The 64,928-nt window shown below is 37.6% G+C and overlaps 2 protein-coding genes and 1 long non-coding RNA gene across 3 annotated transcripts in view; 2 read left to right on the top strand and 1 right to left on the bottom strand.

Moving 5' to 3' along the window:
* Nucleotides 1-24,658: 24,658 nt before the first annotated feature.
* Nucleotides 24,659-36,375, bottom strand: LOC140940107 (uncharacterized). The gene is made up of 3 exons (XR_012166300.1): nt 36,308-36,375; nt 25,472-25,609; nt 24,659-24,959 (listed from the first exon to the last, which is right to left on the bottom strand). It is a non-coding gene; the product is annotated as an uncharacterized lncRNA (long non-coding RNA).
* A 19,046-nt stretch (nt 36,376-55,421) lies between these two features.
* Nucleotides 55,422-58,929, top strand: LOC140941123 (uncharacterized). Its single transcript, XM_073390090.1, has 2 exons — nt 55,422-55,727; nt 57,636-58,929. Exons 1-2 carry the CDS (start codon nt 55,691-55,693, stop codon nt 58,712-58,714), a joined length of 1,116 nt encoding a protein of 371 aa, XP_073246191.1. The 5' UTR covers nt 55,422-55,690; the 3' UTR covers nt 58,715-58,929.
* Nucleotides 58,930-61,068: 2,139 nt separating this feature from the next.
* Nucleotides 61,069-64,928, top strand: part of LOC140940417 (uncharacterized) — a 5,747-nt gene continuing 1,887 nt past the window's right edge. Inside the window, exons 1-8 of the mRNA XM_073389389.1 lie at nt 61,069-61,207; nt 61,506-61,575; nt 61,717-61,743; nt 62,120-62,146; nt 63,475-63,518; nt 63,626-63,667; nt 64,151-64,222; nt 64,586-64,625. Of these exons, the coding sequence (XP_073245490.1) occupies nt 61,124-61,207; nt 61,506-61,575; nt 61,717-61,743; nt 62,120-62,146; nt 63,475-63,518; nt 63,626-63,667; nt 64,151-64,222; nt 64,586-64,625 (406 nt within the window). The 5' untranslated portion in view covers nt 61,069-61,123. The remainder of the gene's footprint in view (nt 61,208-61,505; nt 61,576-61,716; nt 61,744-62,119; nt 62,147-63,474; nt 63,519-63,625; nt 63,668-64,150; nt 64,223-64,585; nt 64,626-64,928) is intronic.

The raw sequence follows: 64,928 nt of genomic DNA, 5'->3' as shown, positions 1-64,928 counted from the left end.
AATTGATAGATTTTCACAGTTGTTAAGATGTGAAGTCGCATTGCACTTTATAAATACTCGAGATATCAATGATTTAACCTTTGACTACCACTGGAAGCAACTTCAACTACCTGTCTGAATTGACTGTCATGCACTCTACTTGCAGCACTTCATGGCCATAGAATAAATTCTATCACTTGAAAGCGTTGATTACTTCAGAAGAAGTGATTACTTCAGTGGTTGAAAAAAAGAACAATCTTTATCAGCAAAACTTTGAGGTTTATACTGGAAAACCAGGATCGAGGATTGGGGATTGAGAATTGGGGATCGGGGATCGGGGATTCCCAAGAAGGAAAGAAAAATCTGGACTCTACTGTATTATATAAAAAATTTGACCCAAACAATCAGTCCCTTTATTTCATTGACCACTATCCCCTTCTTTTTGAATCCCTTTATGTTTTACTTATTGTTGTGAGCCCTTCATTTTCACTCCTTTTGATGAGTTTTTGTTTTATTACAGTTGTAAGTCTTCAGTCAAGAGTGAAACAACAGATAAGTTGCTGGTGCAGAGAAATGTTGCTGCTCTGAAGAGTACCACAAAGGAAAGGGAACAAAAATGTGAGTTTTACATTACACCCTTCCTGACAGTTATTCTTCATAGTTGTAAATAATTGATTTAGGGACGTAGCTACCCGTGCACCAAGTACCCATGTGTGTACTTAAAAAGGTCAAAGTTACAAAATTAAAATACAGCACAATAAAAGTACAAATAATTTATAGACTGCATGTTCACGGTCCTGTAAGACCACAGAGATCGAGTGCTTTTGTTACAAGTAGCCATCTTGAATGAGTGTCGAATCATTCTACTCAGGGGGTAGGGAATGGTGTGGGAGGAAAGCAAGAAATATCGAGGGACCGTCCTATTTTTATTTATTTAATTTTATTTTGCCACCTTATAAATGATACAGTAACAGAATATACAAAGATTCATAAGATGGCAAGAATTAAAGCCCAAAGAAACCATGATCAAGGCTTTTACAACGTGGGCTTTCTCTACTAAATTACAAAATATGCTTAATATTAATTCTAACTGACGGGCAAAAGCAGAGCAACAATAATACTTAGTACTACGTACCGGTATTAAAAAAAGAGAGAAAGAAAAAAAAAAGACAAAAAACAGCACTCACAAAGACAAGGAAAAAAGGGAGTGGATAGGGGGAAAGGAAAAAGTTAAGTCCTAACATCACTGCAACTTGCATTCAGGGGAAGTGATAGGAATTCAACCCCTTTTACCATTCATTACTTAACAAACTCCGCTTGGGATGAAAAACATGCCAGACATATTTAGCATTGATTTCGCGTGTTTTCAAACTCCTCCTTTTGAAACAGTGATTTTATGTACATGTATTACAGTTACTGGAACATTCTTCTAAATAAAATCAGCAAACATGCACAGGTGAAACATTTTCTCTTTTAAAGTGGCAAGCATGTTCACTTCAACTCTGACAAAAATGGTTTAACTTCCAGATAAAAAGAAGGAAATTTCTGACACGGGTCGTCCCTCTGCATCTTTGTAGCATTAATTTCAGTTTGTTTGGCAGAAACAGCATTTCTCTATTCAAAACTCTGCAGACATTTGAAATCAACAGCATTCCCCTGGCCGGGGCTGCTTCAAAAGCATGTTGGGTTAGGCGATTGATCCTCAAAACACCAAAAATCCTTTGTGTATTTGCATAAAACATGCCTGGCAAATTCACAAAACTATTGGGTTTTGAAAATAATACTTAGGAGGAAAGTGGCGATAATTGGAGTTTCAAGTGGCCAAACAGTCCTCCTCCACGAAATGTCAAGCAGAGTCTGCGCTTCCTCATGCCAGTTTGAAATAAATGCATTCCCCAGTTTCGTCAGCCTAAAATTATGAAGATCCAAAATTACACAAAAGTTATAAGTTAGGTGAACAGGTATTATGAAAGCATCTTATATAATTGATGACTTTTCAATGACCTGTCAATGTCGGTAACTTTAAACTAAACAGTTGGAAACACAAATTAACGTCCATTGTCTAATGACCAATCAAATGCCTGCATCCCAAAATGATGAAGATTTAAAATAACACAAAAGTTAAAGTTAGGCGAACAGGTATTGTGAAAGCATTTTATAGAAACGATGACTTTTCAATGACCTGTCAATTTCAGTAACTTAAAACTAAACAATTGGCAAAACAAATTAAAGATCCTTGTCTAATAACCAATCAAATGCCTGCATTGCCAGATGAACAAGGCACTTCATGAGGGTGAGCTGTAGTGATGTTAGGACAGTCCCTCTATTTTTTTCGCCTCCCTCTCCCCACTGCTATAAGCCCCAATGCCTGCCACCTTAGTACAAGTACATATGAAACCAACCTGGCCACCTGTACCATAGAGCACTTGATCCTGACAAACTTATCAAGAAATAGGGGGGACTGTAAACAGTCTTATAATTAACAACAATAATAATAGTAATTATAATAGTTATAGTAATAATACAGAAAAGCAAATGGGCAAATAAAAATGCATTAAAAAAGCATAGTTTGCCTCATCTCATTCAACTCTGCTTGTTTCTTTGAAATATTTTGATCTAAAACAACAAGCAGATGGGAAGCTGGGATGGTAGAAAGCATATATTACTCAAAAAATTACATAAAGGATGACTGTGATGTCTACATTGACCGGGATAAGATAACTGGGACGACTGGGATGACTAGATTCCTACAATGACTAGGATGACTGGGATGACTAAGATGACTGAAATGACTGGAATGACTAAGAAGACAAGGATGAATGAAGTGACGGGGGTGACTAAGATGACTTGAATGACTAGGATGACTGAAATGACTAGAATGACTGGGATGACTAAAATGACTAGGATGACTGGGATGACTGAAATGAGTGGGATGACTAGAATGACTGGGATGACTGAAATGACTAGGATGACTAGAAAGACTGGGATGACTGAAATGACTGGGATGACTAGAATGACTGGGATGACTAAAATGACTAGGATGACTAGAATGACTGGGATGACTGAAATGACTAGGATGACTAGAATGACTGGGATGACTGAAATGACTGGGATGACTAGAATGACTGGGATGACTAAAATGACTGGGATGACTAGAATGACTGGGATGACTGAAATGACTAGGATGACTAGAATGACTGGGATGACTAAAATGACTAGGATGACTAGAATGACTGGGATGACTGAAATGACTAGGATGACTAGAATGACTGGGATGACTGAAATGAATAGAGTGGACCTCTGGAATGACTATTGACGACTAGGATGACAAGGATACCTGGGATGACTAGAATGAATAGGGTGGCACCTTTTAATTAACTTTCCTTTATATTCATGTTCAAAGTTATCAGGGAATAAATATTCTAAATGAAATTTGGTCATATTCATACACTAAATGGAAATAGGTTTGAACTCATAACATATCTTTGTTCATGATTGAAATCCTCGTGGTAGGTAAAATGTTTTCAACAAAATGCACCTGTAGAATCATTTCTTGTAATGACTTGTCTAGCCATGTCTAGCCAAACTGACAAATTTCACACTTGAAAAAATAAGCCGTCCATTGTAGAGGTTGGACTTCAGTACTGCATTTAATCACATTTCTTGTGTGTTGAATATCACCAAATATATGATAGAATGAAATATTAAACAGAATTTCAATCTAAATAATGCACAAAATGTAACATTTTGAAGGTGCTAACATAAACTGACCTACATGGCAACAGTTTCTCTAGACGATTTGTCTAGACAATTTTTTTTACACTTATAAACTAACATGGAAAAAGTTACACGGCAAAGTGTTTTAAAAGCAATGTCCAGCACCTCATTTTTAGTTTTCCTCAGAATATAAATTATGTGACCTCTCATGCGAAAACATTCCTTGCAAATGAACACACGGCAAGTGAATGGATGAGAAATGGCTAGCTAAGCCATTTGAAATGGAACGGCTGATAGATGAACAGATGACAAAAATTTTTCAAAAGGACAAGGTGGAACGGATGATCAGATGACGAAAATTTTTGAACCCATTCACGGCTGACGATGAGTTTTGAACGGATGAGGTTGAATGGATGAACGGATGAACAGGTGAAGAAAATTTTTGAACAAATGAGGTCAAGTGGATTAAGAAATTTTTGAACAGCTAGCTGTGATGTGCCGAGTATTTCTTGTTTCCGCGAGTTGGAGCAGATTCACGGCTTGGGTGAGGTACGTACAGCTATCCGTTTGAAAACGGCAAACTGTAAGGAACATTTTGCTGTGAGAGGTCACATATGTCAAAAGTTTTTGTAAATGTTTATATACATATAATATGCAATTTATTATAAAATTGGCTAATCCTTTTGCTTGAGAAACTAAAACTGTGTTATAACAAAAAAGTGTAACTTGTTTCGCAGCTTGCTGCAAAACAAGTTGAATGAAAGGCAATGTTGCGCTTCTTTCCACAATCACCTTTCATGATCAAACCTGTCTTGGGACAAGTCCAGTTTTTACAGGTTGCAAAATGTTGTTGCAAAAAGTAGCTTTTTATGATTTTTTTTACTGGAAACCAAATTCACTCAAAAGCTGCTCTCAGCAAATTGAAGCAATAGCAATATGCTATTCAGATCTTCATCTATTCAAGGAAGGCTGCTTTGAGTTTTTCTCCCTGTAAGGTACCTTTGCTGGATCGCAATAGAAAGTTTCTGGATTATTCATGTTAATCCACAACTTTCACAGAAAGTTCATTTGCTCAATCGGGCAACTAGGATCCTAAACTTAGTTGCCCAGATGAAATTTTTAGTTGCCCTGGGCAAGCGGCCAGCAGTTAATGTCGAGCCCTAATGACTGGGATGAATAGGATGCCGGGGATGACTATAGGATGACTAGTTATGAGTGGTATGTCTGGGGACAACTAGGATGACTGGGATGACTAGGATGACTGATATGACTGGCATGATTAGGGTGAACAAGGTGGCTAGGATGACAAGGATGACTGGAATGACTAGGGATGACTGGGATGACTAAAGTGAGAAGGGCTACTTGGGTAACCGGGGTGACCCAGTTGCCTGGGATGACTATAGAATGACTGGGATGACTGTGATGACTTGGGTTACGAGGAATGATTAGGCATGACTAGGATGAGTAGGAATGACTGAGGATCACTGGAATGACGGGGGGTGACTGGGATGCCTTGGGTGACTGGGATGCCTGGGGTGAATGGGATGCATGGGATGACCGGAATGACTAAGGATGACTGGGGATGACTAAGATGACTGGAATGGCTGAGGTGACTGGGATGATGAGGGATGACTGGAACGACTGGGGATGACTGGGATGACTAAGGATGAGTGTTATGACTTGGATGACAAGCATGACTGGGGATAACTGGGATGTCTAGGGTGAGTAGGGCTTCTTGGGAGAGATGACTGGGGATGACTAGGATGACTGTGACGACTGGGATGACTAGAGATGACTGAGGATGACTGAGGATGACTAACAATGACTGAGGATGACTGGGGTGACTAGGATGACTGGAATGACTGGGATGAATAGGATGATTGGGATGTCTGGGGTGATTAGGTTGTCTGAGATGACAGGGTTGACTGGGATGACTGTGGTGGCAAGGATGACTAGGGTGAATAGTATAACTGGGATGACATGGATGAATGCACATTTTTATCTTAACATTATAAAATACACTTTTAAAGAACAACACACAGGTAGCAAGCTGGGACTCACATGAATTAGAGCACAATAACACAAATGTAGGGTGCTTTTTTCAGTCTAAAACAATCATTTTTATGGGCAGTAAAATAACAGTAAAGTAATTAAAAGTCTTTGATACTAAACAATCAGCGACAAAATTGTTGAGACATGGTTTTATATAGGGTAACTTCAGAGGACAAAACAATCCACACCCCTTCCCCCTCCACTCCATTCAAAGTTGGGTGATTTGTTGTTTTCTACAGGTAGCTCAATATAGCAGCACAACATGCTTGGAGGGGATGGGGAAGGGGAAGTTGGTAAAACATCGGAAAGACCCTTTAGGGCTAGATGTCCGCATATCCCTCTGCATTGAGGCTATTGTGCTATTGAATGAAGCACTATACATTCAGCCTTATTCAATGATAAATTGTTAAGTATCCCTCGGCCCCATTTTGCACTCAAGCCCTCGTTACAACTTATATCAAAGCAACATGTTTCAAGCTCATCATATTTATTGTCAATGTGTTCCCACTTCTTACAATGTACAGTTCTAAATCTAAATGGTTGATTTTCTTCATCTAGGAAATGCTATTTTGAATTATTTATGTACATAGGGTTTTCATGAGAATGCCAAGGAGGGTTAAGAGTTTTAGCACGAAATGATACTCACATTTTCACCTTTTCTATAGCTGATGAAAATGATTTATTTCTTTTTCAGGCAGGAAAAAGTCAACAAGTGTGTGAACAGAGACTGCGTTCTTTAGAGAGTGGACTTAGAGGACAACAGCATTACATTCTAGGTATTTTTTGGAACTTGTTTGTTGTGTTGTACTCTGGAATATTGACGCCGATTTTATAGTTCACTATTTTGTACATGGTGGTAACTCATGCAATTTTGCGTGTCATTTCTAGTGAGTGCCAGTTCAAATCGTTCAGAAGATTAGTGACTTTACCAGGTTCCCGCTTGTAGCAGTTTTTTACAAATCTGGCGGCCACCGCTGTACTCCTTCAACATAGTGGCAATACTTTCGAGTTTGTGGGTCACACGCTGCGGGCATATTCCAGACAAGGACGAACAAGGGTGAGGTAGGCAAAATTGCAGGTTACTGCTCTATTGATTAGTAACAGAGATAAGCAGATTCCCCTTAAACTAAAACTCTATTTCAGATTGTGATTATGGCCAGGAGACACCTTTAGTGTTGTTTATTAACCATAGAATGGTGACGTGTACTTCAATGTGCACTTGTGACCTGTGATCTGTGTTTTGTGCCTACTGTCTCCTGATGTGGTCATCAGTGGAGATAAACAAATTAGTATTTACATGAAGCAAAAATGAAAAGTTGTACAGGAAAAATAATGTTAATGATAAAATATTCCATTGTTTTCGTCAGAAAATTGAAAATAAAATCATAAGGGACAACCATAATTCATACTATGTCCATTGCAAAAGTAGACTACGAGTAGTCCCCCTTTTTTCCTCAGGGATAGTAGAGCAAGCAAAACCCGAGCACGTGTGAAAATCCCCTGATGTGAGAAAAGGTGACACTTGTCTCTCTCACGCGACACGTGACACATGTCTCTCTCCCTGTCGCGTGCCAACCTTTTCTAGCAAAAACCTGCGTATAACAACCTAAAATTTAAGAACCTGTTAGGCTAAAATTTTCATTTTAAACCCCCTTTTCATAAGAACCTATTTAGCTTAAAATTTTCAATGGGTTCTTATATTACAAAAATGAAGCCTCAGATGAAAATACAAAAAAACGTTTTAATCTACATTTCAGTCAGTAAGATTCAAAGAATGAACTAAAATGAAAACCATGTTATGTCTTTGCCAACACAGCATTTATTGACTCTGTAGCATGAAAGAGGCGCATGGTAGTACTTTGGAAAGATAAATTTACTGTATGGTTATCATCTACACTGTATTCTAGATTATTATTTAATACAGTAATATATTCCATATCACATAATTTTATGCCCTATAGTAGTTATCTGTGAGGATCACTAGTGCCCCTATCAAATTGAGAACCTATTTAAGAACCGAAGTAGCCTAAAATCCCACTAAATACCATTTCTGTAAGAACCTCTTTAGGCTACGTTAGAAAAATCTAGGTTTTTATACGTGGGTTTTTACCGTATTGGAAAAGTGTGTCTCACTGTAAACTGGTGTCCATGCTGAGATGTCAGTTTTAACTGAGGAAAAACATTTTACTTGGGTACTACTGTGTATTTAAAGGGTTTTACGTGAACATAAGTAGCTGTAGAATGTGTCATATTTATTGCAGGTAAGCCTATATATATATGCTATCGACTCTGATCATTATTTTATTAATGTGGTGCCTTACTCATTCCCTTTTTCACAAAGAGCACCCCAGTTTAAGTGACAAGGTGATGGACGATATCAAGAACAGGGCCGTTATGGAAAACTGATGAGGATCCAGAGGCTGAACAAGACAATAATGGCATCATATGTGTAGCCAAGGTAATGGATCAAAGCTCCTGCTGTAAAATGGTGTGGTAAATTGACCTTGGAGAGGCTGGACAAGAAGACAGCAATACTGAATGATGTAAAGCACCTGATGTGGTGAACTTCAGAGGAGAAGCCAGGATTTCTGCTGGAGGTAAGCACAAATTTCCAAATCCTTACTATACATAACAGGGTTTTTTATGCAAGAGAAAATAAGCCATGGCTTACTCCAGCCACGGCTTACACAAAATGCAAATATCCCATATATCTATCTATTTCGGGCACATTTGCACTAATTTTATAAGTCTGTCTCATTCTCGTCAGTTGGCCATAACAGATGCAAGATCCTGTGAGGAAAGATGGCTCTCTCTCTATCAACTATGCCCCGTATAAATACCGGGGGGGGGGGGGGGGGACTCTGCATATAAAAGATGGGGATGCTCATCGGAAATTTTGAATTACATTGTACAGTTGTAAATCTAAACGGTTGATCTTCTTCATCTAGGAAATGTTATTTTGAATTATTTATGTACATAGGGTTTTCATGAGAATGCCAGGGAGGGTTAAGAGTTTTAGCATGAAGTGATAATCACATTTTCACCCTTTTTTTAGCTGACGAAAATGATTTATTTCTTTTTCAGGCAGAAAAAAGGCAACAAGTGAGTGTGTGAAACTGGTCAGAGACTGCGTTCTTTGGAGAGTGGACTTAGAGGACAACAGCATTACATTCTAGGTATTTTTTGGAACTTGTTTGTTGTGTTGTACTCTGGAATATTGACCCCGATTTTATAGTTCACTATTTTGTACATGGTGGTAACTCATGCAATTTTGCGTGTCATTTCTAGTGAGTGCCAGTTCAAATCGTTCAGAAGATTAGTGACTTTACCAGGTTCCCACTTGTAGCAGTTTTTTACAAATCTGGCGGCCACCGCTGTACTCCTTCAACATAGTGGCAATACTTTCGAGTTTGTGGGTCACACACGCTGCGGGCATATTCCAGACAAGGACGAACAAGGGTGAGGTAGGCAAAATTGCAGGTTACTGCTCTATTGATTAGTAACAGAGATAAGCAGATTCCCCTTAAACTAAAACTCTATTTCAGATTGTGATTATGGCCAGGAGACACCTTTAGTGTTGTTTATTAACCATAGAATGGTGACGTGTACTTCAATGTGCACATCTGACCTGTGACCTGTGTTTTGTGCCTACTGTTTCCTGATGTGGTCATCAGTGGAGATAAACAAATTAATGTTTACATGAACCAAAAAAAAAAAGTTGCACAGGAAAAATAATGTTAATGATAAAATATTCCATTGTTTTTGTCAGAAAATTGAAAATAAAATCATAAGGGACAACCATAATTCATACTATGTCCATTGCAAAAGTAGACTACGAGTAGTCCCCCTTTTTTCCTCAGGGATCGTAGAGCGAGCAAAACCTGAGCGCAGGTGAAAATCCCCCGACGTGAGAAAAGGTGACACTTGTCTCTCTCATGCGACACGTGACACGTGTCTCTCTCCCTGTCGCGTGTCAACCTTTTCTAGTAAAAACCTGCATATAAGACTTTAAACTTTAAGAACTTGTTAGGCTAAAATTTTCATTTTAAACCCCCTTTTCATAAGAACCTATTTAGCTTAAAATTTTCAATGGGTTTTTATTTTACAAAAATGAAGCCTCAGATGAAAATACAAAAAAAGCACTTTAGTCTACATTTCAGTCACTAAGATTCAAAGAACGAACTAAAATGAAAACCATGTTATGTCTTTGCCAACACAGCATTTATTGACTCTGTAGCATGAAAGACATGCATGCTGTACTTTGGAAAGATAAATTTACTGTATGGTTATCATCTACACTGTATTGTAGATTATTATTTAATACAGTAATATATTCCATATCACATATGCCCTATAGTAGTTGTCTGTGATGATCACTAGTGCCCCTATCAAATTGAGAACCTATTTAAGAACCGAAGTAGCCTAAAATCCCACTAAATACCAGAAAAATCTTGGTTTTTATACGTGGGTTTTTACTATATAGCAAAAGTGTGTCTCACTGTAAACTGGTGTCCATGCTGAGATGTCAGTTTTAACTGAGAAAAAACATTTTACTTGGGTACTACTGTGTATTCAAAGGGTTTTACGTGAACATAATTAGCTGTAGAATGTGTCATATTTATTGCAGGTAAGCCTATATATATATGCTATCGACTCTGATCATTTATTAATGTGGTGCCTTACTCATTTCCTTTTTCACAAAGAGCACCCCAGTTTAAGCGACAAGGTGATGGACGGTATCAAGAACCTGATGTGGTGAACTTCAGAGGAGAAGCCAGGATTTCTGCTGGAGGTAAGCACAAATTTCCAAATCCTTACTATACATAACAGGGTTGTTTATACAAGAGAAAATAAGCCACGGCTTACTCCAGCCACGGCTTACACAAGACGCAAATATCCCATATGTCTATCTATTTTGGGCGCATTTGCACTAATTTTATAAGTCTGTCTCATTCTCGTCAGTTGGCCATAACAGATGCAAGATCCTGCGTTGAAAGATGGCTCTCTCTCTATCAACTATGCCCGGTATAAATACCCGGGGGGGGGGGGGGGACTTTGCATATGAAAGGGGTGGCGATGCTCATTGGAAATTCTGAATTGAACCCCTAAAGGAGACCGATCTGGGTGGGGCCCAAGCTTTTTTTGACCCCTAAAAGAGACCATGTTAAAACACAGACAATATGTATATTTTAATATTTTTTTGCGTGCAACCCTAAACGAGACCTTCACGGCTAAATATGATGGCATTTTGCCCAGAACACCCTAAGTGAGACTAAAATCCGAAATTTATACCCCTAAGTGAGACGACGAGTATCCCTACCCCTTTCATATGGGGAGATCCCCCCCCCCCCCCGGGTATAAATAGTACAAAATCTATGTTCATGGCATATTTAACCCACAGCTAGCTAAGACACACATTATTGGTCGAATAATTTTAGGCTGGGCTTATCGAAGTCGCGGCTTGCCTTCTTGGATGTTAAAGTGTTCATATAAATGCCTTTAAATGTTGTCCAATTGATGCACATGCTCAGTTTTCAATTAAATTGTATATCCCACTTTCATGGCCCAGAGAATAATAAAATTATTGCAATGCAGTGGTAGGAAAATGTCCTGCTGTGCTGCTGAAATGTCTTTTTCAAAGCACTTGATTGAACGGTAAACAACTTTTCCTCGAGGTTTCCCACAAGTTTCACAACAGCCCAACAGCAATCCTGAAATGGAAAAGACTGTGTAAAATATGCCTTTTTGTAGGAGCATTTTTCCCATCTAATGGAAATTGTACTAGTATAAATAGTTGTTTTTGTGTCTTACAAAAGCTGCGGCCAAAGAAAGCCGTGGCTTATTTTCCCTTGTATAAATGGCCCTACTGTTTATTATTTCCTTTTCTTTACTACTATCATTTGTATTTTTTAATTTATCCTCATACTTAAACACCCTAGTCATTCTTGAAAAAAGTAACCCTGACATCATAGTCACGCAAGTCACCCAGGTCACCCTAGTCACACAAGTCACTGTCTCTGTAAGTCTCTGACCCTATAAATACTTTAAGCCAAAAGTTATTCTAGAAGTAACAGAGTGCTTTCTTATTGAGTGATAGCGAATTTTATTTTTCTCAGACAGGAAAGGACGAAAGATTTGGCAAACTGGTCAGTGATTCATCAATAGCTCTATGCAGGAAGTCAACAGCCAACAGTGAAGAGGCTGAATCAGGGGATAACAGAATCCAAGCTGTCTCATTACAAATATCTGGTTTAGTATTATTTTATATAATCCTATCATTTTTTTCCAACAGTCACACTAGCCAGTACCCTAACACAGGTACTGGGTTTTAGAATATTCCTGACCCAGCCCGGGAGGTTATTGAATGCGGGGTACAGCTGGCCCGGGGTTTTCCTCCTAGGAGCAAGTGGACGTACGGGGAGGTTTTTCACCCAGCTGTTGTTCCACAACCCCCATTCAACAACAATTAGGCAAATTCATTTAGTTTGGCGGTGAACAAAAAAACAAAAACAAAAAAACCCCGAAGAATATTGATCATATCAACAGATAGGACTTCATGCATTAGTCAAAACAGGTCCATGGTATTCTCAACAGTAGTGAATTGATTCACTTGCAATATTTTTCCTTTAAGTTTTACCTGTAGTTTTCATCTTTCCAGATTCAAAGAAAACCTACTTTTATTTATCAATTCAAAATTCAGTCACTGTTGGATCTTCAGCACATTTCAGCAATAGAGTAGATTGCTGAATATGTAGTAAGGTCAAATTTTTATTAAGAATTCTGTAATTCACTATTGGAGGGAATACTTAAGGTATCTGTATTCCAAGAATAATGATATATTATGCAGTGTGTGTGCCACCATATTTGTACAAATAAGTGCCAATAAGAAACTTTATCAACAGTTTCTTTATTTTTGGAAGTTGATGAGTCATCATCCAGTTCAATTTAGCAACTGGACAGGGACTTATCAGTTAGGCAAAGTTTTCTTAAATTAAGCAAGTTTTGTTTTCAAATTAGATTATTTTGTTCCAAAAAAATTCATTTATTTTTTTGAAATAAGATCTAGAGGCTTATTTGTACTACTTACAAATTATTAGTTAAAACACAAGATTCCTTTGAGCAGTACATACGTCATTCAATTTTACAAAGGACATTTGCCTCTAGGAAGAAAAGGGAAAAGGGTTCATTCTTGCAAGACAATGGTGAATGAAACTTTGTAGCCAAGAATAATATAATTATATTAAGTAGTGATTATAAAAATGAACTTTCCTCAGGATTTGGCAATTTTATCAAAGATTAGACACAGTATTAATTCATCTGCTAACTAGATACAGAGAAATTGTTTCAAAAAATAATTTAATACCAGTTTGGTCTCGTAAAGAATAGCAAAATTGAGCTGAACTAGGTTTGGTACAGGCTAGGGGTTCAGGGCTCTAGTGACACATCCCCACCCAAATATTCATAAAGTACCACCCTCGGGCCTAGTGCTTCACTGCTCAAAGGAAATCTTGCTAACATAATAGTGATCATAATATTATAATAATATTTAACATAAAATTATAGTTGTTGGGTGGGTGTGGCTACATATTTTATACATTATTGCTTACCTTTAACCGTAAAAGCTTAATTAAGCCCCTGTTTGCCTTTTAGGAGGGTTTGAGGAGTTAGAGGAGGGGGAAGGGGTAAACGATTAGGGGTGGGGGCAAAGAAAGGATATTTTTTATCTCAATAATGTGAGTAAAATTAGGGAAGGGGTGGTCTTTTTCATCGATAATCTTCCACAAACTGGCAAAATGTCCTTGCATTGGTCTGATGAAAATCTGTTTCTGACATGTCCTGCATAACCAATGGCTTTCAAGGTAAGTTGTGGTGGTGTAATAAATAGGAGGATGAGGTTACAAATCTAGTCTTAAAGAAACAGAGGCTGTGATCAGTGATAGTGTGGGTGGTAGGATGGGGCTTATAGAGCTTTTGCTACTTACACATTGTGCTGCCAGTGTAGGTGGGAGTGGCCTAGTTTTCCGTACAATTGCCTGGGACTACCAGTCAAAATACATTAGCCATTCACTGACTTTCAGTGGGAAGCACAATGTTACCTGTATGATTAGAGGCATGGGAAGCATTACAACCTTATCACAGCAAAAATTAATCACACAGGCATTATTTTTTAACTTTGCTTTGATTTTATTCCTTTTGTTAAAGTTCACCACACACTCCAAAATTTTCATATGTCCACCTTCTATTGGAACTCTTCTTCTTTGTAGGAGTTGTTGTGCTTCCTGTTTTATTTTAACACAGTGGAACTATGATTTTTTGATCCTTCTTTGAAAATGGAGTTTGGTTATAGAATTTCAAAGAAAAAGGGGGGATATTAAGCTTCGTTTTGGGCATTGGGCTTTGTTGCCATTTTCTGGTTGAAAAAGTCCAAGGCAAAATAAGAAAATTACAGTGACTTCAGGGTTAGGAAAATGAGTTTTAATTTATAATCAAATTTAGGTTCAAAGAACCAGGATTCCACTTATACAGTAGAAGTGTTAATTTAATGTTAGAATTAATCAGTCTACAGCAAGCTCATTAGCACAATATTAGTTGTAAACCTCCTAAGTAGCATATTACTTTACTCAGGGACTTTACATGCAGGCTGCAAGAAACAGTAGTACTCTACTACTACTAGGTATATACATCGTTAAATTTTAAGAACAAGATGGCAATACAGATAAGCTATGAGCTATAATTTTATATGGGTAGAATCTGCATACCTTGACCATCAGAAAACTTATGATGATGTTCCATTAAGGGAAAAGATGCCAAGGCATCTCTCTGGCTATCAGTGGCGAGGAAACTACAGCTGGAATTGCATCTACATTTGTAGGTTGTCTACAAAGCACAGTATGGATACGAATATGAAAGCATTTTAACCACAGTGACCTTAATCTTTGAAGTCCCAATATCAAGAGAGAAATTCTCCTTACTGATCTTCTTACCTCTCTTATGGTACTCGTAAGGAGAATGTATGTAAGTATCAAGTAGGTAGAGGTTCATTTTTGTTTGATTTTTAATAACTTTGATGATTGATTTTGTTCCCTGTTGGGACTTCAAGGTGAGGTTGGTGCACAAAGGATTTTGTCCATTCTTCAGATTAATTTAAAACAGAGCGCCATAGCAACGGGAAATTCTTAAGAAACAGTGCGCCTGGGAAAAATGGTAGGAAAAGTACGATCTTAAGGATTATAACACAAAATAGATTATTCATAACTTAAAATGAACATTTTGTCTAAGGCAATCTCTAGTCTGCTTCTGCTTGTTTTCATTTTCTACGAAACTCGCAGTAAATAGATTGTTGTTTCCAAATTGCTGATTATTTCAAAACTAAAACTATTTTTTTTATTAACCTTTGAGTACTTACTTTTTTACACGGGTCTCACACGATGCAGACTGCAGACTTTTGATTGCATTTATATTCTATCTAAATATATTAGTTTTCTTGGTTTTGCATTTTGCTCTCTGTAATTGTTTTTTTTTTCAATTTCCATAGGTTTTCAAAAGGTCTGGCATATTAGCTGAAGGAATTTGCTCCTTGGCATTCCTTTTCGTTCCATTTTTCTGCACTTAATCAAAGCATTAGTTGAATACATGTTTACATTATGAGAGCACTTGTAGCACCAAGAAATATCTAGTTTTATTTAATATGCTAATGAGCTTGCATTAGTTATCTTAATATTATTAATTTTTTGTTAGGCTTGCTTTAGCTAAGCCTTTGAAAACAGCTGACTTTTCCAGATGCTATCACTGGTTTTCCTGCAAAATGATGACTGATGACATGTCACTAGCCATATCTGGGTATGGCTTCTGATTGGTTGAGACACATTATTCTTGTGGCACAACCAATCAGAAGCACTACCCAGTTCTGGGTAGTGACACGTCATTAGTATAGAATTTCTTCACTTATTCTTCATTTTTGGGTCATTTCATGGGGAAACCAGTGGTGTCATCAAGAATTATTGGTTGTTTTCTTAGGCCATTAGCTTTTCAAGTTCTTATTTAATTTCAGACCTCAGGTGGCACACGCACAAGATTAGGAGCCCATCACTTGGGAAAGGTCATATTTAAATCTAGCCAACCTCGTCCCTGCTGGGCTGTGGAAGCTCTGCCTCTGAGAAGGTGTGAATTCTGATGTCCTCTGAGATATTCCAACTGAGAAATCCTGGGAAACTTTATCTGATCCTGTCATTCATGCTGAGGGCAGTTGGACACTTGGAAGATTTGGCCGTTTGTTCCCAAGTGGGGAGGACAGCGTGAAGGAAGGTGAGAGTTTGCTTCTCATGGTCTTAGGGATTCATTTATTTTGTTATAATACCACACCTTTTTCCAAAAAAATATTAAGTAACCATTTCGATCAAGAAAGTTGCTTGTCTGCAAACAATATGTCTGGGAATGTTTCACTGTTGAGGATGGAAAACGGGGGTGCAAGAACGTGCTCCCCGGCTCACGTAGTAGGTGTGTCGACGGATGATTCGAGGGCAGAGAACTGAGCACTGAATGGCATTGGTCTGGCGTGGGTGGATTTTCACGAATGACATCAAATTGAGCTGATAGTCACTAAGAATCTCTCTAATGGGGGGCGACTGGTTAAGGATTTCTCTTCTAAACCTAAAGCTTTCATTTCCTAACAATAAATAGCTTTCCAAAATATTGCACAAAAACAAAGAATAGCATATAAATCATTCCCATAATTGCCAAATTTTGTACTGATATTTTTTGACTAGCTGAACATTTAACTTAAACCGTAAAACGAAACAACGCTCATAAATAGGTCCAAATTTTTCTCATTTCCATCTTTTTACTACCTGATTGGCTGAAAATTTAACTAAAACCATATCATAAATAGGTCCAAATTTATTTCATTTTCATCTTTTTCTTGCGTCAGATTATAACAAATTAATCAAAACTAAGTTTAGGTTGCATCAACATCTTTTTTTTTTACCTATTGTTTTTTGGTCAACTGAAAACAATAGGCAAACAAACATGGCTGTTGATGTTAGACTAATAATATCAGCTTTTGGATACTAAACCATTTTCGAAATAAGGAAATACTTGATTAATCAGACAGCTGTGGTAATCTGCTCTATATCCTTATTTTTAAGAAGGACATAGAATAGATTTCCTTGGGCTGTGTGAAAAATCAGGTTAACTTGACCTAAATTTCGGATAGCCTTATGTATAAAACAGCTAGAATAAACATTTTTGCTAAGTCTTAACTTTCGCGCTGTAGGGCAATTTCTCGGTGGTGACTTCAATTGATGCTTCAAATTAGGGTTTCGGATAAAGGTCTGGAACCATATACTTAAGATCATTATTTTGTTATATTAAAAATGTATACATTTGGCTAGTTCCAGTCATTTATCGGATTTCCGATTTGAAGTACCCATTCAAGTCACTACCGTATTTCCACGCTATTTGGGCTATTGTCACGATCGTCACGCAATGCTGGTACAGTCAGCTAGCGTGACCATCGTGACTTAAGCTTCGAATCTCGTGGGAACTTAAACATAGGACAATTTAAATAATTATTATGCAAAAAACATAAAGATTTATAGGTTTAAAGACTTGCTATCGAATTCAAATTTTTTTTAGGAACTGAAACATTAAATATTACTAGCTTCACATTTCTTTCGCACTAATTTCTTAAGGTAGAAATAAACCTTTATTTCAATGAGAGAATTAATCGCATTATTTCTACGGGAAGCAAAACAAGAAAATATTTAAATCATCTTTCAAGATAGCCTTAATCCCTTTAGTTTGGCGAAATTTGACGGCGAACCTACGCGGCACTGATTTAAACCAATTCAACATTAGATTATAAGGGCAACCAATTTTACGATATAAAACGAAATATTTAAAGCATAATTTACGTGGCACTGTAGTAGTACTGCGTAAATTTTGCTTCTTAATCTTTCGCTTTATTACTTTCAGATAATTTCGACTCTTTAGAATAACAGCAATAATAAACGACGCGTAAACAATCCGCGTAATTTTCACTTCCAATTTTCCTTGAATGCAGGTCTTAATACTAAATACTAAACAATAACTAGGACGAGAGAAATCCAACATCAGTAGCTTCGCAGAGGAGAGATTATTTTTGACTTGTGCTCTTTGGTGAAGTTTGTGGAATGAAGGTCGGTCAGACCAGCGCGATTCTTTGTTCAATTTTCTGGGCATCGATGACGGAGACCCACTGAAGACTGAGTTTCACTGTCTTGCACCCTCTTTTTTCTTGTCCACGACTCTGGATATTTTTCACGATATATTGACTTTGCTGACACGCACTTTCAAATCAAAATTATAGTTTTCACTACAAAAAGTTTTGGCTAATTTTAATTCCAAATTAATTTGGTGTGGTATTGTCACAAAGTTGAATGATACCCTGAGGGCATGAGGAGCAAACTCTCACTTTCCTTTACGCTGCCCTCCCCACTTGGGGACAAACGACCAAATTTTCTAAGTGTCCAACTGCCCCCAGCTTGAATGAAGTGATCAGATAAAACAGACCAGGATTTTAAAGTTGGAATATCAAATGAGGACAGAAGAATAAACACCGACTCGGAGCAGAGTGGAAGCAGCCCGGCAGGGACGGGGTAGGCTAGATTACTTTTTTTTGGTATTTTTTTTATTGTAAATAAATGGACAACACAGACAAGCTTTATTCTTCAATAAAATACTGTTATCTTCAGTACCTGTGCTGTTTACTTTGTAATCCAACTACTTGAGTGAACCAGATAAAAGGCTTGGACACAGTGAAACATTTTGCGCAGCGAAGACTGATTTGTTGCACCAGCGACATAAACACAAGCACAAGTTTAGTGCGGACGTCAACAGCAAAACCATAAACACAATCTCAGGAAAACGTAAACTTATTCTTTCTATCCTCACCAAGAGTAACGAATTCGACTTTTATTTCTCGTCTCCTTAAATTACGCAAATTACAGTGGTAAGAACAAGAAAAGAATAAGTGTGTTTCTCCAGTGTTTCTGCTTATGCCCATGTCGATGATGACCTCGCTAAACTCAGTTGTACCTGTTTTGCTTGTGTTTATGTCGCTAGTTCAAACCAATCTTTACCTTACACCGTTTTCCAACAAAGCGATTGTTGCGTACAATGTAGTAAAAATACAAATCGATAGAAAAGAATTGTTTTTCTTTACACATCGCACGCAACAACCTCAGCGCTAGAAATACGATGTAATTTTGCTGCGCGCAATGTTTCACCCTGCCCAAGCCTTTTCGACAGACAAAACCACAAGTACTTAAACATCCAAGTACGAGTGTGTATGCAAACTCAGCAGAATTTGAAAAATAAATATAAATGTCGCAAAGCAGCAAAATTATAATCACTTGCGTGGGTAAAATGACTTGATATGCATATTGAAAGACCTTTTCCCTGCGCAAATTCTTATAATTCGCTGGTTGAGCAACATGAAAGGTAATTCTCGAACTCGCACCAACACTCGTATTTCGAAATTAAAGTACTTGCGGGTGCAAATGAAGTACAAGCTAAGTTCTGCTTTTGATTAACTCCTAGTAAAGCTTTGTGGCAAAAATCAGAGTCGTCTTCATTATTAAACAGCTATGAATTTCGACGCAAAGTACGCCACAAACAAGTGCTTTTTACAAAACAGATCGTCAGAAAATATATTGACTGACAAATTCGTGTGATATAAAATGTTTGTAGTCTTCCTTGAAGTTGCTCTTGGGGTCGTCACGCAAAGCGTGACAATCTCACGCAACTGCAAACAAGACTACGAATTTGCAGCGAATTAAAATTTAAAAACAAAATAATCACGCACATATTTGTGGCGAATTTTGCGGTAAAAACTGACCATTTAATATAGACGGTCTGAAATTTCGCAACAAGTCAAAGCGTTACCAAAAAATATACTGTGAACTTCTTTTACTCCCAGGGTGATGAAAATATCAATTCTCCTCGCTTAATGGGGCAGTTCTTTTTAATAAAGATGTTAACATGATTTCTCGCATACCAAACTACTATCTTACATAGGTGATTTTCTTATTCCAAACAACGAGATGATTCCCCCCCCCCCCACCCCCCCTCTGTAAGCTAGAAATCTCAAATCCTTCCAAGGACTGAAAATTGATAAAACAAACTCGTAAAAGTTTATTCAACACTACAGTAGAATTTTTGTTTTTTAATTCCAGTTGAAATATTAAGAAATCACAATATTTTGGGAACAAGAACTTTTGCTATAGATTTTCAATTTTGTTAGTGGTAGGAATGTAAGACAAAAATTGTGGGTGGAAGAACTTTCTCACTAGTAAAGTGAATGATGATTTCAGGGTTCAGCAAGGATTTTGGAAAATAATAGGGAATTCAAAACTAAATTTAACAGCCTCTTCTCCATGAAAGTTGCAGTACTTTGTTCTGGCAAACAACAACAAAACAATTGGTTCGTCATTTGTTTTTCATGTTAAGACTAGAATTTTTTTTAACCAAAATAAGGATCACCCAATGAACAGTTAAATTTGCTGTTTAATTCTTATTTTTCGGGTCCTTCAAGAAAAAAAAACACAAAGAAGTTGGAAAGAAAATTATTCACTGTAGTGTTGAATATAGGTTTTACAAGAAGTAAACCAATGTAGTTATAAGGAGCCCTGTTTTCACCCCTACTGCTTTGCGCGCTTGTATTGATTGCCTTGGGTACTATCGACCAATCAAAACGGAAAGTTGACACCCATGCGATCCCATAGGTCTTTGCACCAAATGCTTATACCTACTCCCCCTGTGATTTAGAGAACTGAGAATAAGCGAGAGATTTGAGGTTCACCCCAAAGTTCACAGTAAAATAGAGATATGATCTAGGACAGATATGCAATCTACCTAAGCTATACTGTCAAATCAACCAGTCATTCATTCAGTTTGACTGACTTTAATTCAGTCAGTCAGTCTGAAATGATAAATGTAGCCGGGTAGTACCAATACTGTCATTTGACCAGTAACCAAGCCAAAGAGTTAGTCAATCAAAAGTATCAGTCAGTCAGTCCATCAGCCAGTGTTTCATTACAGTCAGGTGGTATCAATACTGTCAGTCAACCAGTCACCCAGATAACTAGTTAGTCAATCAACATTATCAGTCAGTCAGTCCATCAGCCAGTGTTTCATTACAGTCAGGTGGTATCAATACTGTCAGTCAACCAGTCACCCAGCCAACTAGTTAGTCAATCAACAGTATCAGTCAGTCAGTCAGTCAGCCAGTGTGTCATTACAGTTAGGTAGTATCAATACTGTCAGTCAACCAGTCACCCAGCCAACTAGTTAGTCAATCAACAGTATCAGTCAGTCAGTCAGTCAGCCAGTGTGTCATTACAGTTAGGTAGTATCAATACTGTCAGTCAACCAGTCACCCAGCCAACTAGTTAGTCAATCAACAGTATCAGTCAGTCGGTCAGTCAGCCGGTCTGTCATTACAGTCAGGTAGTACCAATACTGTCAGTCAATCAACAGTATCAGTCAGTCAGTCAGTCAGCCAGTGTGTCATTACAGTCAGGTAGTATCAATACTGTCAGTCAACCAGTCACCTAGCCCACTAGCTAGTCAATCAACAGTATCAGTCAGTCAGTCAGTCCGTTATTACAGTCAGGTAGTATCAATACTGTCAGACAAGCAGTCATCCAGCCAACTAGTTAGTCAATCTACAGTATCAGTCAGTCAGTCATCAGCCAGTCTGTTATTACAGTCAGGTAGTACCAATACTGTCAGTCAACCAGTCATCCAGCCCACTAGTTAGTCAATCAACAGTATCAGTCAGTCAGTCAGTCAGCCAGTCTGTTATTACAGCCAGGTAGTATCAATACTGTCAGTCAACCAGTCACCCAGCCAACTAGTTAGTCAATCAACAGTATCAGTCAGTCAGTCAGTCAGTCAGCCAGTCTGTTATTACAGTCAGGTAGTATCAATACTGTCAGTCAACCAGTAACCCAGCCCACTAGTTAGTCAATCTACAGTATCAGTCAGTCAGTCAGTCAGCCAGTCTGTTATTACAGTCAGGTAGTATCAATACTGTCAGTCAACCAGTAACCCAGCCCACTAGTTAGTCAATCTACAGTATCAGTCAGTCAGTCAGCCAGTCTGTTATTACAGTCAGGCAGTATCAATGCTGTCAGACAAGCAGTCATCCAGCCAACTAGTAAGTCAATCAACAGTATCAGTCAGTAAGTCCATGGATTATCAATAAAGGTACTAGCAAGGTCAGGTGTATGGTCAGTTTCACTTTGCAAACAATGAATGAGATGTTCTCTATTCATTCAGTCGTTATGACACAGTATATACTACACTATAGATTGCATGTCTGATATTTACCAACAGTCAGTTTTACATCTCATTTACCTGTGACACATTGCAAAGTTAGGAAATTGAAAACAAGGGAGTGCCAACAAATTTTGTTAACTTTTAGGTTAACTTCATAAATTTTGAAATAAAATTTTGAACAAAAAAAACTCCAATAAATTCACACAGGCAACAAGCCTTTTGAATTACTTATTAGTTCCTACACCATGACAGTTAAAAACTTTGGACTCATAAAAAAGTTCAGACTGATATTCAGGCCAACATCACTATAAGTTTTTGGTGAGTTGAGGCTTTATGAATTGCATCTTTTTTAAGCATACACAGTAAACTTCAATTCGTGACATTCTGTTGTTATCTTTGGTTTATAAGGTTTTTGCAGTAACACTTAGCATAAGCTATTGTTCAAATTGAAATGAAAATGACTAAATCAACAGAATGACATTTTTATGAAACTTCAATGCATTACTTTTTGCACACCAGTAGTTTGTGCATAGAATTTAACACTTAATTGCTGAAGTCTTGTTGCTTCAAAGTTGAAACACTGTGTTGAATGCTTGATATTACTTCTCAAACAAATTGATTTTACAGGGAGAAATTTAATTAAGGATGCAAAAAGGAACGGTTTTTCATTTGATTTCCAAACATTAATTTTCTTTGTATTATCCCAGTTTTTGAATTATTGATGAGTTTGAGAACTACAGTCATACCTCTACTTATGGCCACCTCTCTACAGCAACCAATTTTTTTGGCCCAGCAGACAGTCCATGTGCACATTAACTCTTTTTAAACCTCTCTACAATGGCCATATGCACCTTTCTACATGGCATTGGCCACTAAAGAGCGTCCCTAACCGCCAAAATAACCTCTCGACAACAGCCATTTTTTTCAGCGACTGATGAAAAGGTCAGGAATGGTCACGAAATTTGGTCTGACAAGGCACATTCATGATTAATCACAACATTGTATTTTGATTGTGTTCCATTCATACTGCTGCAGTAAGCATAAATTGTCTATGATACTTGTTCGTTTTGTCACATTTACATTTTTTGATTCAAAACATTATTCAAGTTGTTTATGAATTTTATATCTTTGCTTTTTAAATTTATGATTGGACTAACATTTTGGGATAAGGTAACCAAGAAGGTGGCACAATAAACATGTTGTACTTCCTAAAAAGAATTTTCATATGACACCCCTACGTCCCTATAATGGCCACCTCTCCACAGCACCCACTTTCCTCTGTCCCCAAGGTGGCCATACATAGTAGAGAGGTTTGACTGTATATTTGAAAGTTTGCCATCTAATTGGGTCATTGACAATGCCCTTGTTAATCAATTTTTGCCATGACTTTGCAATGTAACTTGGCACATAAAAATGATGTAAAACTGCTTTAACTATAGCAGAACTTAGCTCATATCTACAACATATTCTGTATGTGGCACAACTGAACAAAAGCAATCTAATACTAATCCAGGTAAAAAAATATTGATCTTAGTTTGGCCTGAAAAATTTTCAAGCCAGAGGACTTGTATGCAACTGCATGGTTCTTCATACAATAAAGCATTATAAATAGAATTATCAGGTTTTTTTTAAGCCTAAAAGGAAAATCACTGAATGCATATGAAACCACTAGCTCTAATAATTCATTCAATCTCTCAAAATTATGAAGTTCCAACTGATACAAATCAAAAAGTTTTTTAACTTTCTAATATTTCAAGGTCAAAATTAATATTTTTTTTGATTCTTGTGTATCAAATAGTATATCAAATTTATGTGTCAGTTAAACAATGTTTTGCTATGCTTTGAGTTCTGCTTCCAGTTTTTTGACTCAAATAATTTTGATTTTTTTTTGCAGTTACATGTACTTCTCCAAATTATTATTACCTTCAATGAAAAAAAATGCTTTTTAGTAAAAAAAACCAGTTCTATGCAATTTTAATCTATTCCAATGAAAGATTAAAATCAAAATGGATTCAGTACAGTTGCACATAACTGCCAGTGTCTGTAGCCAAAATTTCTGCTCATGATTTTATGCCTTAATTAAGTTAACTGTTGTGCAAAATAAATTGTAAAACATTGTCAAGAGCTTTATTGTATTAAAGAACCAAGCAACTACATACTGATTTAAAACATACAGGGTAAATTCATGTTTGGCTGAAATAATAATTGCAATATATACAGAAATATATATTGCAATATATTCTTTCTCGAAACAAGTTAGCGTTAAAAATGTTTCTCTACCATATTGGTTGCATTGGTTGAATGATGTCCACTAGAGTTATTCAATGGTAATCACTGTAATTAAACCAAGTGTTCCAAGTGTTTTGGAAAGTTTTTAATTTGAGTAGACCTTGTTTTGGATGGCCTCTTGAGCTTCAAACAAAGACTATTTTTTCTCTCCAAAAATCCTTTAGGTCAAGTCAATTTTTTCTAATTGTACTAACCCAGTTCAGATGCTTGACAGTAAATTGACCCAACTCACTCTTTGTCAATAAATGGCTCAGGTTAAAAGGTGAGCTTTTTTGTTGTTAATACCTTTTTCACTTAACTTTTGCATAACCGGAAGTAATTGCCTTCCACAAGAATTAGCTTTCAATTGCTGCCTTAGTGCCCAGTATGTTTTTCTTACTAATTCAATTTCTAGATTGTATTCTGACTGTGAATGTGCAGCCAATAATTTTGTGTCCTGGATTACATTAATTGTCTTTTGAACAAGCCAGCCACATATTTTTGTTTATCTGGTTCACTCAAGAGCTGGATTACAAAGTGAAATACACAGCACTTACGATACTGAAGATAAACTCTAATAATCATGTTGATCCAGTCTGTTGGTGGCATTTTCAGCATCTGACCTGGAAAAAAACACAAATCTAACATAAGATTTAGCAACTTAAAACTATTTAAAGTTAAGACACAATCATTAACATTACTATTCTATTAATCAGCTTCAAGAACCATTGATCACTTAGTAGGGATGGGGTGTTTTTTGTATCGCATGCAGAAAGTGCAATACTATAAGCCAGTTACAAAATGGTTTAGACGCATGGCATGCAATTCCTTCAAGACATTAACATGTTTCAAATGTGTTTTTTATCTCCCCATCTCAATCAGGGCATGATAAAGGTGTTGCCTGATAGCCCAGGAGGCTAGTAGAGCAACCCACTTGGCTAGCACACTTAATCACAAGATGTAAGATGGGTAAACAACACTTGCTGAGATAAGAGTTCAAAGGGGGGTTGATTAGCCTGTAAGACTGCTCCAGGTTCATAAACAACTTCAGTTTTCCACAACTTAATAAATGTATTTCTAAAAATCAGTAAGTAACTATACATATAAATTTACCAATAAAGATTCAAAAACCAACCTAGGAATATGTGGTCTCTTTCCTGAGGCAATGACATCATTCAGTTCACTACAGCTGCCTCACCATTTGCACCAGTCATGACCACCTCAAGATCTTCCCCATCCTGCTGAGAACAGCTCTTCGTTTTTTCTCTTCTGCCTGAAAAACAAAAAACAGCTGAAGGTGAAGCAACTAAAGCTACAAGATAATTCTAGACGTTCAAGGTTATTATATTATTATCATTATTATTATTGCAAGAGGGGATTGAAGTTGTTTATTATAAGCAAGAGAGCTACGCCACAACAGTTTCATGAGTCAGGACGAAAGTGTCCTTTGCAATTTTGCGAAGCGTGCTCCTATGCCTAAGGGGATCGAAAACCCCGAGAAGGAGGAACTTAGATGTTAAGGACAGGGATCTAGAAACAGAGAAGGGTCAAGCAGGACTTCCCTAGACTCAACTGCTATAGATACTTTATTATTGGGATGTACATAGAAATTTTCATTCTTTAGTTTATAGACAGTTGTTTACATTTGCTCTGTTGAAAACCACCAGACCACCAAGAAGTCTTTTTTTAACTATAGTTATACTAAATTTGTATTTAATTTTCAATTTGAGAAGAGTTTAATAAAGTATGTTTTTTTGATATTATTGTTGTTGTTGTAATTATTATTATTATTATTATTATTATTATTATTATTATTAGCATTATTATTATTATTATTATTATTATTATTATTATTTATTTTAGCAGAGTTCTCAACTGGATGCTAAAAGCTTAAAAAGCTGGACAGGGTGCACAGTGTAACCTGTGAGCCTAGAAGTAAATAAGATTATAGTACTAATAGTAATAGAAATCTAAAAAATAAATATCATAGATCTATGAATTCTCTAAAACAAAAGACATCAAAAGTAAGGCTCAATGCAATGAAAAACTAAAAAGAATCCAAATCCAAACTTAACCTCAGCTAGATTTTTTTAAAAAATTGTCGGAAAATACAAGCAATCATCTCCCAAGTCACAAATTCTAAATTAATGTCGGGCAATTATTGATCATGCCCAACAGCACTGCCTTCTGCATTCTTTTCAGCACCTCTTTTCTTCTGCCCCCTACAATCTTGTACATTCACACACTCATACAAAAGTAAGGCTCAACTGAATGAAACACTAAAAAGAATCCAAATCCAAACTTAACCTCAGCTAGTTTTTTTTATAAAAATTGTGGGAAAATACAGTCAATCATCTCTCAAGTCACAACTTCTAAATTTTCGGGCGATTATTGATCATGCCCAACAGCACTGCCTTCTGCATTCTTTTCGGCTCCTCTTTTCTTCTGCCCCCTACAATCTGGTGCACCTCCCATGACCAACCCCCACGGGCATCAATGATGATGTTGTGTTGTCTCAACTTCATAACCAGGGAACTGCTGTTTTAATTGCCAATGTAGGAAGGGGGGAGGAGCATAATTTACAGTCTTCTCTTAGCTCTTCTTCTCTCTGTTGTCGCTCTTCAGCCAGCTCATTTTGACTGTGATGACAGGCTTGGTCTTGTGGTTGATGATTCAGGCATCAACTCTGCTGCAGCACACCTCTACATGGTCTGCAAAACCTAGCACATCTCAATACGCTTGTACGTCATCCGAATCTTGGCTTGGTTAGAGAGTACCACTCGGGTGGAATTCCTCTATGAGTCCTACATCATGCAGCATCTCATAGAAAAGTATCTTCAAAGCTGAGTTGTGTCAGGAAATGTACTTGCTATTTGCTAGCAAACTGTACCCAGACAAGATATGAGCAATACTTTCTGGGGCCTAACTGCACAACCTGCACCACACCTTGCCCTTGGAACTTGTATGGGTCTTCTGACTTGCAAATATTAAAGTGAGTTGCTAATTAATAGTTCTTCATACAGCTCAAACATGTTGGTGATTGTGTGTGTTGGACATGAGGACTTCCACTCTGTTAGCCACCAAAAGCATCCACTAGTGCTCAACTTCTTGTCCTGTAACCTATGTAACTAGACTTCACTGCCATCGCTGATTTCTAACTTCCTCTTCACCAAGTTTCTCCACAATCCCATTTCCTCTGCTTGCTCTTCAAATTCCCACACCACTTTTATGGCTGGGTCTCCATTACAATAGAGTCAAACTGCACCCTTAATCTTCATTGCATTATATTACATCTCTACCCAGTGTAAGCGTCTGCCCCCTTCTCTCGTGGTAGGTAAAATATCACATTTGAGCCACAGGGTACCTTCCCCCAACTTCAGTAACAATCTTGTCTTGTCCTGTCAATCTCCTGTGTATTTATTAACACCCACTGTTGTGTCCACAAAAGATAACCAAACACTAGCAAGGCAAGGATTTTGTCCAAATGACTAATACCCCTTAGTATTCACTCTTTGGCTGTGAACTCCAAGGTCAGTTTATCCTTCTGCATAACACTCTTAACCACACCGGGGAACTCGAACTGCTTCCCTTCCTCAAGGCTTGTTATCCTGGCCATCTCATCCAATATCATCTCAAGTTTTCACTCACAAGCACTCCACTTCTCACATGAACCACTGCACACTTGTTTGGGCTCCACGTAACCCCACATCTTGACCATGTTTATGATCCAGCTGAGTTTACTCTCAGATGTAGCCAAAATCTTGAGGTCATTCAATATACAGTAGGTCAGTAATAACTTTAAAACTGATGGGTTTGGACAATATTCAGGGTTTATTCTAGAGTGCAGCCTTACAGGAATTCCGCAAGTTGGAAAAAAATGCCGCATAAAATTTGTATCGCAGCATCAAATGCGGCGCCAAAAAAATAGACCAGAGGATAAGTACTATTTTTTTGAAATACAGCATTCAAAAACACCACTGACAACAACACTGATATGACAGCTGCTCTATAAACTTACTTTGAACTTTGATAGCCTCTTACTGTCTTAATTGCCTTTCTCTTTTTCATTTGAGTCATTAGTTCACCAGACACACAACCGGGATTCTGCAGTAGTTCGAGCCCAGGCTTTTTCAGTTGCCCAGAATGTTACAGAATGGCAGCAAAGCGTCAGTAAACGTTTGTTTTCTCTTGGAACAGTCTGTACCGATAAGTTCAAATACTTTTTGGGGTACCCCCCTTCTTGAAAATGGGCCGCCTAAAATTACAGAAGGGGGCCCATTTGACCCTCATAGGCCAATTTCTAGAATAAACCCTCAATATCTATCCCTCTGTAGCACTGATCTTCCACTCTATTAGGTTTAACCATACAGTAAACACTCTCAGGCATAGCGCATCTCCTTGGGGCAACGCTCTGTTGAACACCCTCATGTTCCAACTCCTACAAAGCTTGGTGGTAATGAGCCTACAGAATCAGACCAGAACCCTATGCTATGACATTACCCCAATATTAAAACAGCCACGATACACTGAAATTCATGCCATACTTAGATTATGACAAGTCCCTATCCGATCAATCAAGCCTTGTGGATTGAAATTTTACTACCAAATCACAAGAAAAATATCTGTGGCATTGTTTACCGACGACATAATAATGCAGATCAATTTCTTGACTATCTTTCGGATTCCCTCGAGTATTTCAGTAATCACAATAATAATATATATCTCATGGGAGATTTCAATATAGACTTGCTAAAATATGAAAACTGTAAATACAGCCAGATACTGCTTCAGTGTATGCAAAGTTTTTCTATGCTTCCTACAATTGATAAACTAACGCGAGTGTATGGGTCCTCAGCGACTTTAATTGACAATATCTTCACAAATAACCTGACGAATAATATTTCTAGTGGCAATATCGTCACCGACACAACCGATCATTTTTCGCAAGTCTGTATTGTCAATGTAAACAAGCAAAAATTACCACATACAAAAAAGACTAAATTTAGGGATTATTCCAGCTTTAATGCTAATGAATTCATGAATGACCTAAGTGCAATTAATTGGGAAGAGGTTTCTGGTAATTGCGACGTAAACAAGTCGTTCTCTCACCTTTATAAAACCATAAATCATGTAGTTAATAAACATGCACCGCTCAGGGATGCTTCAGTGAGAAAACTAAAAATGCTAACTAAACCTTGGCTAACTGATGGACTAAGGAAATCTATAAAGGTGAAGAATAAATTGTTCTTTGAATGAAACTGGCCGACATATAAAATATATAGAAATAAGTTAACAACCATTATTCGATTGAGTAAACAACGTCACTATCAAAGGTTTTTCGACTCTAACATAAAAAATACACGATCGACATGGAAAGGTATTAACGAAATATTAGGAATTAACTTCATTCATTCTAACGAGCATAGCGTTTTATCAGATGATCCTAAAACGATTGGTAACACACTCAACAAATACTTCTCGTCAATAGGGCATCAACTTGCAACCGATATTCCTGAAGTTAACACTACTTTTTCTGATTATCTTGATCCACCTTTGCAGAACAGTTTTTATTTTGATCCAATTATACCGCAAGAAATTGAAACAGAAATTAGCTTGTTGCCATACAATAAAGCCCTGGGGCTTTATTCTACCCCTGTTAAACTGTTAAAACTTGCTAAATCAGTCTGTACTAACTGGGGTTTACCCTGCAAAACTTAAATATGCAAAAGTAATTCCAGTGTATAAGGGTGAAGACCTGAAAACTATCGGCCAATTTCTTTGTTATCAATTTATAATCGTTTATTTGAGAAAATTTTATATCGTAGACTGATAAAGTTTATAGACAAGAATGATAGTCTTTATGATTTACAATATGGCTTTCTCAACAAACATAGCACCCAGCACGCGATTCTTAATATTGTGAACACCACACATTCTAATATGGACAATAGAAAGTACTCATGTGGAATTTTTATAGATCTTAAGAAAGCATTTGATAATGGTAACCATGAGATTCTTTTGACAAAACTTGAACAGTATGGAATAAGAGGAGTTATAAATTGAATTTCTTGGTTTAGATCATATCTTTCAGATCACTGACAGTCGATTGAAATAGACAAATGCATATCTGAAACTGAAACGATCATATGTGGAGTGCCTCAAGGCTCTGTACTTGGACCCTTGTTATTTTTGTTATTTATTAATGACATCCATGAATCTTCCAAGGAATTTACTTTTTATCTATTCGCAGATGATACAAGTCTAACTTATGCAAATGACAACTTACGTACTCTTGAACTAACTGTCAATAATGAACTTGAGAAAGTAAGTGAATGGCTTAATGCTAACAAACTAACGCTCAACGTCAAAAAGTCTAATTATGTCACTTTTCGTCCGCGCTAAAAAAGATTGCCTTTCATTCCTCAACTTTAAATACTCGAGTAACTCTAGAAATGAAGGACTTTGTTAAGTATTTGGGTATAATGATTGATTTTGAACTATCATGGAAGCATCATATTGACTTTATCTGTCACAAAATTAGTAGATCGGTTGGAATAATTGCTAAAATGAGGCATTACATTCCATGGCGTCTTCTTTTGAATTTATATCATGCACTTATTTCTCCTTATTTTAATTATGGTATCTGTGCATGGGGCAACTGTCCACAGACCTACCTCAATAAGATACTTGTTCTGCAAAAACGTGCTCTGCGTTTGATTTATTTTTCTAAACCCAGAGACCATGCAATCCCTTTTTTTATTGAATCAAACTGCCTTCCTTTGCAGTCTTTGTTCTTTCAACAGTTAAGCTATTTAATGTATGACGTTCATGCTAAGACAGCTCCCAAAAGTCTTCTCGATAAATTTGCGAAAATCAATACAAAACATCATTATAATACGCGATTATCTGCAAAAGAATGCTTCTCTGTCAAATTCTCTAGAACTGGAAAAATAAAAAAATCTTTTACTAGAATTGGTGTGTCTATTTGGAATTCTATTCCACTTTCTGTTAAGACTCTCAACGTTTCTAATTTTCGTAAAAATAAAATAAAATCACTACTCCTTAATGTTCTAGGTAATGAAGATAATTATTTGAATATTAATTATTTAATAAAATATATTTGTGAAGTTAACCTGATATGTTGTATATACCTCCAGTTGTAATTTTAGTCTTTTTCAAATAACAGAATCTCTTGTACTTGAATTTATATGTAAGGTGTTTCTTTCTGTATGTTTTTGTATTTCTTCTTTTCTTTTTTTCTTTTTTTTAAATGTAATTTAATAACGCCTTTAGTGAAAGTCTTGTCCTGCCTAGATTAGCATTATAGCTATTTGCAGGACATGAAGTATTGTAAACTTTATATTTCTTTAAATAAATACATTGTTGTTGTTGTTGTTGTTGTTGTTGTCTACCGTACCGCTACATCCTATAGGAGCACCCCAGCTCTGCACAGCCTCCATCAAGTTATACCTGTCTAGATGCTGTTCTGTTGGGACAAGTTGGCAATTTGCAAATGGTTATTAAGCAAGTACCTTATTATAGGAAATTAACGCTCCATGAAGTTAAGGTATTGGAAATTAACGCTACTTAAATTAATGCGATTTTAATGGAAAACGACTTTCGAATAAAGAAAATTAACGCGAAAGGGGAGGTAGAATTTCATAATAAAGGAAATCAACGCAATCTAGACACAGTTGGTGGTGACAACTGGAACAAATTTATTTTAACACTGGATGCAAAAAAATTCAAAACTGAGTTGACATCACTTCTGAGAGCAACAACGATGAAGATGAACTTGAAATATTGTAAACCTTTGCCTTAGCTTTTGCAAAAGATGAAAAATAAAGCTTAAATGGAAAGGAAGAAAGGTTGTAGTTAATGTTCTTTAGGTGTCAAGAATGTCTGGACAGGCTCCAAAATTGGGGTTAAAATACTGGAAATTAAGAGCGCGGAAATTAACGCTGCGCCAAATTAACGTCGCGGAAATTAACACTCAACAAAATTAAAGCGGAGCGTTAATTTCCTCTAATAAGGTAATAGGGCGCTGGTTGTCACTTGTGAATTCTATTCTATGCCTTCCCTCAAGAGAACCAGGCAGACTGCTTGAAAGGATGATACTAGGCTCTCATATAAGGTGTGAGCACGTTTCCACCAAAAACTGACAAGACAATTCGGTCCAGTTGCACTCCAGTTTTTCTTCCATGCATAAACCTTTGACCATGCAACTTGTGTCTAGTTTCCAGGCCTCCTCCTTCGGGGTTAGTACTTGCTTCTTAATGACCTCTCTTAATTTATCCAGCCACTGCTTTCTTGTTTCCAGTTTTATTACCCTCCCACAAGCTTTTCCAAAAACTGCTTCCTTGATATCATTGAACATCTCCTCCCCATTCGTGCTATTTTTCTTAGTGTCTAAATGTGTCCCTAGGACCATCATTCTCCTTATCTCGTCTCTCTCTCTCTCTTATGCCTTCATACAACTGAATAGCATCAACCTTTAACTGCTGATTCATCGTACTTGCCTGCTCTTGCTTTTTCACTCTTACTAACAAAGCCCTTCTTAAGCTTCTTAAGTAATGATTTCTGCCTCTCTATATATTCAACAAGAAGATGCCTGAAGGCTTTTAGGCAGGATGTGTTGGTGTAAGTAAGAATTATGTTGAATGGCATTGGAAAGTTGAGCAGTGTATCAACAACAAATTAATGTGTGCAGGAGAGACAGAGATGTTCTGTTAAATACACTAGAAGATGAGTTACACACAAAACAAAAACAAAAAACTTACATCAATATTACCACCATATAATGTTAACAGTATGGGGTAGTTCATTAACATTTGCATTCCAGCTTGACTAATATCCTCAATAAATACACTTCCACATTCAACAATAGCATGTAATCTATCAGAGTTCCAATACCTACAAGGTGCAAGGTCGTGCTCTAAGGAAAAATTTCAGGGAGCCCTTTGGGCTCCCAAGCATTTTACCTGGGGTATCTAGACCTAAGAGATGGTCGCCCAAATATGATTTTTGAGGAGCCCTTTGGGGACACAAAAGGACACAGGGGACACAGGGGGCGACAGGGGAACACAAGCGACACAAGGATTACAAGGCACACGAGAGGACACAAGGGACACAGGGGACAAAAAAGACACAAGGGACACAACGGTACACAGGGGGACATAGGGGATACAGGGAGATACAAGGGATACAGGGGACACAAGGGACACAAGGGTTACAAGGAACACAGGGGACACAAGGGGACACATGGGACACAAGGGACACAGGTGACACAAGGGACACAGGGGGAAACAAGGCACACAAGGGATACACAGGACACAGGGGACACAAGGGGACACAGGGGGACACAGGAACACAAGGGGATACAGGGGTCACAGGGGACACAGGAGGTCATTGGGGGACACAGGGGGCACAAGGGGACACAGAGGACACGGGATACAAAATAGAATTTGTATATGGCTTGCAGCGCACAAACTTACTCTTAACACGACGAAGACAGAATTTTTATTAATTGGGTCTAGGAAAAGACTGTCAATGCTAGAAAGGAATCCCATAATTGAAATTAACCAGTTTCCGATGAAACAAATGTCAACTTCAAAATCCCTAGGTGTTCACATTGATGGAAATCTTTCTTGGGAAAGTCATATTAACGAAATTTCTGAGAAGATTGCTTCTGGCATAAGTGCAATTAAGCGTACTAGGTATTTTCTCCCTTTTGAGATTCTACTCAACATATACAATTCACTGGTACAGCCACACTTTGATTACTGTAATGTAGTTTGGGGAAACTGTTCTAAGAACCTATCTTCTAAATTGCAGAAACTGCAGAGTCGCGCCGCTCGCATTCTAACTTTCTCTAATTATGACTGCAGTACTAGTGAATTATTTCAAAATTTAAAGTGGTCGAAACTTGTCCATCAGCATGTAGTTCGTAAAGCAATAATGATGCATAGCATTGTAAATAACACAGCTCCAGAATATCTGACTTCGCATTTTGTTCGTCGCTGTGATTTAACTAGTTATAACCTTAGAGAGAATGAATACAAGCTCGCTGTTCCACAACCCCGTACTGAATTTTATAAAAGAAGTCTTTCTTACAGCGGAAGTGCGTTATGGAACAGCTTGCCTCTAAAGGTGCAGCAATTAACATCCCCTAATTTATTTAACAGAAAATTAAGAGACCTAAATTTCGATTGACAAATAATTTAATTAGCGATATGCTGTTTTTACACACGGCCTGCTTGAAAAGCAGTTGTTTTCTTTTCATCTTTATTATTTTAGTTTTTATCGTAGATTCTAGATTAGTTAGGTAGTTAGTTTTTCTATACTTAATGTAAATGTACCTGTACGTGTATAAATAAAAATTAATTACCATACCATACCAAACCATTCCATACAAAAGACACAGGGGACACAAGGGGACACAGTGGACACAAGGGGACACAGGGGACACAACAGGACATAAGGGACACAGGGGGAAACAGGGGACAGGGGGACACAGGAGACAAGCGGACACAAGACAGGGGACACAGGCGACACAAGTGGACACAAGAGACACAGGGCACACAAGGGACACTTGAGACAGAGGGGACAGTAAGTAAGATTGTGGTCTGTTTATGTAACTGTTATAAAAATGTTTGGGTCAAAAAAAAGGACACTATTCTTTTTACTAATCATTTAGGTTGAAAAGAAAATTCACTTGACTGAGATCACATGGAGCTTTCCAGGAAAGCTGCTATGAATTTCAACAAAACCGCGGCCGCCCCAAAACTATTATCTCTTTTGAATAGATCATCTTGTTGGAAAGTCTTCACTTTATATTATCAGCCAAATGTTTAGGACAAATGAGCTTTTTGTGGAATCGGTAGCCAGCTAGCTCTACTTTGACCGCTAAATTTAGCTCTTGCATATTTATTTTTAGTACATGATACATAATGAGTTGTCACAACACCAAAGACAATGCTGGACTATATAGATTTACATACGTTTACTACCACAACTTGACTGTCTTTTAGGGCCACATTACTATTAATATTGTTATTATTATTTAATTACTTAGCTCTGAACTCTGGCTGTTTTCATGCAGACATACATTCCAAGAGAGCCATTCATAACCATAATAACCAGGGGTCCCTTGCAGCCACACGCCTGGTACTTAGAAGTCAAGCACACTATTTTGAAACCTAGCTGTTTCTAATTTGCACAGTTTTCTGTTGCAGTCCCATCCTAACCCTAATCTCCAGTGTTTCAGTCCATTGTCCAAGTGTCTTAGTAACCCTTTCTAAGGCCCCTACAACATCAGGTACCACACATCCATGTTCTTAGCACCTGCCTCAATAACCTAATATCACATTGGATGTTCATATCCCAAAGCACGTTTACTTCATTATTCTCTACAACTCCTTCTGGCACGTATTCAAACCATTTTTCCTTCCGTTCCAGCTGGCATGACTTAGATAACTTCCCATGTACAACCCTTGCCACATTATCATGCCGTGTTATGTTTTAACTTCTGTGCCAAGTTACTTTTTACATTCACTTGCAAGGTGACGCACACACACTCTCCCTTTTCACCACACATTAATCTACACAACAGTCTCTCTCAAGTCTAATAGATGCTGTTATGATTATTATTCTCATTATTATCATTATTATTATTATTATTAGCTTAAGGACAGACAGGATAATCACATAAAACAAAAGTATTTGTAGTATTTAAGAGGGATTTGATGATTTTGTGGTGGTGGTAGATATGACATCTGGTTCTATTAAAAAGCTGGTGGTTTGAAACTACTAGTCCATGTAGTAAAGTTGTTTTCCTACTGACGGGCTATATTATATACTCTCATTTTTTATTACTAAAAAAGCCCAGAACAATGTTTTACTATGACAAACTCAGTTATAATTCAGAAGTGTTCCGGAGCTGCAATTATTTTATTAATACAGATTATAGTACCTTGTAACATAGATGGACCCCTTTGGAGGATTATCCTGGTTGACTTTGGAAATATATGTACCTAAAATAAATAAAGCAATAACTTGACTAACAGATATCAATCTACTAGATATTAGAGTTACTATGATCCAGTCAAAGGTTCTGTTTACCATGAAAATGACAATATAGGAACACTTATCATCATATAAATTACATTGGACTGACTAAATAATTATGTTTAGGTCTTTGAAGGTTCAAGCATTAAAATGAAATTGGGTTTAAGAGGTGGGGTGTATCAATTCCCGTGCCCAGTTCTTCCCTGAGCTGTTACTTCCAAGCACCTGCTACGCAGGCTAGTTCAGGGAGGGTGGAAACAAGGGGGATTTTTTGCACCCAGTGCAGTGAGAAATAGGGTTGCATCACATTCAGAAGGTCATGAATGGGGAAATACTTTTAGTTTGGTAGGGTGTAAATCTTGTCTAAAGATTATTTTGAGGGTTTTTTAGGGGCACTGCCCACTCAACTTTAATCTTACCCACCCACTGCTTTCACTTTTCTATAAGGTTTTAAGAGGACATGGCATGGACTGGCACTAGCAGTTAGGGATAGTTCTGGTATGAATGGCTTAGAGTGGAGGAATGAATGGTGCATCCTTTTTTTTTTCAGGAGGGTGTGCGAGGTGTGGGGGCATCCATCCATTAATGTGAATATAGGCGAATGGTGCATCCTTTTCCAAAAGGTGTATGAGGTGTGGGGGCATTCCTATCATTGAGGGGTGATTCCATTCATTAGGGTGTGACTGGTGGCAGGGAATTACTTGCATTAAAGTAGATAGGTGAAGGAGGATCCCATTGCGGAAGATCTTTAAGAGGTAATAGCATGAATCAAGCACAAGGGTTGAAGAAGCAAGAGTGTCACTTCTGAAATAACTGGTGAAAACACTTAAAGAAAGTAGCTTGCAAAATCTATCTAAGAAGGAATTTAAAAGAGAAATACACCGACTTCTCCTTGATATTTTAGTACAAGAAAATGGCTTTAGCATTGAAACACCTATCATCATACAAAACGTTCGCCTGGCTTAATAATTATATGTTAAGGTCTTTAAGTAGATACTGATACTGGTATAATGTAAATCCAGACCACCCCCAAGTAGTGTACACTGGGTCTGGTGGGCTTTAACTAAGGATGTAAATTACTACAACATAGCTGATAGTCACAAGATTTCAAGTATCCAATCAGATAGCGATAGGTTTAGTAAATTTAGGTTCCAATAGCATAACTCCTCGGGTATATATGCAGTTATAGCATAAACAGGCAGAATTATACAGAAGCAGAATTGTAAGCACAATGCAGATACAAATTTTCCCATCCGCCACTCTCACAGACAGTCCTCAGGTTTTGTTGTTATTTGTTTTCTTTTACATAGTTGATGTAGTTTTCAGTATTTGTTTTAATCAGTTCTCTTAGGTGTATTTAATTGCGTTTAAGTGTTCTTGAAATAAAGACTGTCAGATCCCAATGAGTGTGTGTGTGGTGGTTTAGAGTTTCAATTGATTTTTCTCTCAAACCTCTAACATTATTGTTTCTTTAACTCTGTCTTTAAGCAATAATATTAACTTAAAATTTATATATCTAATAATATTTTTTTTAAAAATTAAGTCCTAACCCCCTTTTGCTACCTGCCAGTCAGTGTAATTACTTTTAGTAAAATCCAACTAATGGCCTATTATCAATGCTGCATTCTGATTGGTTGAGCCACTACTAGGCTATATGTTATAGCCCCCTAGTAGCGAAAAGCGCGGGCTTTATGGCGGCAAAAAAGGATTAAAGTCTAGCTCCGAACTAGCTATTTTTTTTTTGTCTAAGATATTTTGGACCAACTAAGGATTTTACTAAAACAATTATTCCTCTCGCCCTCATGGCCTCTTAGTCAATAGCCCATTGAGCCTTTCACCTCATGGGCTATTACCTCAGAGCCCATTCGGGCTGGAGGAATAATTGTTAAATAGCCTAGTTTATTCTCACAATAAAGTTATGTTGTTGTTGTTTAGGGGGCATTCCCTTTATTAAGTGTAGTGAAGAATGCATTCCATTCATTAAGGTTGAGAGGTGCTGGGTGGCTGGGGCATTACAACCATTAAAGTGGATGGGTGAAAGCTGCATTCCATTCAGGAAGTGGTGAGAGGTGAACGGGCGCCATTTGCATAATAAAACAACAACAACCACCGGCAAAAAATATGGAGTTAAAGACAAGAAATATATAAGTCAGATTTCCAAGTAGATTTAACGTTAATTAAACGAAATAGTAGTCTCTACTTAATTTCTTCAAACCAAGAAAAGCCTACCTTTCATGTCCGGGTTATCAACTGCAGACTTCTCACTTCCTTTGTGAGCTTTCTTCTCGTTGCTGAAGAAACACATTTTTATGCATGTGATTGAGTTTCACGATGACCAATAAGCCGCCATACAGTTCACCGTTGAGGCCATGTTATTAGAGTTCAATCCAAACGGTGGAATCACAACAAAAATTATGCTCTGAAAAAGAGCGTAATCTAGGCGCCATTTTGTTTCTTTTCCTTGGTCCCAGGTTTCTCTCAGGGTGGAGGTTGGAGTGAGGCTCAGGTCGGCATTGAGGTAGGCATGGTAATAACCAGGTAATAAACACTCAGTTTTAACCAATTACAGTTCTTGATGCCAACTAAGGGAAAGTTCATTTAATATGACAAGGGGGGGATGAAGATATTGAGGGGGGGCTCCGAAAATTTTTAGACACCCGAAAAAAAAATCTGAAAAAAATCTTCGCGCTAGGAGGGGGGGCTCCGAAAATTTGTATACTTCAAAACCAACACATGACATCATCATACAGATCGGATTGTTTTCAACTCAACAATTTAATGACCTGTGCAACTCAGCTATATCACGTGGTTTACAGATATAACAAATGTAGTCTAAGTAATCATTACACTCTTGTTCATCCCAAAAATGCTTTAGAAAATTGTATCGCAACTGTATCTCAAGTTTGTCATAGTATAAACCATTGAAGACAATAACGGTAAATATATTTAATACAGTCTAGCGATCTTTTTTCAGGGGAGCAAAGGAATTGAAGGAGGAGGGGGGGGGGCTCTGAAATTTTTTCGACTACCAAGGAGGGGGCTCCTAAAAAATTGAACCGCTAGCGAGGGGGGCTGCTAAAATTTCAAGCTTCGAGTTTCAATATCTTCATCCCCCCCCCCCCCCCCCCCCTTGTCATATTAAATGAACTTTCCCTAAACATCAGTTTTTTTTGTTTTGCAAGCCAACAAAAGTTTCCATTTGTTTGAAAAGGCGGTCGAAGAATTACAGTGAAGTGCTATTTGTCTTGCTATCTCAATGATGGAATTCAGCTTACCATCAAAGAGGGACGTGCAAGGAGACCCTCCAGCTAATTTACGCGAGTAGATATGATATTCCCCAAGGAGAAGAACGAGATCGATCGCTGTAGAGGTTGAAACTTTAAAAAGCCCTATCAGAATGAAGAGCAGTTAATGCAAAATTTCTCAGTCCTGGGGCACGTTTGAAAAAGAAGTTGTTTAACATCGTTCCAAACAAATTTTGTTGCACAACATCACAGAAAGAGAAGAGAAATAGTCTATTTCTCAATGGCAAAAAACGACATTTATCAGATTGCTTAAGGTTGATTTGCTGTAAATACATCGTAAGTGGCAATCTTTCGAGGTAATAACTTGCACTGTCAAGTTATATCTTTACCGCCGCTCTGATGATTTCATGTCCGATGTCGTTCTCACCCTCAGCCCCACCCTTTCTCTTTTCGCCGTTCCCACGATTTGAACTCCTGGAACAGACAAGCTTTATAAGAACAAAGGACACTTTTCTGTATCCCCAGTCACACACTCTCACATATCGTCAACCAAGCTTTATCTTTGCACTAAATCTATGACTGAATATCTTACCAGCGAAAACCTAACAGAACCGACGAAGTAACATCCTCGGAGACCTAGGGGCAGATAGTGGGGGCGAGGGAAAGTGTAAATGGGCGGAAAAAAAATGGCGCCCGTTTACACTTTCCCTCGCCCCAACCATCTGCCCCTGGGTCCCCGAGGATGGTAATAGTTTCTATCAAACATTTAGACAGATAGATGGTCAGGGGCCACTATATTTGAGATAGAAACTTCAGACAGAATTTGGTTCCAACGTTAAGGTTTAATTCCAATACCATAGCGCTAGTACAATCAAAATACAATCCAAGATGTATCTCTGGATAAAAAATCATTTCTAAGACTGTTGGTAGACACTTAAAACTTGTTCTTGGCCTTCGAGCAAGCTCTCCATTTACGGCGAGCAATACCAACAGCGACAGAACACGTACTCGTGTCTCTTTTCGCGTGCTGCTGCCGAGTGACTTGAAGAGCTTGTTCGCAGGCCAACTTGTTCTGAGACATTTCATGCAAACGTTACAAAGGAGTAGATGACTGCTAAATCTTACAGTGATTGCAGCTTGGAGGCTTATTACAGTTTTAACTTGACACTTAACTTAACGCCTAATGGATAACAACAGATTGCGTGGGGGTTCAAACCTTTCTACGTTGGTTTTTTTTTTTTAATACAAGAGATATTTAGAGTTATTTTTACAGCAAACGTCAGTTTCAAGTGGAGAATTTCTCAAAATACAATTCTTATGAAAAAAAACATGAAAAGTTCTACTATCTATCCATTTATTTATTTATTCAGGAGACCATTCCTGATTTATTATTAATTCTATTTTTTTGCAGAAGTAACGAACAACTAAAGGGAAAACTCCGTCAGGAAGGTCCCAAAAAATAGAAATTGCAAAAATCCGTAAAACAAACCGCCATACCATCATTTTAGTTTTGTAGACTCTCGGATAGTAAGGAAAGGCACGCCAAAATATGAGGGCGTGATATGGTAAAAGGGGGCGGTGGCGGGAAAAAAGAAGGGAGCGAGAACCTCTGATCATTTCTTTTACGACCCTCCTCTCCCCAGTTTCCTCCTGTTTTATTCTCGTGTTCGCCCTTTAATTCTCAATTTTGCGGACCCGACTACCTCGGACCCTGGAGCAGTTACCAAAAACAACATGAAAAGTTCTACTATCTATTTATTAATTAATTAATTAATTTATTTATTTATTCAGGAGACCATTCCTGATTTATTAATATTCTATTTTTTTGTAGAAGTAATGAACAACGAAAGGGAAAACTTCGTCACGAAGCACTGAAGTAACCACGGAAGAGTGCATCTTGTATTTTCTGCACCATAAGAATGGTCGATTAGCTCTAGAGTCTACACGCAAACCGAAAGTCTGTCCCGACAAATGTCATCTTGGCCGGACATCGAGTAAACTTTCACCACGAACATTCTATCGTCCCGACTTACTGCCCCTGGGTCTCCGAGGATGGGCCTCGAGGGAGCGAGGGGATCTCTCCTTCTCGTAAAGAATATAGCTTTCAGCCAATCTTTTGACAGCCGGACGGTGCAATCTTTTTCCTGATTCTATTACCTGAAGATTTAAAGGAGAACATTACCCATTACTTACATGCATGCAAGTGCAGGTGAGAATGACAAAACTAGAGAATAGCTTTTATACCAAAAAGGAAAATTGCATCTTATTACTCATATATTGGAGGGGACAATTTTCGCGAAACATGTAACTTTGTACCATTTGAGTACTGGCATAGCCCCATTTCCAAAATGCTATTTAGCACTATAGGTACCCCCTGGCCCCACCTTCCCAAGATGAACATTGCATATTGCCTCTACGTGAGCGATGTAAATGAATGGATCCAGACCTTTTGAAAGAAAGCAAGTTATCACATTTTTCATCGTTAATCTTCTTGGGCGCCGCCCGCCTTTAATTTGAAACGTCTTCGGATTCTTGTTTTGTTATCGCGAAAGTAAGTACCAACTGGGAGAAAGGTCAAATTAAAACAATGGCTGAATCGAAATCCAAGCTAGAGAATTAGAAAAAGACTCGCTAGTTCGTTTATCGGGTCTGAAGCCAGCCTTTTAAACGACAGGAGTTAAACCTCTCCACCCAGGATGAAATAAACCACGTTCACAGTTTAATGAAGTTTCAAATCATTTTTTGAACTGTGCGTGCATTTTCATGGAAATATTAGGGCATGTTGATTCTATTTTAAAATGTAAATCACCGATTATTGCAAAAATTAAATGACAAAACAAAATACTATTCCACAAACCTTGCAAACAATTTTATCGAAAAGACGCTGATACTCCTGGCTGGTGATTGACCGATTTTTGTAATGAGGGACCAGTGCCGCTTTTACCATCTTTTTAATTTTCTCTAGCTGACCAGGATTCAATTTCTAAACATAAAAAACATGATTTAATTGAGAAGAAGACATGACTCACTGGCCTGGTCATGTTGTGAAGTGTGATGTCTCTGCGCTCTGTAGACCCGGCTATAGTTCTCCGTGCATCCTGTAGGGTTAACTAAAGACAGATGCGCACTCCCCTGTTGGCCTGCGAGAGCGACTTAAGGATTCTTTCTCAAGGATTAAGTAGAAAACTTTGGGCTGGACCCTAACTCCTGCAGGGGCGGATCCAGGATTTTTTTAGGAGGGGGTGCACTCGTCTCTTGCTCTACTTCAACACCAATAAACCACATAGTTTTTTTTGCAGAATACCAGTTGTATTAGAAAACCGTAGGTCATCTCAGGGGGGGGGGGGGGGGTGCGCACCCCCTGCAACCTCCCCCTAGATCCGCCTCTGTCCTGGGAAATACACACCCAGAACCGTGTAGCCTGTCTAGCTGTGGTGCATGACATTAGTTTTGCAGATTGCAGACTTTAAATTGAATGAATGACACACAAAAAATGTCCTAATAAAAGTGACTTAATTAGCAGTGGTTTATTCGTTCTAAGGCTTCTACGAAAGTGAGAAAGTAGCCTGGAAACAGGGTTGATATTTCCTGTGCAAAAGTACATTCTGTTGCCTGTTCTTTATCGACTCATATTGACTCGTGTTACTACTTGCGATGGCTTCAGATTTCAGATAGGATCTTTTCTTTTTGATTATTATTGCCTGATAGTGCCAACTAAGCCAGCTGGTCAAATACCTGTCTAAATACAGTAATAGTCTTCAGTGTAGTTACGTCAAAAACAACTTGGATAGATCAAGGATATTTGACACCTTTTGAATAAAATAAATATTTCAGCTTGGCGGAGTTAAGGCAAGACATCAAATATCCACAGCGTCTTGGGAACGAGGCTGATATTTTTGCACAAAAAATGTCAAACTCGTTTCCAGGATTTTTTCTTACTTTCTTAGAAGCTGGGGAACAAGTAAATATCGTTGATGATGTAATTATTATATTATTAATTTTTGGTTATTTACAGTCTGCAAACAGCAGTCTAAAGTTATTGATCTGAAGTCAGCAATGTCATACACCAGGTGAGCTGCCATCTCATAGAGGACTGCAGACTCGATCAGAACAGGTTCTGCTGAAGTGTCCTGTCTTCACTTCCAAAGAGACTTCAGTGTTAGAATTGGCCTTATCAGTCTTTTTTGAACCAACATACCCCACCTCACCTGACACTTGGAGATAGTCATCATCACAGAAGGATTACCACCATGGCACATAGGCAAATCCTAAAACTACTACAACAACTCATCAGTTTACAACCTAAATAGAAACAACTCTCAACCCTGCCCACATCTTCTTAGCTGCTGGGTCTTGAGTGAGTGTTGCATATAATCCACAAGTGGTTGGCACATTAGTGAACACCATTCTATATGTTGAGTGGCATCTACTTTAGGATTTATTATGCACATTTAATCAAAAGAATCAACTTACCTTTTCATTACTGGGTGAAGTGGTCAGCCCAGGAGTGTTATGTGTTGTGTTCATATCTTCCATTATGCGGTCCATCAAATTTGATACTTGATGATAAGTAATGGTTTCATTGGAGCTACAAGCCAAATAATTTAAAGTCAAGGTACTTTTCGTAAAAATTATAAGACCTCTGCTTTAATTTGAACATGAAGCGGTCAATACTGAAATGTGGGCTACACTGACGTGGAGCAAGCAGAGAAGTATTGAAATCAGAGTGGGGAGAAAAACATTTCACTGTCTGACTGATAACTATACTGAATCATATAAGCCAATAATCTTGTAACATTCTTGAGCTGCAAGTGGAGTTGTCAGCTTGACCAAATCAAGGTCACAAAATCATTGTTTCCCTTTCCCTTTAAACAACTTATGACTTTGTTTCATACCATCACTTTTAAACTAAACTAGTGCTAGTAACAGAAGAATAAGCAGTAAACAAGCAAAGGTAGAAGAATATGCCATTCACTACATATGATCCTAGGCTTGCTTAACAATATAATTTGTTGACACAGTCAAAGCTTCATCAGAAACAGACCGCCTTGCAACTGGAGATGTCTGCTTAATACAAATTAATGGTTTCAGTATTAGTTGAAAGTTAAAAATGCGGTTTTAATGACCATAAGTACAGCTGTGTTCTGTTACCCAGAGTCTGTTAGGAAGGTTTTGAATGTATTATAAAAAAGAAAAAAGAAATAGTTTTAAAAATAGAACTACAAGTTGATTTCTTAGGCCCCGTTCAGATGCCAAACTTTTCATGACCCGAACCTAATTCATCAAATGAATGTAACACCGCCGCGTTCTTGTTATCATCACGTATTTTGCCAGCAGCTTAACCAAACTGTGCATTTTTCTCCTCTCAAATTTAGTTTAACTGGAAGCGACTGAATCAATTCAACTGGTCTAAATAATTTGTACCAGTCTTAATTCGAATAAGGTTCGGCTCATGAAAAGTACGGCATCTGAACCAAGCCTTTAAAGCTTCCATTTTTTTTTTTGGAAAAAATTAATGATAATGTAAAGTCATGACTGTTATGTAATGAACCTGATTGAAGAAGCTGGATTTTCCTTTGAATTAGTACTTGTAGCTCTTGGATCATCAAATTGGTATAAAGCATATCGTGACTCTTTGATTGTAAAGGAGCTGCCCACTGTTGAAGGTGTAGGAATTGATTGCCCACAGCTTGGACAAGACCAAGCCTCTTCATCATTTGTTAAAAGAGCTACTGTGCAACGTTCACATCTATCCAGTCTGAAAAAAATATATAGCAAGAAGGGGGCAAAAAGATCAGAAAGAAAGACATAACAAAATATATTTACCTAAGTATAGGCTAGAGGGGTATACAGAAGTAACAATGGTCATAATGCAGTTTTCTTTAGCACTGTTTTTCTCAGACCTCTCTTGAAACCTTAAGCTTTTGCAGCTAAATAACCTTTCAATAAGCTTTTAGTTTCTTCAGTATTCTCTGAAATGCGTAGATTAGAACAACTACATCAGGGATTTCATTAAGCTTCGGAGATCGGAGAATTCTCCATCTACTACGCACAATTCTCTGGTTAAATTTCAATGAAGTACGGATATTTTTTATTCAGACAAATCAGACATAGATGCGTTATGTTAATGTAAAAAGAAGTTATTCCCAGAAATGTGTAATTTAAGAGCTTAGCCACTTGCTTTAAATTCCCAAATAAATAACAATAATACATAAAAGATCTTATTTAAATGGTAGCAGTTTTAAGCCCAAAAAAACTAACAGGAGACGCATAAAATATTTGATGGTTTGCAGAAGAGTGGAGTTGTTGTTTCATTGTTTCCTCTGCAGTTACAATTTAATGTGTCGCTTTAGAAGTCGTCGTTAAAATAGAAAAATCTCAAATTTGCATTTGCTTCATAGTAAGTTGATACTCTGACATTTATGTACGGTATTAAACATTGTGTGGTTCCTGCAGAAAATATCTATACCACCCCCACGGAAGAGATTTGCCGTATGAACGCCCCTCCGCTCTGGATTTTCCAAAACCAGCCCCCAAAATTTAACCCCCCCCCACCACCCCGCTCCCCTCCGGAATTTCTAAAATTTTTGCACAACCCCTGGAAATATTGCTCTTAACTGAAGTGACCAAATAAGTAGTTTTGTTCACTAGGATGCCAAATTTTGGCACTTTCATGTATTTTCCGGAACAAAGCAACACTTGAAGAAGTATAAACACAAAAACAAAGAGATCAGGACCTCGTCTCGTGACAAGACGGTGTGAGTATTGAATTTCATTCCACCAAATTTGCATATTTGAGTTTGGTAAAATTGTGCATTGCCGATTTCATTTATGAGAAAATTGTCACGCAAAAAATGATGTGCTGGAAAGTAACTTCTTTGTGATGGAGAAACTGTCAAGTGAAGAATCTTGAAATGTAATCGATTAAAAGAAAATGTTTTTCGTGTTTAATGTGTTCTCGACATGCAACTCGGAATATGAAAGTTTTTGTTCCGCTGGCTCATAAACTACAAAAGTGTAAAAGATAAAATATATAATTTTTGGGAAACTTAATTGTTGAAAAGAAACTTCAGTATTGAATAAAACGTATGCCAATACTGTCGATAATCGAATTATAATATGAAAGCGAAGATAACAAACTTCGGAATGTGACCACTCAAGAATACCTGGAAAATAACAAATTGTTCAGCACGAGTGGCTAGCAACAAAATTGTTTTGGGATGGAAACTCGGCTAAAATTTATCTTTGAACAGATAGCTTCAGTCAGTCGAATGGTCCACAGTTTCTTTTTTGAATGGATAGCCCGAGCTGTTCGAACGGATAACAATTTTTTTCAAACTGATAGCCCAAGCTGTTTGAACGGTCAGCCCAAGCTGTTCAAACAGATGACAATTTTTTCCAACAGATAGCCCAAGCTGCTCAAATGGATGACAATTTTTTTTGAACGGATAGCCCGAGCCATTCAAACGAATACCAAATCCATTCGAACAGCTATCCGTTCGAAAACGGCAAACTGTAAGGAACATCTTCGTGTAAGAGGTCACGCCAGGGGATATGTTTGTTAATCCTTATGTTTAGTGGCTCTTTAACTTTCGTCGTGTTTTAAATCTTCGCAAATAAATTATAGTGGTAAATTTTTGTGTTTTTTCTTTGTTACATTCTAATATGCGTCACGAGAACCATCTGGAAATATTTCCGTATGGAGAACCCCCCTCCCCACTGGAAAATTAGGCAAATTGACCCCCCCTCCCCCCTGGAAAATCCGATCCCTTCCGTGGGGGTGGTATGGATATTTTCTGGAACCACACATTGCCAAATTTAGCAGTTCACAAAGAAATCATTCTTTTTATTCATAAAGGCTGTACTTGATTCTTATCACTTAAACTTTTCTTGTCGTGACTTTGCCTATATGATTTGTTCATCATACATGTACTTTTTTTTTTCACATATTTTTGCCTTCATTAGTATTTATTCGTTTAATAATTTTTCGCGTGCAAATAAAAAAGCGTCAAGCAAACAGTCAACTCTCCGCGCTTCAGCAACCGGCTAATATTTTACACCCCCCTGTTAGTTTTGTTGGGCTTAAAACTGCTAGAATTTAAACAAGGTCCTTTATGTATTTGTTATTTATTTAGGAATGTAAAGCAAGTGGCTGAGTGCTAAAATTATGCATTTCTGGGAATAATTTCTTTTCACATAACGTATCCTCAGTATATTATGTCTGAATAACATAGCCATACTTCATTGAAATTTATAATATGTAGCCAGAGAACTATGAGTAGTAGACAGAGAATTCTCTGATCTCCATGCAATGCTTAATGAAACCCCTGCAATCATAATAATGAAACCTTTTTAACCTTCCTGTGTGCTTTTGTTACAACAACAAACGGTTACAGTTCAAGTGTGCAACTATCATTTCTTTGACAAGCTAAATTGTTATCAGCCTCCACAGAAAAATATGGATAACTGACCACCTATACATGTACATGTATAATAATTATACTATGAATAAGTAAGAGGAATATCTACATAGTTGTCAATTTGGAAATAATTGATTTCAAAAAATTCCTCTGTGATTCAGGCTGTCCTTGGAATTTTTTCATCCAATTATTTCCACATTCAGTTGACACCATGCACTTCTATTAAATGCATGTATACTAATCCACTGTGCAACTAAACCAGGGTAAATGAAGAACACACTTTTTATGTTATCAAAACTCACCTTTTACTACAGTAGATGCACTCCAACCTCCCAAAACTTTCAAGAGATATAGGGCACAACTGAAAATATCATGAGAAATTCAGTACTGTCACCTGAGCATCACAATACTTAGAAAATTATAAATTAGTATGTGTAATCAAATGGTTTACTCGTGAAATTAGGGAATAATTTCACGCGCGGTTTTCCAAATCCTTATTGCTTCCCGAGCCTTTAGGCGAAGGAAATTATTAGGATTTGGACAAAACGCAAGTGAAATTATTCCCTAATTTCACGAGTAAACCATTTGATTACCTATTAATATCATGGGTAAGGAATTACGTTAGGAATCTTGGACTTTTGATGTATATATGATGCCAAAGGTGTCCGTCTTACATGTAGAGTAAGTTGGTGATAAAAAGTCTCTACACCATTGTTCCATTGTTTCTAATACATATGGTCCATCCATAACAACATGTGATTGGTCACATGTACAGTGTAGAGAAACAATGGAACAATGGTACAGGAAGTTTTGATAATCAAAAATTAGCATAATTACTTTTTTGCTGGCAAGTACAGTGTAGCCAGCCTTCAGTGTGTTACAATGTAAGGTCCTAGATTTGGTTTTCATTTAGCTCTCACAATTATACATTAATTTATAGTAGACTTCTTGAGATCTACAAATGACAGAAACCTGACAATCAAGCAGAGACAGAAATTAACCTGATGGTCAGGTGGTGATGATTATAATTAAGATGTCAATAATGAGCTTGCATGGTGCACAATTATTACATGTACACTTCTGATTCAGCATTCACAAATAATTTCCAATCATCACTTTAATGAACACCATCAATTTGTCCATCTGCATCCACCTAAAACATAGGCACGTTAAACGTGCATGAGCTATTTTGAATGCTTCAGTGTAATTTTAATGCTTCAGTGTAACCTTACCAAGAGTGATGAATCTACCCTTTTTGTCTTAAATGTAGACTGGATTTTTGTGCGAAATTGGGTATTGCCGTACATAAATGATAACGCGAAACGCTCAGCTGCGTCGATCCTCATGCTTTGCCTGTTACATTTGGTGCAAGTTAAACAAATTGTTAAGGTGAAATAAATATCTACTCACCAAACGTTGATTGGAAGGAAAACTCTAAGGTTTCCTTGGAGTTTCTTAATCCAAAATGTGACTCATCGTTTTCGAGTAGTTAAGAAATACCAGGATTTTTATCATTGTGATAGATGGTTGCATCATCACAATTCACGAGGTTTTCACGTGCAATTCTACTCAGTGAAACAGTCTTTAACTCCGACAACTTATTTCTTCATGTTTTAAAAGCTATTGCTTCTTAAAAGACAAGAGCCTCTTTAAGGCATTGGTTACAAAACGAAACAGGTCTTCGTGCGTTCAAGTTACTATTATTATTGTGAAAAGGAAATCTGCATGAGATGTACAGTCACACAACTGGCACGTGAAAGTGTGGGACTTTGCCCCCTTTCGTTGTTCGTACTCCACGCAATAAAACAGTGTCTAATTATTATGTCAACTAGCTTCTTCTAATGTTATTCCCTAACGCTACTGTTTCTACTTACGTTACGCATCTTTACTAAATAAAATACGTTTCAATAACTGTAATGCTTAGTATGCAGGAAGGATGTATCATGTTCATTCATTATTCTTTTTTTGTTGTTGTTTTGCCAGAACGAAAAAGGTCTGTTGAACTTTGTAAGCGAGAGAATAATATTTTTAAAGCTTGTTTACAGGATTAACAATACTCAGTACAGCTTTCAAAAAAATAAGCTGCCTTTCAAACTTGTAAAACCACATTTTCTAGGCCGGATACTTTCGAATTAAAGTCAATATCTAAATATCAATTATTGCTTCTCTGGAAGAGCTTTGAAAATATATGATTTTTTATACTCTACCTTGAAGCAGGTGAAACACAACTCATAAATACGTGAGTCAGTAGTGATAGCCGAATTCGGTCAGAAATGTCTTGAAGTAGCATCCACACTAAAATATGAACCCTTAAACAGCTGCATCACTGTACACAGCGTTTGAATCATGAAGTTATTTAATATAATGTTTCCAAACACCTGTAGCCGTAATAAAAGACGACAAAATTGTGAAGAATCAAGATGGCGGTCTCAAAGTGCCCTTGTTCGACCTTTAGCAATGTCATGTTTAAGTAGATGCCAAGATCTCATTGGTTCCTAAGCATCAACTCATAGCACCTTCAACCTTACTGGCTCTTGCAACAAACATCCGAACATACAAAGATACAAAGCCACAAAGATACATACACTCACACCACTGACATATGAGCTATTTTTTCAAAATAGCTCAAAAATGGGAATGTATCCTTTGCTCCTTTTCATTGTAAGTAGCTACTACAAAATGTGAAATGCTATTAGAGAGAGGACTTAAATATACAATATTCAGCATAGTACATGTACCTCACATCTGGGAGACACATCCACTTGACCTTGACTGATCTACAATCAAAAAAAATTACAGTCATATTATTTTTAGGAGGAGCCATCCACAGTGTGAGCACAGTTGCTGACAATGTTTTATTAAGCATATGAGTAAGGAAACAACACAAAGTAAAATGAACTGCATTAAATAATGAACCAAAAGCACTTGTCCATTAAATTAGTAATTAAAGCACATGCATAATAGATTTGTGTACATGTCAAACAACCTACAACGACGTAGATCTGCACAGGTGGATAAGGATGGTTCAGGGTGAACCACATTAGATTTTCAAGGACCACCTATCAGGAATATAATTTCACAGATTGACAGTACAAAAATGCACATTCCCAGTCTATTCTAATAAGACTTTAAGGTTTGAACTGTTTAGCTCACCAACGTCTTTACATTTTTCAGTTCACTTGTCTTAAATTGATAGTTAATTATTGCATAAAACATAGAGCAGTTTATGTAAATAACCTTTAAATTCTCTGAGCTATGATTTATATTCAGTCTTAGACAACCAAAAAGCATCAACAAACACTTTTCAGGCCACTACATTCAAAGTTGAAGAAAATTCAAGGACTTCTAGCTTGCACAGAAATTTAAGGAATTTTCAAGGAAAAATGGACTATTTCAAGGACTTTAAAAGGACTTCCCCTAACATTCAATAACCTTTCAAGACTGTGCAAACCCTGAAAATGGCTCGACTACCTTCAAATTACATTTTTTGACAAAAATTACCAGTCTGAGAAAAAACATCACAAAAACCCCTGTATGTATTTTTGATATTAATCAATAAAAGAGTCTCGAAGATCATCAATTACAATAAGATATTATTGATTTTCTTTTGCCCACTGATGCAAAATGTTGTTGGTGAAAGTGGGGAAACAAATTATTGATGATTTAGTTAGCTATCAAAAAAACAGCGACCTGTAATAGTGACCCGTAGAATGGGATCTGTAAAAGAAAATTTTATTTAACAATGAATTGAATGAGGCTGACTATTATTTGTTAAATTATGCAGATCGAGGAGAATGTACAATGTACGGCCTCGATGCAGGGCTACCACTAAGATTTCAAGTTGCTGGCTAAATACAAGGTGTAGGCAGGGAATCAAACAGCTATGATCTCTTTTGATCCTTAATGTTTTCCCCTATGGAAAACCCCGGCCCCTGGCCCTTAATGACAGTCTTGTGGATAGGTAAACAAGCTTACCTCCTTGTAGACTTTCTTCAAACCTTTGGCCTATTTCTCTGCACAGTTTCAGGATACAGACGTTTTTGCAGATACTTCTCAAAAAGTAAATACATGTAATATCCATCGAGTAATATGTTTTGATTATTTTGTATTTCTTCTAGTCAGGTGTTTTGCCTTTGGATAGCCATGAACACCAATTTTTTTTCAGTTCACTATTGCCCATGCAGCCTCATTTCCTGGCAAATATACAATCAATCAACCATGTTTCCAAGAAAATACCGGTATAGCATAAAATCAATGGTATGTCGCTCGCATCTTCCAAACACGGTAAGTTGGTAATTAAGTATTTGCTGGGTGATTGGCACCAATTAGAAAGAGCAAATATACCTTGAATGACAAATATTGTGACTCACCACATCTCTCGTGATACCCTCCATTCCACTGGTTTCCAATTGGGACCCATTTATGGTTTTGATTCTTTTCCTACAGACTGGGCAGGTTTCTGAAGTCTAAAAAATATTTCCAAACAAAAGCAGATTACAAGGTACATTGGTTGGATGCAATCATGGTCATCTCTTTCCATATTCTTTATTTGGCTCTCAGTCCATCTCATCACTTTAAACATAGTAAGCTTCTTCTGCATGCTTGCAATTAACGTGCACTTTTCAGAGATCGTTCCACGTTCACCTCCGGGGTTCATAATTCTCTACTACAATTGATTTCATTGCCTCTCCTCGCCCATGAATGTGAAGACTCCTATGTTTCATGCAATATTCAACCTGAGCATAGCATATCTAAAGCAGGTTATATGTGTACTCCATTTAACTGACTTAAACACAGCCGGCGAACATTCCATGGCTCGACCAAAATGGCGACACGTCACGTGACAACTTTCAGAATTAACTTACAGTTTTACAGTCTGATATAATCATATTTTCATATCCACGCTCGATTCCTTATTACGAATTAACTTATAAGTTTGGAGAAGTTTGGAAGTTATTCGAAAAATGCTAAGCTCTCTTGGAGTATGAGTTCGACACGAATGTCCTCTTTGGCGCTGCCCCTCTCTAACGTTCTCTAGCCTTCCCTGCTAGCAGAGGTCTCTCACGACGATGCAAAAATATGTATTAAATGTATATTTTCTCTCATTTTTGCCTCGTTGTGAAAGACCTCTGCTAGCAAGGAATCTTTGGCCTCGATCTGTGCTCGATCTCAACAGATGAGGGCTGACTCATTACACTTGATCACCCTTCTTGAACTAGCCAGGCCGCGATCTAAGTCTACAAAACCATTAAATCCCCCATACACATGACACATTTAACCTAACATTTAACCAATTCAATCATACTCATTAATTTAAAATTTTCTTGTTTATTTCCTCCGTAGACCTATAGACTATTACTATACAAGCCGACCCTCGACCCTGATGGCGGTTGCTTTCACTTACCTTTGTCCATTTCTGAATGCATTTCAAACAAAATACATGTGAACATGGTTCGACTTTTCCACAACAACTCTCGTTTTCAAAAAAATTCAAGCAAATAACGCAATCAGCATTATTCATATCGCTCAAGTAAGTTAATTTTACGAACAAATCTATGAAGACCACTCTCAAGACCGATTTCTGCGGCGTGGCCGGCGTGGAGCTACTTCGCGCGTAGTTTTTCCATTTCCTTATCCTTGGCGCCCGGGAAATTTTGACAGACTTTTTATTTGTGATTGGCTGTTTGATGACTTGTACCCAGTCGCTATTTATGTGGTTGGGGGTGAGAGAAGATTGGGGAATAGGTTAAGACGCGCGCGGGGTCTCATGGGAAGGGACGAAGGAAAAATATCGTTTCAATATGGCGGCTCGGGAAGAAAGCCCATTGTCACGCGATGTAAATAAAGCCTTAAATGAAGGGAAATCAGCTTGCCAAAACCGCAGTTGTACCGTAAATAATATCTTCGTTTCAACGTCAGAGTACCCGGCCGCAAACTTTCGTGTGAAGTTTAGCGACAATTATCTTCTATAAAACTGACGGTATTTTTCAATCATATGGTTCGGTCGCCCGGGTTTCTCTTTGGATGCAGCATGCGTTTATTCAAACATGCTTCATGGCGAGGAAGCAAGGGCCATCCTGGAATACATTTATCATCACAGTGTCGTGAAGGTAGAAATTCAAGTAATAATGTCGTCCTATATTGATCTGGTTGATCCTTAGCCTCCCCGCAGACGTCCTTTGGGGTTCGTTTGTCACGCATTCATTTCTCCGTGACAAACGAACCCCAAAGGACGTCTGCGGGGAGGCTAGTTGATCCTACATTTCTATAAAACTTGTCTCTTAATAAGGTTATTATCATTTTTATTTTCTGTTAAATAAAAGTATGACCCATCGTTTGTACAAATGACTTCCATTAACCAACCATTAATTAAATATACAGATCAAAATTATCGCGGACACACTGAAGAAAGTTGCAAAACTTATGAGGTTTTGTCTCCTTTTCTTAAGGTTGTGCTAGTTTCTTTTTTTGGAGTTCCACAGAGACACAGTATTCCAAAAAGTCATCTTGAGTTCAGTAAATGAATACATTTCAAGAGGCACCAAACTCATATTTTTACCAGGCTAGGCTGAAAAGTACAAGAAAGGGAGGGGGGTTGTCATTTTTTTAATAGAAACTTGTCATGACAAGTTTAATGACCACACAACAGTTTAATTACCAAAACAGTAGTTCATAAACAACTGACAAACCCAAGGAACAAGAGTAAAATTATTCAATTTTTTGCCTTCTGGGAAAAGTGGAATAGGGGGTAAAGGCGACCCTAACTTAAATTTGTAGCTGTATGTAAAACACACGAAACTACTTCATCCATTATCCATTGTTAAACATTGGGCTTTGCGGCAATGGCATCAGGATATTACAAATGCAGCCATTTCATCACCATTGGTTACTCTTCATGTTTGTCCATGTCCATGATTAAAGCCTCTCATTTATTATTCCTTACATCTCTTGCTTGGTTTAAAATTACTAAGAATTGGTTTTGGGCTTGCAGTTGTTAATTACTTTTCAAATTTCAATATTTATTTTATTTATTTATTTTATTTTTAATATTTTTATTTTTTTTCCACTTGTTGAAATATTTAGCTGTTTAATTATTGCAAACTTTAGGTAACCCTTCAGTAAGAGACATAGCTACCGTTTAAGGTTTTCTTGTCATTACTTATAGCCTTTTGTATAATTTGGCCAAAGTATTAAAGTAAAAGTACCTAAATAATTAAAATCATTGTTCTTTTTCATGATCTTTTATAGTCTGGCATGTTCCTATTTCCTTGTAAATGGACACCATATTTGTAAAGTTTGGTTAATAGAATAAATTGGCTTTGCATGGTCATGCACTGTCCTGTTCCATCTTTCTACTCTAGTTTTCATGTTTAACTGTCTACTTACTACATGTTTTGTTGCGTACAATTCAAGGTATGGTGTCGAGGCCAAAGTAAACAAATAAAAATCTAATAGGTTATAAAATGTCTCCTGTCTGCTGTGGATGTGAAATCTATTTTCAACTAAGCAGAAGGATGTACGCACAGTCTGTGTGTCGGCTTAAATTTATATCAAAATAGTCTGATAATTTGGTTAATTCGGTTTGGTTTAAAGGGAGAGAAAGGTTCCTCTGGAAACAAAGGAATGAAGGGCAAAAAGGGAGAGCCAGGACCAAAAGGCCGTAAGTCACGTGAAGTAAAGTAAAAGTGGAACAGTGGGAAAAAATGGAGAAGTAGACACAATAGGCTGAGAAACCACAAAACAGCCGACATTTTGTAGCCTGTGTACAGACATGGCCTCCTCCCTCAGGAAAAATCGGGAGAGGAGACGACGTACATACATACATACATACATACATACATACATACATAGTTTATTTGGTAACGCAGGTTATAGAATACGCAAGACTGAAGTCCTGATGTGGACCTGCCTATCTACTTGTTAAAAACTAAAGTATATACATGTGAATAAATAGAAAATCAACAGAATTTAAATAATAAAAAAATAATAACAATACAAATATAAATAAGATTAATAAAGAAATTCCTCATTCCTATTTCTTATCATGGAAGATTCCTTATTATAGCTGATAGAATTAATTAAGTCCTTGCTAGATCTAAGTCTTTTTTTAAAACATTCTAAGCTAGAAGACTTTTTGATCGAGTCAGGAAGTGAGTTCCAAGCAATGGCAGCTCTATGCTTAAAAGTCAGCCTGCCAATTTCTGATTTAGGACTTGGAAATTCAATATTCATTGATTTCCTCAGGCAGTGAGATGATTGTTTTAACATTACTAGATCATTTAAAACATTGGTATTGCGTCTATAGTAGGATTTATACGCTTCTACTAACAGTCTCTTAGTATAGTAAAATGATAAATTGTTCCAGCCTTTCAATTTATTTAATTGATCAGCATTCGAATTCCTTGAAAGTTTAAAAATAAGTTTAGAAGCTCGTATATGAGCACGCTCAAGATCATCCATTAGTGCAGGTGAGCAGGAACCCCATACTAGTATTCCGTATAAGACACTTGGAAGTACAGTCCTAAAATAAATGGTCTGTAGAATGGATGATGGCAAGAATTTAATTCTTCTGAGGACTGCTATTTTCTTATTAAAAGATTTTAACAGACTTTTAGTGTGTTCTTGCCAAGAAAGATTACTGTCTATAGTTACTCCTAGACATTTACATGATGATTTTAATTCAATAAATTTTTCACCATACTTCAAAGGCAACAGTGGACCAATGAACTACAGCTGTTGCTTGACTTCTGCACTAGGGATTAATCGACCTCTATGTTAGGGTAACAGGGTGTGCAATTCGACATATGTATACAAACAATTCTGACCTGAATACTGTTGGTTAGTAATTTCCCACGTCTCCTCTCCCGATAGTGTTGGTTAGTAATTTCCCACGTCTCCTCTCCCGATTTTTTCCTGAGGGAGGAGGGGACGTCTGTACACAGGCTAACATTTTGCGACGCCACCACTGGTTTCCCCGCGAAATTTCGATCGAGAGGGGTAACCAGTGGTGGCGTCGCGAAATGTCCGCTGTTTTCTTAGGCCATAGACACAAAAGACTTCTCACACCCTAACCCCCCCCCCCCCCCCCCTCAGGTGGAGAGCTACTTAACCCAAGTTTAGACACAGGGACCGTTCCGTTCAGGGCTGTTTGAAACCCTGACACTGTTTAGGACAAATATACTATAACGAGACAACAACATTTTTTAGGAACCCTCAGTATTAAAAACAATGAATAAAATACGCGCCATGCTGCTTCAGTATGGGAAATTACTAACCAACACTATTCAGGTCAGAATTGTTTGTATACATTTGTCGAATTGCACACCCTGTTACCCTAACATAGAGGTCGATTAATCCCTAGTGCAGAAATCAAGCAACAGCTGTAGTCTGCTCCACAGCCGTTTTTTGTGTCGTCACGCAACGCCCCCTCCCCCACGAGGAGCGTTGGGTGACGACATTAAAAGCTGTTGTGTAGCAGACTATCATAGCCGCCCATTTACATCAAATACACCCAAACAACCACACACCTGACTGAAAATCTTGTGTTTTCCCTTTTTTATAAACAAAGAATGCGATAGCGGTTTCCACTTCTTTGAGAAAGTTCAAGATCTACCAACCCGAGGAGCTTCTGGTGTCGAACATTTCTTCATTAATGGGACTCTGTTTCTCGCTTTTGCTAACTACTATGGGGACATCCACAAACAAAAAACAAGCTCTATAATCTACAGGATGGGCGAATCAACTGGAAGATTCAGTTTGCATCAAACTTTGGAAACTACTGGAGCACGAGATATTGAATATTTTACTATCTCTGGGAAACATTTCCTGGCAGTGACAAGTTATTATGACGGCAGTAATTTTGGTTTAGAGTCTTCAATTTTTCAGTGGAACGGAGAAATGTTTGTGGTCTTTCAGAAAATACCTACAAAAGGTGCAGTTCGTTTTACATTTTTCGAAATAAGTGGTAACAACTACCTTGCAGTGGTAAATCGCTATGATGGTAGTACCTTTTCCACAAAATCTGTCATTTACAGATGGAATGGAAGCCATTTTAATAGATTTCAGGAGATAACAACTGCGGGTCCATTTGGCTGTGTGGTGTTTGTAATAAACAACAACACTTTCATTGCCTTTGCAAGTTATTACGCCGAGTTTAGCAAGTATTCTGTTCAATCGACTGTGTTTAAGTGGTCAGAAGGACACTTTGTCAAACTACAGTCTCTTCAGACGTATGGAGCCTATGATGTGAAATCCTTTCAAATCAGTGGTAAGACATTCCTTGCCTTTGCAAACTACTACAACGGAAGTAAAAACAACATCGACTCCTTCATTTACAAGTGGAATGGGAACAAATTCATCTTGTTCCAGTCAATTACTACTCGTGGATCGAGAGCACTGTATCCCTTTGTGATCAGCTGTAAAACCTTTTTGGGTGTGGCTAATTACCTTGGTGACAGTCAGAAGTACACTACCGAGTCCATTGTGTACCAGGCCTCTGGCTCACAATTCGTTATCTATCAAGCGATTCCCACTCACGGAGCATCTGATATGACGTCATTTGAGTACAAAGGTGATACGTACCTAGCAGTGGCAAACCACTACGATCAGAAATACAACATCAACAGTACCCTGTATAAATGGGTATAAAGCCATGGTCGAACCCCGTCCAGGAACGTAAAGAACTTAAAATCATGGAAACTGAGCTGGTTTATATGACAGCAACGACTTTAGTGCTTAAGAGCTGGTGATCAACTTAAGGATGTTATTATCATTGTTCTTAAAAGGAAATTAAAATGGTAAAGCTTTATTTAGCTTTCCTAGTATGTTAACAGAAAGTGACGTAAAATAACCTGTAAAGCATGTAAAAACTCAGTGACAATTACATAAGCTGAGCAACAAATACATTCTTGCTCTAGGTAACAATAAAGGAATGAATAAAAAATGACTGTATAGACATTTTTCTACACTGCGCAGTAAGTAATCTGGTTCTGATGTTCATAATAATGACAATGGTGGTAGTGATGATGATGCTGCTGATGGTGGTTGTGCTAGTTGTTATGGTGACAATGATGACGGTGGTGATGGAAGTGGTTGGGTAAATACAAAATAAGATTGACCTAAGGGAGGTCTTGTGAGCCCGCGAGACTGAGCAAACCCCACAAACCCTTGTTTTCACTAAAACCGCTGAACACAAAACTTCCCCTTGGTCGCTTAGGTCGATTTTACATTGTCACAACCGAGTGGTTGTGGTAGCGAGATGATGATGATGATTAGGGCGGTTCGGATTGTAATGGTGATAATAACGACGTTGGTGGTCGTGATGTTTTTAGTTGTCGCGGTGGTTGTCTTGGTGATGATAAGGATGTGGTTATAAAGTACCCGAAGTATCATATGGAACGGAATCGTTTTACCCAAACTGAATCTAGGGTGTATGTATGCCGTCATGAGGACGATCAATGATAATGATGAGAACGGTTGTAGTGGTGGTCACGATAATGATGATGATGATGATGATGAAGATAGTGATGAATCGACACACTCACTGAAACTAAACAAAGGCAAACCATAAAGTTTTATTTTGTTCATTCATCATCGAAAGGAATCGAAGACAGTTTTTTTTCGTGAGTGTCATTTCCGAACAAAAACTCTTTCAGTCATTGAGTTGGATGACTCAGTTAGACTGTTGTCGCAATTTTTCACATTCTCTCACATGAAGGAGATTAAAGTCGTCACTGTCTTTGTGAACCCTGCAAGAGTTTGTCTCTTTAATTTAGACGATGTATATTTGGCTGTAAATCGAAACCTGAATATAGTTTAATCTTTTGCGGAAATACCTGTAAGATATCCCATTCGCCCCTAGAATTTTTGCCGAAAAAATTCTTGTCTCTAAAAGCATGTGGAGGAGGCTGAAAATGAAAACTGATCAAAATATAATTTGAAATAAAGGAAGCAAACTTAGACAACAGCTCTTGCGTACTATGCTGTGCTTTGCTCTTTTTTTAATCTTTCGTACTCATTTCACTGAAGTTTAAATTTATTTCTGGATGTTTACGCCGTTATTTAGCTTCCAGCATTTTGTGCTTAAGACGCCGTTAGGGAAACTCATTAGGGGAAATTATAGCCTTCTTTGGAAGTGTCAGTGGCCTTTTAACGCGCCACATTAAAGGAAGCCGTCACACGTTTGACTGCTTTGACTTTGCCTGCATGCCAAGATAAAGATAATAACAAACAATAGTATACGAAGCTGAGCACTTAACCCTTCCCTTTGTGGCTCACGTATATTACCTGGTAAGCCTGTGGGTTTGACGTTAAAGAGGCTGTTTACATTGCATGGAAAAATGCAGTTGGCGAACCTCCCGGGCGAGCGGGGGCTACTCTACAAAGTTTTGTGCGAGGTGGCTATACTCTGATGTCCAACGCCTTATCTTTTTACGTACTATTTTTGAGAGAAAAGGTATCCCTCTCGTATACCTTCTATTGACAAATGTTACCCCTTTCACATACTTGGTGCTGCATCCCTTTTAACTGCTGTAAATACACTGTCTTTTTAATACGAGCAAATCACTTAACCACGAAGTTTTTCTGACCTTTTCACAGCTAGAAAATGAGTCTGTAATCCCTACCCTGTTATATACCTCACGCCTGGAGCTTGAAAAAGGTAATCCTTTCGGCGGAGCCATTATAGGGGGTACCCCCTTGGCTAAAGTTTTGATTTGCGGCAATTTTAGTGATAAGACTTCCATTAAGGTGCTTTTAAAAGAGGGTGCAAAGGGTATCTGAAGCTACGTGCTTTATGATCACCTAATCAGGAGTTCAATGTGACCATCTGTTGGCGATTCTCTTACTCATTAATTAAGTATTATCATTGTCTGACAGAGTACCAAGAGTATCCTCTGCTACGTGCTTTATGATAACCTAATCACTTGTTTACGGAGGCCACGCCTATCAAACATTATTGGGATTATACATGTTCCAAGATCATCTTGGAAGCGAGCCACACTAAGCTAGCTACTAAGCTAACCCGTTCAACTTTTACCAAACTACCCAAACAGGAAAATGATTCGTTTGCCCTCTCTGGTTACTTTAGCCATTTTGCTTGCTTATTCCTTTGGAACGGCACAAAAACAATCGGCTCAACAGGTATTGCTTTAAACATAATCACAGTTACAATTTGAGAACGTTTTATTTTCCATTGCAAATTCTAGCTTCAGCTCCAGAACTTGTACACGACATCGGTAAAGGTTAAAGTGAAATCAAACCTTCTGTCTTCCAAATGATGCCATGAATTTATGTGTAGTGCCAATTGTTTGATATAATCTCGCGAGATTCTTCATTTGTTGATATTTTTCAAGTCCATTCCTGATTGTAATTATAACACGGAACAGAGACCCTTTGTCATTCCGACACACTTTCTTTATTTCGTCTTTTTCTGTGGCAGCCGACCGATGGGTCACCAGCAAAGGAAAGCAGCTGCCAAACTCTGCAACAACATACTTGCTGTAAAGATGGTAAGAGACAATTTTAACTGATGTTCCTTTAACACCTTACTCGAAGACTCCATTCTGAAGTTTCAAAATTTTAATCAGTACAACGATGAAGAAAAATCACAAATTTTACGTTTCTTGTTTTGTTTTTTGACCGCCTATCAGGAAAAGACGGCAAAGATGGCAGAAACGGTGAGTTGACATAAGGACAGATCACTCATTCTTAAGTTATAACAATCTAATTCATGGAATTTATAGAGGGGTTTAGTCCAGGTATGCTGTTTATTTGTCTGCATGCGTTTGTAGATCATGAGAGTACCAGAGTCACAGCCAGTTGTTCTTTATATGGGTTGCGGAAATAAAAGAGTCTCGCACAGATCCTTGGGAAGTGAAACGAAGTGCCTTCCCATAAGTCTGTCTCGCTTCACCTTGAAACACGAATAGATTTATTACACCCAGTCCCCACAAAAAAAAAAACGGTAATGTACGACTTCTAAAATCCCATTTCCTTTTTCCTTAACTTCTTTGCCTTTACTCAATTCATCTTCTTTTTTTTCTGTACATACAGGAAAAGACGGGCGCGATGGGTTACATGGTAGAGTATATTATTAAGTGATAGTATTGCTCTAATGCTTTAGGAAATCACGATTAGGTCTCATAGTCTGTCCCTGCTCAGCAAACATACGATAAATAATAATATAGTATATAGAATGATATGTGTGGAGAGAAAAACACAGAAAAATTCTGAGGAGAATTAAACCCATAACATTCCACACTAGTTGGAGGCTCCAACTACTGCGTTAGATCATTCGTGGGCTGCCATACGACCGCGTCGCGCAATCATATTATTTCAAATGATAAAAGTTATTTGATAGAACAGTATAAAATGATTTTCAAATATTCAACTATATTTAGTAATACGAAAAACAGTGAATCATTTGAACCCAGTAGTCATTTCATAAGTGGTGGAATATGATCGTTTGTTGTGAGCGCACGTGGACTTTAATTGACAGTTACTGACTTTCCGGCAACCTGCGCGGTTCTCGCGTAAGAGTCAAGTACTCTTTATCTTTTGTCTCGTATCATGCAAACTTTTAAACAGCTCACTCTCAAGGACAACAAGAAGACTGGTAGTATCCAAGTGAAACAACGCAAGGGTAGGCCTTACCCTAGATCCAGAGGTCCGTTCTCGAAATACCTAGGATCATGCACCTGATAGGATGAAATAACCCGTGCGCACGGGACTTTCAAGAATTAGGAAAGAAAAAAAAACCGGCTGGTACCCAGGGTAGGTGCGCATGCACCTAGGGTCGCGCTAGATCATGATCCATTATATTCTTACGTTTTTTTGTTTTGCTTTGTTTTTAGACTAAAACTTGACTAAAACTTTAATTTCTAAACTGATTACCCACAAAGAGGATTTTCCATCAAGCCAAGAATGAATCGCATTTTTATTTCAAATCGGACATAATACACCAGTATAGTAAGAAAGGCTAAACTTCTCATAGATAGAGAGCCGGGTATTTAATTTTTTTTTCAGTGAAATGGAACTAAAAACCGAAAAAAAAAATACTGAAACGAACAGATACGGAAATTATGAAAAACGAGGCGACATTAGTCCCCCAGTTGATCTCTAATGTTACGCAGTTTGACGTGGATTATTTTTCGGCCCAGAGATAACAGGGCGGTAATGATCCTCAGAGTTACAGTTATTCAGAAACATGGAATATTTTGAGGTCAAAAAGCAGTTGAATTTTTTTTGTCAAGAGGAAGGGTTTGTCCGCCTGGATTTAACCTTTCTCCATCTTCTTTCTTCATCTTTGTTACTATATTTAGATTTCACGCTGGCAACAGCCCTATCAGGACTCCTGACTCCTATTTTTAAGTTTACTATGCTTATTTAGCATTATTTTTCTAACACAGGGAAAGATGGTCGTGATGGACGTGATGGGACAAATGGAGCGAAGGTTATTAAGCCATTGTTATGAATGTGGCCCGAATGTGTATCATAGAAGCGACCTATACTAATTTGCCTCAAGGAGTAACATACCACGTTCTCGTTTTATTTTTCCAGGGTGAAAAAGGTGAATCAGACATTCAAGGAAGAAATGAAAAGGTTTGCAAATTACCCCTTGCTATAATTACTGAGAAAAATATCATAAAAATATCTTTGACTCTGAAGATGACTACCGCACAGGTTGTCGAAACGTCAGTCACTGTCAACAACAACAGTCCTATTCAGGACTACGTTCACCCGAACGATCAAACTCAACCTACTTTTGAAATGACTCCTGGGTTCAAACCTTTCACAAAAATATCATGATGGGGTGGGGAGACAAGTAAGTGAGGTTGCATGAAAAGTTCAAAAAAAAAATTAGAACTGGCAGGATAAGAGAATAGAATGCTTTAAAGATTTTACACTGTTTTACAAAGAACGAACGAATTAGAACAAAAGATGTTGAATTTTAAGCCTTGAACCAAGCTATTGCTTTCTGCTGTTCCCTTTTAGCTGCCTTTCTATTTCAATGCAAACTGTTCTCTTATGTAACACCCAAATGAACAAGTCATCTATGAGTAATTAATTTTGATTTGTTAAAAGGGCGAGAAAGGATCTCCTGGAGACAAAGGAGAACAGGGACCGAAAGGAGTGCCGGGAATATGTGACACGCAGGTATTGAGTAGACTGGGATGAGAAAAGTCTTTTTAATAAGTTTTCCCTACAGAGCAGTTCATAATAAGAGCAGTAAAGTCAAACCCCGCTCATTACAGACAGGCATTAATGCAGACAATGAATACTTTTTTTGAGATAATTACTGTAGAAAGTGAACCTCGTTTATTCGAACGCTCTTTTGGTAACTGTTTGTTGTATTAAGATGTACGATTCGTGACGGTATAGCCCTGGTGGACTCCCACATTAAGAGAAGGGAATTATTCTTCGTCTTTATATGTGTGTTAATTGGAAATTTTAGTCCTACTTGTACTCAATTCAAAATAATGAATTGTGTGTGATTCCTCTTAACATCTTTCATCACAGGGGAAGTTTGCTTCCAGTACAACAGCCAGTTGTAAAACTGGTAAGTAACTTCATTTACACTAAGTGGATCCTTTTTCACATTACACTTGCAGTCTGTCCTATAACTATTGTTTAAAATTATTACCTCTAAATCCTAAGCTACTTATTTCTAGCTAACAGGTGTCGTACTGTGCCAGTCCTCCTTTATTTTTAGGTTTAATTAGACAAAAGATTTTATTTATTAATCTTATTCCAACTACCTATACTAGTCTATTTCATGGACATAACATATAAATGACCTTCCAACTCGCTGTAGACAGCAAGGCCTGTACTTAACAAAAAGGCAATTCAAATAGAAATTGCT

The sequence above is a fragment of the Porites lutea genome, chromosome 6 (assembly GCF_958299795.1).
Source record: "Porites lutea chromosome 6, jaPorLute2.1, whole genome shotgun sequence".
NCBI classification, from domain to species: Eukaryota; Metazoa; Cnidaria; class Anthozoa; order Scleractinia; family Poritidae; genus Porites; species Porites lutea.
The sequence above is the reverse complement of the archived record's forward strand: the minus strand, read 5'-3'. Positions and strand labels throughout refer to the sequence as shown.

Coding starts and splice junctions, on each gene's coding strand:
- LOC140941123 (XM_073390090.1), top strand. CDS start 55,691: ATGAAGGGCAAAAAGGGAGAGCCAGGACCAAAAGGCC. Junction 55,728..57,635: donor AGAGCCAGGACCAAAAGGCC/GTAAGTCACGTG, acceptor TTATAAACAAAG/AATGCGATAGCGGTTTCCAC.